We start from the raw sequence: 72089 nt of genomic DNA, 5'->3' as shown, positions 1-72089 counted from the left end.
AGCGACAAGCGATTGTCAAACTCCGATCGCTAACCGTGGCCGTTTGATTCGACTTTGTTGTTCCAATGATTCAATGTCATCACATTGCTGCTCCCACACAATGTACTCTTGCGGATTACTCTAACAAACTTTCCATTCTGATGCTCTTGCAGAATTCTTGACAAAAATACTGACAGAGTATGCCTCTTTGCCCATGATTTTTACATGATCACTGACACTTAAATTTTTGGATATGTTGCACATTTTGTAAGATTCATCTGAAGATGATGTCATAGCAGCCGTACATTGGCGCTCGTGATACATTTTGCTAATCCGACGTTTTAAACACCTGAGGATAATGTCATAGCAGCCATACGTAGACGCATGAAATTGATACATTTTGTAAGATTCATCTAGATGCAGCTGTGCATCAAATTTTTGAATATGTTGCATTTTTATGATTTCATTGAGATTGATGTCACAACATTGACGCTCGTAATACATTTTACATATCAGATAATTTTGTTACGTATGGTTCTGATTCATCGGCACTTAAAAATTTTGAGTATGTTGCACATTTTAACCTTGACAATAATTCTAACATTCCATCTGAAGATGATGTCATACTAGCATCGGGGTTTGAAAGTTTTGAATATGTTGCATTTTGAACACCTAAGGATGATGTCATAGCAGCTATGCATTGGCGCTTTGATTGGTTGAAAATATCTCATCAGCAATAATCCCCACCCCGTTGTAATGTAACAATGGAAAAATTGTAATATAATTTATCACATTGATCATTCGATTAAAAAGTACTTTTAAAAGTGTACTCTGCCGGCGCCGAAGGCTGCAGCAGCATGAATTATTACGTTCCGAGAGTACAAGAGAGCAATGTTTTGTGTAAAAAGAAATGTGACAAGTAAGTTTCAATATTTTTTGCCTACGTTTCAATAAACGTGGAAATCGTTAATGCAGAAACGAGCGGACATTGTGGGACTAACTGAGACTCCGCTATGGATTCGAGATCTGACATTTGAAGAGACTAAAATGTCTGGTACAAAAATTATAAAAATTACATTATCTGATAATCCTTTGTACATGAAGCCGTTAATTTTATTACATTTATTCGATTTCGATAAATGTATTGATCATATGTGTTCCTGGTTAATATATCCTTGGTGTGAGAATACTCATATTGTTACTGAAAATTTAAACAATTTATAAATATTTTACGACATAATAATATTTGCGATGTTAGTAATGCTACAATACATGGAAGCAATATGTTTGACAACGAATCACTTATTGATTGTGAATTGATAACTCTGCTATAAATAATATTTTGTATAATGCTTCTAACAAATAAATTATTTTACTGTTAATCTGTGTTTAATTATTTCTTTCTCCTGTCTTAAAAAGTCTAATGATATCATCGAGAAAATTATTATTATCAAATAAGTGCAATTTATTTTAGATTAAGATGTTCTTTCCCTTTCCTTCTATCTCTTTTTAAAATATCTCTTGTATATTTAAAAATATAATTATAAGTTAAGAATTATACAAATAAATACATTAATTATTTTTAAAAAAATCTCTAGCATAAACATCTCGCAAACGTTACGCGTCTTGTCGTTGCGCTACCCTGGCGAAAATTGTTAGTGAGAGATTGTGTTTATATTTGTTTATGAAGAGTTTTATTAATGGTTGCACTATTTATGAAGAGTTTTATTGATGGTTACACTGTTTGAAAGCACGTTGTAAACACTTGATTAATACTCTGCTGACATGAACATTTTATAAATACTTAGAAAACTGTAATAGAAACGTTTGAAATTATATTATTAAACGTCACTTAAACATTTCCTAAGAAACACTTTGAAAACAGTCATGTAACACCAATTTCAGCGTGCATCAAAACAATCTCATAATATCTCTCAAACATTTTATTTATAAGCAGTTAATAAACATCTCCACAACATGGATCCCTTTTAAAAACAACATTAAACAGTATGAAACACTTCTTAAATATTATAACAGAAACGCTTCTAAATCATTTACAAACACCGTAAACAACTTTTCAAAATATTCTAAAAAAAACATAATTAATGTTTTTTTAACATGCCATAAATATGTAAGAAGGGAAATACTCATAAGCACATATTTCTAAAGTAATCAAATTTTAAATTCTCTGGTTAACGATAGTGGACAAACTAATAAGTTGTTTTAATAGACAGCGAAAAATAGGTACTTTAATTATTTCAATTATTTAATTTATAAAAATTATCCTTTTATTATTTTACTTACATAATTTACAGAAAGCATTTGAAAGAATAAAAAAAACAGGTATAGGCATTTTATTACAAATTAAGTTATCAACCAAACGTAAAATATATAAATGTAATTATAGAAACGTAAATTATATAACATAAATTTTATAAATATAAATTTTATATTATTACATATAACTGTCAGTGCTAAATTAAGTTTCAAGCAATCTTCATCAGTAAGCGTAAAAGAATAAAAAACGAAGCAGGCATTACAGAGTCTTAACTAGTCTCCGTAACAGCCGAATGGCATGTCACACACATAGTTGCTACATGGTACACTTATAAAAATGCACTGACTTTTTATGTAACTTACGTCGATAAATTTTAAATGGCCATAGCTATCTATTTTTTAAATATGAAAATTTTTTACATTTTTATTTGTAATAATAGATTCATCATGCATATTAAGCTGCTGCACAATCAGTTTGACTCCAACTGGAAACTTTAAAATTAATCTAATCACAACCTTTTCCCCAGAACTGATAAATATGTATGAATTATTATTAAGTTTGGTTGTTACAATAGCTATTACATGAATATCTTATCCGCTTATAAATCATTCTCTGGTAAGCTAAACAATTATCAGTTGACATATCATTTATCGCAAGTAACTGTTCTTCTTCAGTTGATAATGAACATCTTTCACCTTTTCCTAAAAGTATAATTTCCTCTCCACAACGTATAAAGCGAATAAAGTTTTTTTTTTAAATTTTTTCAGAAAACTCAATAGTTTTTTGTGACAAAACGAGCTTTGAACACAAATAAGGTATTAAAGTATAAATGAGAAACTTGCGCGCAATTTGTAATACAACATTTGGACTATGATATAATTGCATAAGGTGACGATTTTGACCTTCGTATATGAAAAAATTATGAGTCCATAATGGGCCCCAATTGAGAACACCTTTGCAAATATGTGACAGAAGATGAATATTGTATACCATGTTTTCCTTATCGAAATATTTCTGAAAGAAATACATGTAGCGCAGAAAAAGTTCATGAGCTTGAAATACTTCTTCACGTGTCACTGATTTTTGAAGCAAAATATTAGTTGCTACAGATAACATTGCAAAATGATTTATATGCTTTTTCTTCAGCAGACCTTTTAAACATGGCATAGAATAAAATAATAACCATGCTCTCCACTCGGATGCTTTCCATCTACTTATATCTTTAATAGAGCGAGGAGTCCTTGTTATAGAAGAAGGAGGATGTATCATTAAAAGCCGTTCATCAATCGTGCTTAATAGATGATCTATTCCTACACTTTCTGAGATGTGCCAAAACTTTTTGCGAGTAGATTGTAGAATAAGTTCAGTATGTAATTTAGTTACTCCAAGTAAAATATTATGCATATAATCAACTACAAATCCAGACATAAAATTGAAGTAATGTAATAATATTAATGGTGAAAAACTCTTTACTCCTCTATATTGCCTTTTGCTTTTATTTGTTTCATCTTTTCTCTGAAATGCTTTAAGTAGATCTTCCTTTGTAGACTCCAATGTTCTTTCCTCAGCAGGATGAATTGAAACTGTAAATCTTTGTCCTTTTCGTGTGCGCTCTGATTTTTGGTAACAGAATGTGCAGCCATAGTAGGCAGCAAATGACTGAAAATTTAGCAATTGGTATCTTGCAACTGAATCAGCAATACAACAAAGTGGAATAACTTTACTAACAGTTTCTTGGCCATTGTGAAACCATTTAAATCCTTCTGTAGAAAGTTTATTAGCTTCGTTAATAAACGGTTGAAAAAAAATTTTTTGATTAGGATCTTTGGGTCCTATATACAAGCCAGCAAGTAAGACATATTTATTCCGTTCTGAGATTGGTAATTCATTTATAGTAAGATAAATAGGCCAAAGTGTCTTGTTGTTTGATTTACCTGTGTGAACACCGTCAGTAAAAAAAGAATAAGAGAAATTGTATGGTGAAGACAATACACCTTCTTTCTCAAAGTGCTTCTTGTATTCGTTTCCATCATAGATATCTTCCAAAGCATTTTCTTCAATTTTGTTTCGATTAAACCTATGATTCATCACAGCGTGAACAAAATCATTGTTTTTGGTCAATTCTTGAAGTTGAGATTCTAAGGATATTGAGACAAAAAAATTTGATGAGTTGGAAACATCAATATCAACACCACAGCTTGTGCATATTTCATTTCCTTTCAATATTTCTTTTTTTCCAAGATAGATTTCACAATCCGGACAATAAATATGAAAATATATGTTTTCTTTCTCTCTATCTAACAATTTAAAGTAGCTATACTTTGTAACTTTAATCGTATTATCTCCATAAATAGCGTTAAACATTTTTAAAATGTCGGTCTGAGCTTCCCATGATAAGTTATGTCTCAATCCTAATACTAAACACATGAGCATAACATCCGCAACAGCAGTTTTGGTACATGGGCAAAGAGTTTCTTGTTCATCAGAATTCAATAACTCATCTCTTATAAATTCGTCGTGAAAGGTGAAACAATTTTCTTCTTCTACAAGACGAGATTCAACATTTTTCAAAATAGATTCTTCCCTAAGATAATCTGTAACTTTTTCCAGATCAGATTCATCTTCAGTTTCAATACTTTTAAAGTTGGAATCACTACTGTCTTTGTCTTGCTCTTCAGCATTACTAGCAAAAGATTGAAAATTTTCAGTTGAAAAGCAACCAATCGAATCTGAACCTTGGCTGCAGGTGGATTGAAATATTGACAAAGCTGGTGTATTTTGTACTACTAATGTTGATGAGCTTGAAGTTGAAACCTCTGTTGGACTGCTTTTTATTGATTCAATATGAGATGCTTGTATATAGACTTGATTAGAATTTGTACATTCTCCCTGTCTTTCATCAGAGTTTAAATGAAGTGGAAGCCTTTCTCCTTGCAAAGTTTCATCACTAATATGGACAAGCTTTTGTTGATCGATCTAAGGATATTGACAAAAAATGTAAGAGGTTAACAAAAAAATCTGTATTTTATTTTTATCTAAGAATTGTAAACTCTTACAAAGGAGAGATCGTGGTTGACTCTCCATCAATTTTGATCCCCTTTTTGTAACAAATCTACTTTGAAAATCCTGAAAGGATTTTTCATCCAATGCGGTTTATAACATTTTTTATATACTTGAAATTTGGATAAATTCTAATGTACGTTATAAGTCAAAGAAGGACACATCATCGAACAATGTCATATGGCACAATGAATGAGTGCAACCGTTAGTAAAAAGCGAAGTTCCCGAAACTTGCATTGCCAACATTTAAAAAATTTTTTATTTTATTTTTTTAAAATTATTTTATACATATATATGTACATATCTATTATTTATATGTGATATAATAAAAGGCCAACTTAACGAGCTTATATGCTATTAATTGAAAAATTTTTATTTATTAATTTACGTCATACTATACAAAAGTTACGATAAACGTTTCGACTGTACGACAGTCTTTCTCAATATCCTAATAATATGTTAAAAAATTAATTTAATCATTTCGACATCATAAATAAATACAACAATTATAAGATTATATGACGAACGCAGTACAAAATTCATGATTGTTGGCATGAGTTAGAGCGTCAGATGCTGTTATATTATGTAACGACACTGTGAACAAATTAATATATCCGCTCAAATATTACAATACATTTAGATTTTTAATAAATAGTATTAACTTACTTTTTTGTCAACGAACATAACACCTTTGTTAAAAAATTATTTCTTTTTACTTAACATAATCACAATGTGTACTTTTTTAAAAAACAAATCGATATCTGTATCTTACAATGTCGGCGCGCTGTATATATACCCAATTTTTAAGATGACGTAGACAATTTTTTTAGAATATCATAATAAGAATCGTCAAGACGCTCGGTGTCCTTTTTTAGGTTGATACTGTTGTTTTCTTCTTTAATATATATCATTTCTGATATCAACCTTTTATAATAATTCTTTTCATAATCTAGGATTTTTGTGTCGTTCCAATTGAAATTGTGTGTAAATTTTACAATATGATCAGAAACCACCGAGTGCCTTGCTGAATCTAATCTAATATTATTTTTATGTTCATTTACTCTTGTACCTAATTGTCTTTTTGTCTGTCCTACATATGTAGCATCACAATTATTACACGAAATCTTATATATGACCCCCGAATTATTTTGGAGCTTATCTCTGTCTTTTTGCGTTTTTATGACTCTGTTTAATTTCTTTAGACATCTGTATCCTACTGTTATATTTGATTTCTTTAATTCTGATGCTACTAGTTCCGAGATTCTTTCAATATAAGGTATCGCTATGAATTTTTTATTATTGTCATTATTTATGATTTCGTTATTTATATCTTGAGTCATTTCTTTGTTTAATCTATTAACAATAAGGAACTTCAGTCTATTATTGATTTCTGAGAAAATGAGATCAAGAGGATAACTATTGCTCAATAAAATCTCTATGATTAATGTTAAATTTTTACTATGAAAACGGGGATGTGATAATAATATTGACCGGTCTACTAAATTATATATTACACTTTTTTTGTGGCATATAGGATGATTTGAATGATATGAGAGTGTTCTACCCGAAAATGTTTTTTTCTGAAACCAATCTATGTATATTATGTTATTTATAATTTTGAGTGAGATATCTAAAAAACTTATGTTACGGTTATCCTCTCTTTCTATTGTGAATTTTAATCTATCGTGACAATCATTAAATTTTTCTACTAGATATGTGACTTGATCTTCCGGCAAGCAAAGCAAGATATCATCGACGTAGCGATAGTAAAACCTTATATTAACCTTTATAGTTTCAAGAATCCTAGTTTCTATATCTTGCATGACAATATCAGCAATAATTGGAGATAAAGGCGATCCCATAGGAGTTCCATGTATTTGTTTATAGATCGTTTCGTTGAATGTGAAGTACGTTGAAGTCAAAATAAATGACTCAAGATATAAATAACGAAATCATAAATAATGACAATAATAAAAAATTCATAGCGATACCTTATATTGAAAGAATCTCGGAACTAGTAGCATCAGAATTAAAGAAATCAAATATAACAGTAGGATACAGATGTCTAAAGAAATTAAACAGAGTCATAAAAACGCAAAAAGACAGAGATAAGCTCCAAAATAATTCGGGGGTCATATATAAGATTTCGTGTAATAATTATGATGCTACATATGTAGGACAGACAAAAAGACAATTAGGTACAAGAGTAAATGAACATAAAAATAATATTAGATTAGATTCAGCAAGGCACTCGGTGGTTTCTGATCATATTGTAAAATTTACACACAATTTCAATTGGAACGACACAAAAATCCTAGATTATGAAAAGAATTATTATAAAAGGTTGATATCAGAAATGATATATATTAAAGAAGAAAACAACAGTATCAACCTAAAAAAGGACACCGAGCGTCTTGACGATTCTTATTATGATATTCTAAAAAAATTGTCTACGTCATCTTAAAAATTGGGTATATATACAGCGCGCCGACATTGTAAGATACAGATATCGATTTGTTTTTTAAAAAAGTACACATTGTGATTATGTTAAGTAAAAAGAAATAATTTTTTAACAAAGGTGTTATGTTCGTTGACAAAAAAGTAAGTTAATACTATTTATTAAAAATCTAAATGTATTGTAATATTTGAGCGGATATATTAATTTGTTCACAGTGTCGTTACATAATATAACAGCATCTGACGCTCTAACTCATGCCAACAATCATGAATTTTGTACTGCGTTCGTCATATAATCTTATAATTGTTGTATTTATTTATGATGTCGAAATGATTAAATTAATTTTTTAACATATTATTAGGATATTGAGAAAGACTGTCGTACAGTCGAAACGTTTATCGTAACTTTTGTATAGTATGACGTAAATTAATAAATAAAAATTTTTCAATTAATAGCATATAAGCTCGTTAAGTTGGCCTTTTATTATATCACATATTTTAATTGTATACGAGCCGAAGTTTAATTTATAAAATATATATATCTATTATTTATTATGTAAAAATGAATATTTAATGGCATATATTTACAATTAGCTGCGCATATATCTTTTTATATCTGTTTGCGTAAAATGTAAAATAAAGAAAATATTTTTACATAAAAATATTTTTACTTTTTTTAAACAGAGATTTCTAATAGTTGTTTTTATGAAACTTGTGTGTATACATATATCCTAACATTATTATTACATTATTTAAGATAATTATAGAAAATGTATAAATCTTTAAAAATAAAAGTAAAAAATAAAAATAAAAGTAAAAGTTCCCGATTCAGCGATTTTCGGATCTATATTTTTCTCTTGCATTCATTTATTTATTTTCCGTAGGGGGGTTAAAGGGGTATTGAAATTAAATCTCAAAATATGAGATTATTTCATATTTAAAATCTTGGCCGTGTCCAAGTAAAAATTTGGTGCCTTGTGCACCGGTATTTAATTCTAACGAAAAATTATTTAGTTTCGTTAGGATAACGCATTGTCATCCGCGATTTGGCTCTTGTTGCCCGTCTTATACGTTAAATTTATATTTATATTACAGAGCCTTGTTAAAACTCTTATAAAAAAGTAAAAGTATTTTTCTGTAAAACTATTTATTTCACATTTTATGCAGACAAATATATAAAAAGATATATACGTATCTAATTGTAAATATATGCCAAATATTTTTTTCTATGTAGTTAATAATACATGATATATACATATATATATAAATAACTAAAAAGATAAAAAACCAAAAAATAAAAAAAGAGTATTGACAGCGCAAGTTCTGAACCTGTATTCTCGTATTATTAACTTTTGCACTCACTCACTGTGCCATAGGGCATTGATTTATAACACGTCTTTCTTTGTATCGTATAACATACATTTTATTTAAATTTTAAGTATAAAAATATATTACAAGACGTATTGACAGACAAAAAGTTTCTATTAGGGCTTAACTATATTCAGAGTAGATTTATTATAAAAAATGGGATCAAAATCGGTGAAGAGTCAACCGCGACTTTCCTTGTTAGTGATTAACACGGATACTTTACCGAATGAGATCGAAGCATTCTTTCTTCTTCATTTTGTCGTTTACGTCGATACCATTGCGTACACCGAGGAATATTCTTATTTAAGAACAAATAGCGCTTATAACGTCCCATTGGAAATTTTTATATCTTTACAATTATTTAACATATTGTGGACTAGAGGGGTTACATTTGTGATACACACGTTCCTGAGACCGTGCTCGTTACCAAGTCCCGCGCTCTTTCATTTATTATGAACGTTGTTGACGCGTTGCTAAGAAAGATGCTTATAGCGCTGAAAGCGTCAAAGCGAACGCAGTTTATATCCGTGACTTCAGTAATAATATGAATACGTCTAATTGGTTCGCGTATGTGAAATATAAAGATAATGAAAAAGAAAAAGTGCCAATAAGTAAAATAAGTGATGTTAATGACAAAGGAGAAAAGATTCAATTTCAGCCTGAGGATCTAAATGATTATGTGTATGGCAAATTGTATTCGGTTCGAACAAGTCTACGCAGCAAAAATGGCAAAGAATCCAAATATTATGCCGTTATTGGCAAACTGGCAGGTAAGAAATTTTTTAAGCGCATAAAAATAGATAATTTTTTTCTTAATTGTGTTATAGTATTCTCAAGTTTGACATAAAATTACAACTACTAATAGAGAAAAGTCTGATACTGATATAGGTCTTTTAAAATCATGATTTTTTAATATCCCATGTATAATATTAATTGTCATTTTTATTATAAAAATTATTGAGTAATAAATAACACGGTAAAGCTTTATGAAATTCAAAATAGTTCTTATTAACATATTTAAATAATTATATATTCAATTTTTTTGTAAATATTGCAAAAAGTTTTTTACAGGGTTGGGAAGTAACGAGTTACTTGTAACGAAGTTACAGTTACAGTTACTTTTTTTCGGTAACTGTAACTTAACTTCGTTACTTTTCTCCATCTGTAACTGTAACTGTAACTTAGTTACATTTTTTTAGTAACTAGTAACTATTTTAACAGTTACTTTATTAGTTACTTTTTTTGGAAACATCCGCTAAAAGTATCGTTTAAGTTTAGTAACCGTTATACGAGTATTGTTAAATTAAATTTTGATAACAGTAGCATATGGATCTTCATATGATTTAATCTTTTACTTAAAATTTTCATTTTGTGTACATAAAATAATTTAACACATACTTAAGATCGACCAATCACAGTCAAGTATTTAAAAAAATTCTTAAATGTAATAATTGATCGATTTGCTTGCGACTTTGCGATTACCATTTAGTAAGTTACTATAACTATTTTTACTGTTGTATATAAAGGTCATTCATACATTGATGGTAATCGCAAAGTCGCAACCAAATCGATCAATATTACATTCAAGAATTTTTTTAAATACTTGACTGTGATTGTGCATAAAATGTAAGCTCCTTATATTTAAAATAATGTATAATTATTTCTAAAAAGTAACTGAAAAGTAACGACTCGTTACTTTTTGAGTAACTGTAACTGTAACGAGTTATTTTTAAAAATCAGTAACTTGTAACTGTAACTAGTTACTTTTTCAATAAAATAACTGTAACTGTAACTAATTATTTTTACAAAGTAACTTTTCCAACCCTGGTTTTTTATAATTAAATAAAATTATCTGATTTTTGTCTAATTAGTCTATAAAAATCATTGAGTAATTGTTGGTAATATGTTGAGTAATATTGTTGGTTTTTTTATAGTATGATTTAGAACATTATTTAGTTAAAATATTACGACATTGCGCACACGTTACGATTTGCAACATTCTATGACAAATATAACTTTAAATTAATCTAAGTCTTGAGACGATAACAGTATCGGCAGCTTTTATCTATTATCAAAACTTAGTGTGTAAGATGCTAACAAGAATGGAAAACGCTTTACACACTTTATTATGTTTTAATGTGTTTAATTCAGAGTCTTTAGAAGCCCTGGATAATGTGAGACCTAGATGGCCAGACCTGCAAATTGACGATGAAGAACCTGAATCCACGGGAGTAGAAGATCAGGAAAAGAACGAGCAAGTAAATTATTTTGTCAAAAAAAATAAAGATCAAGAGGTCAGTATAAATCTTTCATTTATTATTTAAAAATCGTTTTACCTTCATTAAGTTATGTTTTTATTTCGGTGTACAGAAAATCACGAAAAAAAGAAAATAATGTGCCTCAAATAAGGAATTCGAATTATTTATTGAGAATAATTTATTGCAAGAAAAAATTCCCGAAACAAATGTTTCAATTAAACCAGCGAAAGTAAGTCTCATAGGAAAATTTAATGTTAAATGTGAATAAAACATTTATTATTAATTTTTTGTTTATTGTAGAAAAAAAAAGAAAAAAAGCAAAAGATATGATGGAGATAATACTCAAGCAGAGAGTGAAAACTATGAATTTGTTAACAGAGATTCGATCGAGACGAAATCTCTTCTAGAACAAATTCAGCAATTAAAGGCTGAGCTGAAAAAAAAAGATGAAATTTCTTTTGCTAACAATCAGCAAGTTGAGCATATAGAGAGGATTTTTGATAAGAAAATGATGAAATTAGAAGAAAGATTGGAAAAAAATTTAGAGAAGAAAATTAAAGTAATTAAAGATATGATTGGAGAAAGCGTTGATCAACTTAACCAAAAAATATCAAATATCGAGAACATAATGAGTACGTCATCTATAATTAATATTTACCTATATTAATATTTACCTATAATATTTACCTATAATTAATTTTTTTTCCAGAAATACATGTGCCTTCTACACTCACTTCAAGCAGTATGGCTTTTGAATCGGAGGAAAAGGTATTATTTCTTTTAATTTTTTCTCGGATAAAAATGGAATACAGGCTAATACTTTTTTGTGAATTGTGCTGTCAATTTTTACTAACTCATTGCTACTTCCTCAGGTACATCTTGGTGAGGGAATTATGTGTTCCAAATATGCCTATCATGTTCTGAGTACGGTTAAGGAACATTCTGATTGGGCTGTAGCATTCCTTACCGGAATCTACGGTGATAAGGCCCGGAATATGAGATATGGGAAGCCTAGGAGCTCAGACTTGGAATCCTTTTCACATTCGTTTGTAAATGTTGCCAAATGTAAGATGTACAATTTGTTGAATGATGTTATTTATATTCTGGACAATTGTTTTAATATCTAATATTAATAATTCACAGATCATTACAGAAAGTGGTTTGAAAATTTTTCGATTGGGGGTACTGAAGATCGTAAATACAGTTCTGCCCAAATCGAAGATTTGATCAATAGCTTCCCAACATATCTTTCGAAAAGATGTATTGACATGAACGGATCGCGTATAAAAAAGAACGATACTTCTAGTAAACAATTGCAACAAAGATCTGATTCGAAAAGACAATATAAAAGAAAGGACTCTTTGCAACAACTTCAGCCATCAATAAGAATCCAGCAATTGCAACCTGACCAAGAGCCACTACAAGAGCAGATACAAAATCAACAGCAGTTACAAAACCAACAGCAGTTAAACACACCGGAAACTGACTATTTAAGCTGGCAGATTCCCTATGACACGTACGGGAATGGGCCGCAGGGCCCAGTAGCAGTCCCAGTTATTTCTACTTCTATGTCAAATAATTTTGGTAAATTTATTTAGTTTTTTACTTGCAAAAATAGTGTAAATTAATTCTAATCACAGTTATTTATCTTCCAGAAATCGGGCATAACACTTTGAGGTTGTAAAGGCTCCTGGTACCTCGCCGACCATGTCAGAATCGTGACGTCAGAGGCGAGAAAACACGCTGAGATTTTTTAGATGCCATTTCAAAATAAAAAATATTTCGATGAAACCACTTCAGATAGCTTGGCACACTCTAAACTCCGAAAACTATCTTTTTCCTTTTATAATCAATCAACAGCTGTAAAATGATCGTAATACAAGCCCCAGTCTGGGTTGTCTTTGTTGCAATCGTTTACTTCAGGTATCGCTTTTTTTTACACGTGATCCATTATTTATATCAATACACCTTTTCGAAAGATATGTTAAGAGGCTATTGATCAAATCTTCTATTTGGGCAGAACTGTATTTACCGTCTTCAGTATTCCCAATCGAAAAATTTTCAAGCCACTTTCTGTAATGATCTGCTGGGCTAAGTTCGTCTGATTTTTGCACATGCGCAGTCATTCCGCATGTCAAAGTCTGATCACGATGATTTCACTATTGTTGATTGACTGTCAAGGGAAAAGAATAGTTTTCAAAGTTTTTTTAAAAGTGTGCCAAAGCCATCTAAAGTGCCGTTTCATCGAAATATTTTTTTATTTTGAGATGGCATCTCAGAAATCTCAGTGTGTATTTTCTCGCCTCTGATGTCACAATCCAATATGACCGCCATAAGCACCCAGGAACCTTAAGAAGCAAATAATTTTAAAACTAAAATATATGTAAGTAATAAATATAATTTTGAAAAAAAAGAAATGTATAAAACTGTAAAAAAATAATTTACAATAAAAACGTGTAGTTTCAAAATCTTAACTGTAAATCTATACATTTTTAAATATTTTCTTAATATTTGCAATATTGATGACTAAAAGATAAAAAAATCAATTACATATACATATATAATGCGGAATTTATATATGATTCTAGTGTATTCTCTAATTGCATATTGTTTAGAGCAAATTTTTTAGATGTGAAATTCTATTTCTATTTTTATGACTAGACTGATTGTGTTAAGTTTATCCATAAATAGAAATAAAATTCACATCTAAGAAACTTGTATAATAATATGTATATGGTACTTGTGTAATAATATGCAGAAGAAATTAGAATCATATCAAAATTTTGGATTAATTGATCTTTGCTTTGATAAATTAATCTTCCCAATTAATTCCATTATTAGGAACAGTATAGATCGATTATAAATGTCAGTTTAATCAGTAAGATTAGACTGAAATCTATAATTGATCTATATTGTTCCTCATAATGGAATTAATTAGAAAAACTAATCGTTAACAACAAAATAAACAATAAAAAAGTGTGAAAAAACATTGAACAAACATCTCATCACTGACACACGGACACTTTCAAAACACTTTGTAAACTATTACTGAGTTGTTTGAAAATTTTTGTGAAACAGTTGGAACACTTTACAAACATCTCAACAATAATAAGAAAACACTTAATTAACACAATTATGAATTGCTGCTTAAAACACATCCTGAACATATACAACACTCCGAAAACATCACACAACACTTTCCGAACGCCTATCAAACGTTAACCATGAACATTTAACAAACAATTCCATGTTTAAATTTACATCTTATAAACAATTTAATGAATGTTTTAAAATTCAAATAAAATATTTACTTAACATTTAAACAAACTCTTTGTAAATTTTTAATAAACATATTATTTTCGCCAGGGTATCTCTTTCCCTTTCTTTGCGCTCTCCTTCACCGCGTTACCTATTGCGTGCGTCTCATATCTCTTTCTCTCTCTTTTCACATTCTTTCTCTTTCTTGCGTGCGCTCTCGCTGTGCTCTCGTTGATGCTCCCTCGCTGCGCTCTCTTCGCGGACGCTTTCCCCTTCCCCACGGATTCCTCGCAGACGCTTCTCCCTTCTCCGTGGACCTCTCGCCCGCAGATTCTTCTCCGCGGACCCCTCCCCGTAGACCCTAACTTCGCGGACGCTTCCCGGCGGACTCCTCGCGGACCCTTTTTTTTTTTTTTTTTTTTTTTACGACTGGAATGTGTATACACATACCCGCCGCCTCGGGGGAGGCTTTGGGTTATGCGGGAATGGGAGAGGGCTGAGGGCCCAACTCCCGACCCGCTAAACCAGTCGGTGGTCCTCCTGGCGCTACTCGGAAACCCCGGGAATCGCTTTCGCATGCAATCGGGGTTTCCGAAGCGCCGTGACGCACCCCTTTCGGGTGCGCCCCTCCCGTTTGGCGGGCAAGCCCGCCAGGCGGAGAGGAGTGGGGACCACCACCACTCCTCTCCCTTCCGTGGAGAGTCGCGTGCAATGAACTCGAAGGGCCCCCGCCCTTTGAGTTCTGCGGCTCTCCTGTCTCGGGTGTTGGCGCCCCTTCCGCCTCCGAAGGGGGTTAGGATCCGGCGCCAGACACCCGGGACCTCTCCCGGGAAACTCCCTCCTTGGAGGCAATCTCCCCCAGCGGAAGGGAAAGGACGCGATCCCACCCTTAGGGTGGGCTCAAGCGTCCCCTCCGTTCCGCCTCTCCCGTTGGTGTTTCTCCTTCGGGGACCGGGCTCTCTCCTTCCCCAGAATGGGTTGGGATTCGGCCTTGGTCCCCGAAGGAGTCCTCCTTCTCACCTCTATCGAGCGGGATCGGGGAGAGAGAGCAAGTTTCCTCTCCCCTATCCCGCCCCCTCCTCGATCTTCTCAATCTCTCGCCGCCTGGGCGGCAAACCTTCTCCCTCGTAGGCCTCTTGCGCCGCATTGGGGGCGCATCAGGGTCGGCCTCTCTCTCTCTTTCGGCCGCCTTCTTCCGCGTGAGGACGTCCTCACAGAAGGAGGCGACCGCCTCCCATTTAAGTGGGCTTTCCAGCATGGCCTTGACCATACTGGGAAGCCCAAGGTCCCCCCCGATGACGTTGGTCAGGGCACGGCGCTGGTCTGCCCAAGCTGAGCAATGTTCGACCGTGTGTTGCGCCGTGTCCCTGACCTCCGTACAGTGGTGGCATCTCCGCGATGGCTCCCTCCGCACCTTGTCGTGCAGGTACTCTCCGAAGCACCCGTGCCCGGTGAGCACCTGCACGACTCTATATGAGAGTCCGGGCTTTCTCGACAGCCACTCCTGAAGTACTGGCTGGATGGCCTGGACGGCCCGCAGTCCGGCTCTTGGTCGGAGGAGAGCCTCCGACCATTTCTCCACCGCCTGGTGTTTAGTCAGACGGCGGGCCGCCTCCATCGCCTTCGGTGTCATGATGCGACCCCGCCGGCGGAGGTCATCCTTTCGATCGTACATTTGTTTGTACGCCCCCGCCAGCAGGTCCCAGGGAATGGACCCTGACACCGCCAAAGCCGCCTCCAATGGGAGCGTCCGGTATCCGCGGACGAGCCTGATGGCTAGCTTCCGCTGTAAACTCAGCAGAAGCTTCTGACTTTGCGCCCTCAGGCCGCCCGCCCACACTGACGCTCCGTAGAGCGCCATGGATCCGACCGCCCCCATGTAGAGGCGGCGCATCTTTTCCTTGGGCCCCCCGATGTTGGGCAGCAAGCAGCCAATTGAGTTGATTGCCGCCCTTACTCGGGGGGCAAGGCGACGGAAATGTTCCACCCAGCCCCAGCGACTGTGGAGGGTGAGCCCCAAGTATTTAATATGGTGCTTCACCTCCACCTGAACTCCCTCTACTTCAATGTAGGACTGAGGTGGCCCCCTCCTAGGACCGTTAAAGTGAATACACTCGGTCTTCTGGAGGGCCACGCTCAGTCCCAAGGCGCAGATCTTGCCTATAACAAGCTCGACGCCCACTGCCGATAAGCGTCGAGCTTCCCCCCAATCCTTCCCCCGGGCAAGCACCAGTGTGTCGTCGGCATAACACACAAGGTGCACGCCCGGGAGAAGTGCGCCCCGCAGAACCCAGTCATACCCGATGTTCCACAGGAGCGGTCCCAGGACCGACCCCTGTGGAACCCCCCTATTAATTTTCTTCTTGTGCGGCACTTGGTACCGCCCCGTGTACGAGATCCACCTGTCCTTAAGGTAGTCCCCGATCACCTCCTCTAAGTAGCGAGGCACCCCGTGGTATTGGAGTGCCTCACGTATATGTCTCCAAGGCAGCGTGTTGAACGCGTTCGAGATGTCCAAGCTCGTCGCGATCAACACACCGCCCCCCCCCCCACACAACTTCATCCGAAAGGGCTTTGACATGCTTAATAGCATCTATCGTCGATCTGCCCTCTCGGAATCCGTATTGACATTCGGAGAGATCGGGTCCCACCCCGGACAGATGTTCTCTGAGGCGGGCAGCTATCACTCTTTCGAAAAGCTTGCCCGCCTCATCCAACAAGCAAATGGGGCGGTACGCCGCAGGGGATTCTGCGGGGCGCCCCTCCTTTCGTAGAAGGACCAATTTCGCGTCCTTCCATATGGACGGAAATTGGCCCTTCTTGAGGCAGCTGTCAAACAGCTGCCTCAGTCTCCCCCCAAAGACGTTGAGGGCCAAAACCCAGGCCTTCCCGGGAATTCCGTCCGGCCCCGGGGCGGTGTTCTTCGCCCGGAGCCGCCCAATTGCTCGGACGAGCTCTCTACCTGTGACCCCGATGTCCTCGCTCCAATCATTTTGGATCGTAGGACCCCGGGGTCTGTCACCACCCTCTTCCTCCGCTTCATCTGGGGGGAAGAGGGTGGTGATTACCTCCTCTAATAATACCGGTGGGAGACCCTCTGTGGTGGGAGGCCCCCCGGACTGCAGTTTCTTCCTTACAATCCGGTATGGCTTTCCCCACGGATCCTTGTTGAGGGTCTCCAGGAACTCGTCCCAGGCCCGGGATTTGGCCTCCCTGATGGCCCGCTGGAGGGTTTTCTTTGCCGACTTGTAGTCCTCCAGCAGCTCGGCCGCCTCTTCGTTGGTATGACGCCTGCGCCTAAGACGGGTGTACCGGTGTCTCGTCCGGATGCAAACGGCTCGCATCCACGCGATCTCCTGAGACCACCAGTACACCCCCCTCCTCTTGTTGTTGGCCTGGCTCCTCGGCATGGCAGCGTCACAAATCTCTGCCATTGCCGAACGGAACCAGGCCGCCTCCTCATTAGGATCGCAGGCGTCAAGCGTGGGACTATCCTCCCACGCTTTTGCCACGGCGGCCGCCATCAGGGCGTCCTTGTCCATGCGCCTAAGCGCCCATCTGGGGGGTGGAGGTATACCTCTCCCCCCCTCCTGGGGGGGTGGCTGGCGTCCACCGGAAGGGTCGGAGATTTGCATTCTAATGTATCTATGATCAGATAGACTCTCCGACCCCACCATGACTCGCCAGCCATTCACCATGCGCGCGGCTCGAGGGGATCCCCAAGTGACGTCAATCACGGATCCCCCGTTGTGCCGCACGCATGTGAACTCGGACCCTCTGTTTAACACCAGAAGGTCCAGTTGAGCCCCCCATTCCTCCAGGACCACGCTTCTCGCATTGGTCACGGGGGAACCCCACGCGTCAGATTTCGCGTTAAGGTCCCCCATGACCAGAACTCTCCCCGGAAGGTGGCGGCGCACTTCGGCCGTCAACCTATCCAGGTAGGTCTCAAACTGGGCGCGGTCCCTGTTTGGAGAGAAGTACACCCCCCCCCCACAACAATTTCCCCCTACTTAACAAAAATATAGCCCTCGCCTTTTCCTACTAGGGAAAGGGGGAGGGCTCCCCTCTCAGATTTCCCAATTATGGTGACAGAGCCCTGATCGTCTCCTGCCCAGTTGTCTCTTTGCAGGACACGATAGGGCTCCGTCACCACTGCCAGATCAATATTCCACTCCGCCAGGTGTTGCATAAGCAGGTCTTGTGCCCTGGCGGAGTGGTTTAAATTGGCCTGGAGGAGGAGAGCATTCATGTTGAAGATGATTTGCTCTCCCCCTCGAGACCACCTCTCTTGACTTTTGCTCCTGTCGGAGCTGGCTTCTTCGGCATCTTCCTGCCTCCCTCGTTGCTCTTCGCCGCTGGTCCCTGCTTGACTCCTCGCGGACCCTAGCACGGACCTTCCTTTACTCGCATGACGTCATTCCCCCGCGCCGCGGTCCCCCTTACCAACCCCCGCGAAGCCTCTGTGTTAGAATCCGTCTAATATCACTACTCTTCTTTGCCCGTGTACTAACAAGGGAATCTCACGAACCCGAAAATTCTGATCTTAATGAAACTTTCCACATATGTAGAGGAGGTAAACAGATGAATTTAGAAATTTTCAGTTGGGGCCCAAAAAACGATTCTAAGGGGTGAAACCACCCCTCATAGATAGAGAATACTATTTTAGAAACTATAATATTTAATGTAGGGTTTTTTAAATTAATTTTTTAACTTATACATGCATACACGATACGTAGATATATAGATAAATAAATTTAAAAATTTTTAGTTCCGGTCTGAAAATAATTATGCAACGTCTTGTCCGGATGGATATATATGTAGTGCGCTTTCCGCACGCTCCTTAACAGGCGTTTTAAAGAGAAAAAACGCGCGCGTCGCGTTGCGTCCAAGTTGCGTGGCGCGCACCTAAATGTCTCATTGTTTTTCCTGTTCTGCGTTCCCTTGAAGTGTGTTTACTAGTGAAAAATTTAGGTGTTTTTTTAGTGTTCCTTTCTAGCAAAATGGGTAAATCCGCTCACAAATCGAGAAAGAGAAAGCACTCCTCAACGGAGGATCGTCTATCGTCGCTTGAGGAGAAGATGTCTCGTCTCATCGACGTGATAACAGTAAGGCAGGTTAGGGCGCCCCAGGCCCCCTCCCCCTCCTTACCCGGCTCTTCTCGTTCTCGAGAAGCATTGATGGAAGAAATTTCTTCAGAGGGTACTAACATAGACCAGAAATTGAGTCCCTCGCACGTCTCAGGTGTGTACGAATATCCACAGGAATCGACACAACCTTTTCCGACTAATCGGAATATTTTTTCTTGCTCTACAGTGACAAGTGTGTACGAATATTTACAGGAATCGATACAATTCTTTCCGACTAATCGGAATATCTTTTCTTGGCTTACAGAGACAATAGGCATCCCATCTAATAGGGGCTCTGTCCTTAGCCCTTCGCCGGTTGAACCGGCGGGATTGACACAATCCGACGCCCCGGCGTCCGGGGACTTAGGCGAGATCTCGGCGGACACTCTCTCGTGGAAACTTTTCGGCCCGAGACCGGAAGACACAGATGCTCGACCTTGGAATGAAATCGTTACACAGAATTGGCAGGATCTTATCCTCAAGGGCTTGCCAGCCGATCAACGAGACGCTCTACTGAAAAAATATTCTCCCTCTAACGAACTAGCCTTTCTCAGAGCTCCCAAGCTCAATCCAGAGTGCAAATCTTCTTCTTCTTCTTCTTCTTCTCAGCCTTGCGCAGTCCACTCCTGGACATAGGCCTCTTCTATTTCCTTCCATGTCTCCCTTTCCTGAGCCACCCGTAACCAATTCGATCCTGCGTGCCTTCTAATGTCGTCGTGCCAGAGTGATTGCGGTCGACCCACGCTTCTTGTCGACGCCCTCGGTCTCCAACACACCAGACGTTTATTCCACCTTTCACCCCTACACCTGGCCACATGGCCTGCTCATCTCCATTTCAGCGCTGCTATTTGTCCGACGATGTCGGGGACTCCTGTCTTCGATCTTATGATATCATTTCTCACCCTGTCTCTAAGACTAATCCCTAACATTGATCTTTCCATTGCTCTTTGGCATACCCTAAGTGAATTTGCACTGCGCTGGGTCAGTGTCATAGTTTCCAGGCCGTAAGTTGTCACCGGCAGTATGCATGACCTATATACTTTTTGCTTGAGGTTTATGGGAATTTTAAGGTCTTTGATAATATACCTTAACTTACCAAAAGCTGCCCAACTAAAACTGACCCGTCTTGCAATCTCCGCCTGGTTTTGTTTGCCCAGTTTGATGGTATGGCCCAAATACACATATTCCTCTACATTTTGGATGGTTACTTTATCGATGATCATTTTTATGTTTTTAGAGGACATGATCTTGGTCTTTTGTAAATTCATACTTAGGCCCACCTGTCTGGATGCACAAATCAGCTCTTGTAACATCCCTTCCAACTCTGCAGCATCGCTACTGAATAGGACAATGTCGTCCGCGAAGCGCAGATGACTCAGATATGTATCGTCAACCGCCACTCCCTTCCTCTTCCAAGACAGCCCTTTAAAAACGTATTCAAGTGCCAGAGTGAACAATTTCGGGGAAATTGTGTCACCCTGCCTAACTCCTCTCCTCACTTGAACCTTTTCGGTGCACATGTCATCGTTGATTTTGACTTCCAGTGTGGCTGGTCTATAGATGTATTTTATAAGGTTCGAGTATCTTGAGTCGACTCTCGCCAAATCCATTGCCTCCATTATCACCCAAGTCTCCACTGAGTCTAATGCCTTCTGGTAGTCCACATATGCCATATTAAGCGGAATATTATATTCCGTGCATCTCTCCACCAGCGTGCGTATAGCCTGAAGGTGATCGATGGTACTATAACCTTTCCTGAATCCGGCCTGTTCAATTGGTTGGAAGAAGTCCAATTTGCTAGTGAGGCGCTTCGTGACTATCTTTGTCAGCACTTTATAAAGAATGTTAAGTAGGCTGATTGGCCTGTACTTCGCAATGTCGGCAGGGTCTCCCCTTTTAAACAAAAGAATAACCTCGGCATTATGCCAAGCCTCTGGGATTTTTTCTTCTTCCAAACATTTATTGAACAGTGCACAAAGTGCTACCTCCAGTCCACTTCCTCCAGCTTTCAGCATTTCACCAGTTATTTGGTCCGGACCCGGGCTTTTGCGATTTTTTAACTCTTTCAGCACTGCTCTGAGCTCGTCTCTCGATACTTCCGGGATCTCCTCCAAACCTACATTTCTAATTACTTGTTTCTTGTTGAGATGTAAGAGTTTAGGGTTTGATTCTTTATACAATTCCTTGTAGAAGTCGCGGACAACGGTCACCACATCATTTCTCTCATGCGCGATCTCCCCCTTGTTGTTTCTCATACAGTTGATTCTTGCCCTTCCCCTGGCTAGTTTTGATCTGAGGGATTTGAGGTTCATGTTGTCCTCGATTGCTCGCTCAATTTCCCTCGTTTTATTTGCTCTTACGTCCCTTCGGATCGCCTTCTTTATTTCTTTGTTGAGCTGCGTGTATCTTATAAAGTCTCTATCAGTGTTTCTTCTTTCTTCGATGAGTCTCTCCGTAGCCTGGGTGATCTTAGGGTTGGCTCTGTTTTTGAGTGTGCATGTTCGCTTTACTGCAGATTTAATGCTGTTGGTGATCTTTAAGTTTAGATCGTTTAGTTCCAAACGGCCGAGCTCACACGCCGGGCCCAGCTTTCCCTCCAGATGACTCTGGTATTTTCGCTTCTCGGTTTTCAAACTCTCTCTGCACCGTTGTAGCTACCTCAGCATTAGCTTCTTCCTTTCGAGCCTTGTATCAATCTGAAAATACGCTCTTACCAGCCGATGATCGCTACCGGTGTCAAAGCGATTTAATACAGAGACGTCAGTACAAATATTTTTATTCGAACTGAGGATGTAATCTATTTCATTTTTTACTGTGCCGTCTGGGCTTCTCCATGTCCATTTCTTCTGTGGCTTTTTCTGAAAAAAAGTATTCATGCAATACATTCCTTCCCTACCGAGAAAGTCTATTAGCGTTTGGCCTCTGTTGTTCTTTGTCTTCAAGCCAAACTTTCCGATATTTATGTCGGCCATTGTTTGTCTTCCTATCTTAGCATTAAAATCGCCCATCATTATCGTGAAGTGTGTCTTTTCAGTAGATCTCGCCTCTATAAGGTCTTCGTAAAACCGCTCTATATCCTCATCTTGGGCAGTACTCGTGGGAGCATATGCTTGGATAATCTGCAGGATGTATCTTTGGTTCAGTCTCAGAGTGCAAACCAGCGCTAAAGAATAACGTTGTCGCCAAGAAGGATGAATATAATTGCATCAATCAGGACCAATTGGGCACAGCCCTTTTTGCCTTTGGAGAAGCATTCTCAAATCTTCTCAAACCCGAGATACAGAGCACTCTCACCCTCGAAGCTCGGCGGGCGGTCACCACATTCAGTGAGGGCACAAAGGTCTTAACAGATCTCTTTTATCGCCTCTCCATCGCTAGAAGATCGTCGATTAGATCAACCTTTAACTTCTTGGCTAGATCCACAGCAGATGCTACTTCGGCAGGCGAATTTCTGTTTGACTCCTCGTTCGGGGAAGAAATTAAAAAAGCAACCTCGATGGAGAAGGCCGCCAAGGAGATTGTGAACACACCTTTGGCAATCTCAAGAAGAGTACAACAACCTATTAAAGCGCCGGCCCGACCAACGTCCTCCAGGTCGGAAAACTTTCGCGCCCCTGTCTCGAAGGCGAGATCGGCACCAGCAAAAAGAACAGGGGCCTCGAGCAACAACCGCCGATCAGCCTATCACCAACGCTCACATTCCAGGAGACGCTAAGCGACTCACAGATAAATATAGCCGGTAGACTATCCTATTTTCTCCCTAAATGGAGAGAAATTACCTTAGATCCAAGGATTCTACAAGCTATCACCGGCTATAAGTTACCTTTTAGATCTCACCCGCCTTGTCAGTTTATCGAGCCATCAACGCATTTCTCGGCAGGAGAAGAGCAGATCTGTCACCAAGAAATTACCAACCTCTACAACAAGGGAGCAATTGAACCTGTTCTAGACTGCAAAGGTCAATTTCTCTCCTCCTTCTTTATTATTAAACAATCGTCTGGGGGCTGGAGATTTATCCTCAATCTGAAACAGCTTAATAAGTTTATCATCGCCCCTCACTTTAAATTAGAAGATTGGAAGACTGTTGTTCGCCTTTTCTCTCCAGGTGACTTTCTTGCCACGATCGATCTCCAAGACGCCTATTTATTAATACCTATCTGCCCAGAAAACAGAAAATTCCTTCGATTTTGCTTTCAGGGTCAACTTTACCAATTTAAGGTTCTCCCATTTGGATTATTTTCCGCTCCATACATCTTTACCAAGATTTCGAAGCCGGTAATTTCCGCTCTGAGAAGGAGGGGTTTCTTATCTGTCATATATCTGGACGATTTTTTGCTTATTGGATCTTCTTATAAGGAATGTTCTCGCAACAAAAAGGAAACGTTACAGCTTTCATCTTCCCTTGGATTTGTTATCAACGAGGCCAAAAGCTCCCCCTCGCCTTCACGTGTTTGCCGCTTTATCGGCTTTATTTTTTACTCAGACCATTTCTTGATCTCTATTCCTTTAGATAAAAGAAATAAACTTCTTGAAAAAACACGCTTTTTTCTAAACAAAAGTTCGTGCAAAATAAGACTGTTTGCGAGTTACATTGGCTCTCTAGTTTCAGTATGTCCAGCAGTCCAATACGGAATTCTACATACCAAGATTTTAGAACGTGTGAAATTTCAGGCATTACTACAAGCAGACAACAATTTCGAAGCCCAGATATCCTTGTCATCAACAATCAGGGAAGATCTATTGTGGTGAAATAAGATATTCACGGACCCTTCTCAACGTAACATCATCCGCTCGGGAAAATTTAGCCTAGAAATTTTTACGGACGCTTCCCTCACAGGTTGGGGTGCAGTCTGCGGTGAGGCCCGCACTCATGGATTTTGGTCTGAGGACGAGAAACAGAACCATATAAATTTTCTGGAACTCCTGGCTATTTTCCACGCGTTGAGATGTTTTACGTCTCATTTAAAGGATTGCAGCATTCTGCTGAGAGTTGACAAGTCCACCGCTTTATTCTACGTAAACCGGATGGGATCAATTAAAGTTCTCTACTTGTCAAATTTTGCTCGGAGAATTTGGGAGTGGTGTGCAGAGCGCAATTTATTTATCTTTGCGTCACACATCCCCTCTGCTTTGAATTGGGAAGCTGACGCAGAATCGCAAGTCATTTCTCAAGAAACGGAATGGTCCTTAAATCAAGATTTTTTCCACAATCCAGGAGCAGCTTGATCTTTTTGGTATCGACTTATTCGCATCTTCGATTAATAGGAAATGCCCTTGCTTTGTATCCTGGTTCCCAGATCCACTCGCGTTTGCAATAGATGCATTTTCATTAGACTGGAATACGCTTCGCTTCTACGCATTTCCACCATTTATATTAATCTTACGAGTCCTACGAAAAATTATTACGGATAGGGCCGAAGGTGTTGTCGTAGTCCTCTGGTGGCCCGCTCAACCCTGGTTTCCCTTATTTAACCGACTCATAATTGACAAGCCGGTTCGCTTAGACCCAAACATTAATATGCTGTCATCCCCTTTTAGGAAGACCCACCCAGCTTGGACCAAAATTTCCCTGGTTGCTGCGAGGTTATCTGCAAAGCCCTCTTAGCCAAAGGTATACCCAGGTCGGCATTGGACACAACACTCGCCTCTATTTCACAAGCTACCATCTCTCAATACGCCAAGCCTATCAAGCTTTGGCGGGCCTTCTGCAGGACAAACAAAGTAGATTACCTCCGTCCATCTGTTTCAATCTTTCTGGAATTTTTATCTGCGATGTTCTCATCGGTTGGATCCTACTCCACACTAAACACCTACCGATCAGCCATCTCACTTATTTCTGTGGAGGACATGGATTCTCATCCGATGGTAAAGAGGTTTTTCAGAGGAGTTGCCGCTTTAAAACCGCAAAGACCTTGATATGAGTATATCTGGGATCCTGCGCCAGTGATAGCACATCTGGCTTCACTTTATCCTCACGATAACCTTTCTCTAGAAGTATTATCTAGAAAGCTCGTGACCCTGCTAGCGCTCACGCCTGCACAGAGAATGCAAACCCTAGCTTCTATTCAAATATAGTATTTTCTGACATCTTAAGGATCAGGATCCCAGCCAGACTCAAAACCTCAGGAATTGGAAAACCTCAACCTTTACTCGTTTTCAAACCATTTAACGAAAGACCTGAATTATGCGTCTTCTCTTTAGTCAGATTTTATTTCCAATGTACGGACAAACTTAGATGTAAGACCTGCGACTCCTTTTTTATATCTACCCGCGCCCCTTACAATTCAGCTTCTCCCCAGACATTAGGCCGTTGGGTCAAAACGGAGCTCAATGCGGCGGGGATTGACACTTCTATCTTTTCCGCTCACTCTACTCGACACGCCTCGACTTCCTTAGCGGCCAGAAAGAGTGTCAATATTGACAAAATTCGTCGTACTGCGGGTTGGACTAAATCATCAGACATGTTTGCTCGGTTCTATAACCGCCCCATTGTACAAGATCCGTCTTTTCTGTCAACTATTCTTGACACAAATTAATATTTAGTTCCTTAGTTTAAGTTTTTCCGTTTATTCAGCCTCTAGAATTTAAGTTTCTACCTAACCGACTTGTTAAGACAATTATTTTCTCTTTTCGTAAAGGGGCTATGATAACATTTGTCAAATCAAATTAAATTACTTATATATTAAACCTTAGAGATAAATCTGTACTTTAAATAACTACATATATATCTATCCGGACGAGACGTTGCATAATTAGATAGTTGAACAAACTTACCTGTAAGTGAAGTTCAACTGTAATTATGCTGTCTCGTCCGGATGGATAGGCCCACCCTCCCTCTTGTTTTTCCCGTATTCCAGATTTGTCGCTTTAAAATATGAGACATCTAGATGCGCACCACGCAACTTGGACACAACGCGACGCGCGCGTTTTTTTTCTTTAAAACGCCTGTTAAGGAGCGCGCGGGAAGCGCATTACATATATATCCATCCGGACGAGACAGCATAATTACAGTCGAACAAGTAAGTTTGTTCAACTATCTAATTCTAGAATGAAATTATCCCTCATATATATATGTATGTACAATAAAACGGTTTATCGGTTTTTTCTATATATTGTGACGTGACGCTTTTGGAGCGCCGTCACAAGGGCGGAAAGCCCGATCGGGTAGGACGCGAGAATCTGGAGCGCCCCTCATTTCGGGGAGGGTGCGATCCGTCTCTTGTATTTTTATTTTTGCGAGAATCGCAATTGCGCGCAGCATCGGCCTGTCGATGCGCGTGCAGTGCGATTTATAGGGAGAGCGACGGCGACAGTCCGAGAGAGCGGCCGGAGACCATTTTGTGAAGCAAGAGGAAGCGAGACAGGATGTGCCGGAGCAGAGAGAGAGAAAGATGAAGCGAGAGTGAGAGAGAGCACGGGACCTCGCGCAGCTAAGTATCGAGTGGCCAAAAATTACTTAAATATCTCTCGCGCAAAACTAATCAGGGTGACTTCTAGAATACCGAGAGGACTCCGAGCCGTATCAACCCCGGGGCCGATCCTGGAGAGGGACGACGGAAGGCCCGGCCAGCCTACCGCCTATTCCCCCAGGAGAAATGCTAGAGCAGCAAAATCGGAGAAACATCCTCTCATGCAGCGTTGAAAATACCGGCAAAAAATTACCCCAGCTAGGGGGAGAGTCAGGTAGACCCTAGGACCCCCGCCATCGACCTTATTATCGATGGAATGCGCGAGAGATCGGCGCGGCGCTCAAGGTACCAAGGCGCGCGAAACCCGGCTCTTCACTGTTCGGTGAACCATAAGCCAGAGAGGGTGCCTCCGGATCTCATGCTGTGCGACCAGAGAACAACTCTTCACCGCCAAAGATTGTAAGCCGCCTCTCGGGTAGCCATACGTGATTGTTGGTTGGTGCCGTAGGTGACGAGAAAGTAGAGTAATTACCGTGAGTACCGTGTCGTCTCGTTTTTGTATCGTTTTGTGCTAGAAAGAGCGGTCTCTTTCTCTAACAAAGTATCGTACCGCGGGGCCAGCCGACTTCGAGTTTCGCGAGCCGAGCCCTCTCCGAAAAAGTGCCGCCGACAGTCAATCGTTCCGAAAGCGAGAATCGTAAATTCTTGTTTGCCGATATATTCAGAGTAACGTTTCTTACATATTCGATCATTAGATTTGCGGAATTTGCGTGCAGCCGTTCTCCGCGAGTGTGTTAAATATTTCAATTTTCGACTCGGCAAGAGTCGTGCGAGAGAGTCACGAAATTACCGTTGTCTGTTACCTTTTTTTTTATATCGCGCCGTGTCTTGAATTATGTTTATGTGACCTTTGTATATATCGCGTGTCCGCGATCATAAGTTTAAAACAGCGAACCGTTTACCGATTTTTTCTTTGTGAATTCCGTTCTTATAATATTGTCGCGAAATTGTTAAAAGTATTCAACGTTGTTATAATAAATGAGAATTTAATAGATCGATTCCGTCATACCGACATATTTGCAGATATATTTATATTATATTCTTTTATACCGCTAGCCTTAATGTTAATGTCCGTTATATAATTATATTGTCTATTTATATTTATTACATGTAAAACTGTTAATCCTAAGTGTTTGAAATATATATATGTCTACTCATGTCAACATGTGTATGTCTCTCTATATACCTCTCTCTCAACCATAGACTAAAAATTATATAGACCCGCGACTCACTGCCGAATTTTGAAGAGTTACGTTAAGTACCGTTTTCATTGATATCATGGCGCATTTACATGCGCCTGGCGCCCAACTTTATTGTGAGTTACCGAAAGTACCGAAGTACGAGTAGTTAATTCTTTTGTTACCGATTTTTGACGTTTTATAGTTTGAAATATTAGAATATTTAAATTGAACGCTCCCCTGTCCGAATTTGGCGTTTCGGAACATGAAAAGACGTTGCAATATCTCGAAAATTATTGGAGATATAAAAAAATGTTTTATACAAAAGTTTTATAGTAAAACCACCTCTATTTAACTAGATTAATAAAATTTTAGAAAAAAAAGTTCTTAATGATTTTTAAAGAAACTTCAAGAAAAAAAATTTTTTTAATTTTATTAATGTCATTGAATAAAGCCCTTTTGCCAGAAAACTTTTGTATACATTTTTTGATATCTCCAGTAACTTTCGAAATATATAGAAAAAACCGATAAACCGCTCTATATATAAGAGGTGGTTTCATCCCTTAGAATCAGTTTTGGGCCCTAACTGAAAATTTTTAAATTTATCTGTTTACTCCCTCTACTTATATAGAAAGTTTCATTAAGATTAGAATTTTCGGGTTCGCGAGGTTCCTTTGTAAGATGTCTCTTTGTTTGTCCTATATATAAGACTGAGCAATCATTACAATTTATCTTATAAACGACGTTAGTCGCGCGATCACTAGTCAGAACATATTTACCACATTTTATGAGAGTATTAAGTCTTTTATGTAATGTATAAATCACATTCAAGCCAAATTTGGTATCGAGATGTAAGGTGTTTTACCAGGTGATTCATTTTTATTATCATCAGTGTTGTTAATCTTTTAATATGTTTTGAAAAATTGATTCTTCTGTATAAATAATGTTTGATAATTTTTTTAGGGAAGCAACTATTTAGTAAAATATTTTAATTATTTCTATATTTTCTTGATAAAACCGCTCATCTGATAGTAATATTGCGTGGTCAGCCAAATTTTAAATCGTATTAATTTTGAATTTAAAAGAATGACTAGAAAAAAAATTAATGTATCTGCCTGATCACGTAGGCTTCCTAAACAAATTCGTTATGAGTTTGTTATTAAAGCAAAACACCGTAGTATTCAGAAAATTTAAAGCCGAATTACATTCAATCTCATGTGTGAAGTTTAGACGTTCGTGATAGTTGTTAAAAATAGATAGTATTGTTGTGCCTCCGGGAAGGCACGGAAAATTTTGGGGTCTCAGTCGACTGAAGGATGAGGATCCTAGGATCGGCGGGCGTCTCCTCCTTGACTAACTTTGATTGTTTATTTGAATAAATCTTTTATTTCCCTTATTTCTTGAGTTGGTTTAATTCTGTATAATCCCACCTGGGTGGTTAGTTAAGTATGCTCGCTCTCGATAGTCAGATTACAGGTGATAGTTTATATTCTGCGGCTTGTCTTTGACTCCTAATTAGGTTCTAATTAGCGACTTGACTTTTTGGATTTTCGTTAGCGACTGACTTCATCGCCTCGCTCTCCGTTCGCGGTGGTCTCCTGCCCTTTTCTACATCTTTCAGGGGGAAGATGTAGAGAAGCTCTTTCATTGGCTAATTTTTATTCACACGTTTTTATCTAGGTGCAAGCGAAGCAGGTTGATTCTTCGCTTGCGATCCGCGGTTTTCGGTGTAACGCTTATATTTCATCGCGTTTGCGTCTTTTCGCGATAAGCGCTTCGCGAGAGCGTGAGAACGTTTCTCAAATGATTGTATAATAGCCGACTTACTAATTTATTATTAAAACTATATTAATATAATATAATATAATATAGTTATAGTCATTCGGACTATAACAGTATTATATCTATTTTATCACAATTGGCACTATGGCAAAGATATCATCCACATATCTATAGTACACGGAGACCAAGAAACCTAATAAACTTAAACAATGCGACTCAAGATCGTCCATAATTAAATATATTAGCTAAAATTGGTGATAATGGGGAACTTATTGGGCTTCCACAGGTTCATAAAATTGTCCTTCAAATCTAAAACTGATTAAGTCAAAAATAGTTTTAACAATGTGTAAAAATTGTGTTAAATTATTCTTCGAAATGTCATCCCAATGCTTTTCAATTTATGACTAAATCTTAGGAATGTTGATAAAAAGCGAAGTGACATCCAAAGAAATTACTATTTCATATTTGTTAATGATTCTATCTTTGATGTTTTTAGAGAACGCCCAACTATCACTAATGTGTGAGTCTGTTTTTTTATGTAAATTATTTTTTAGTTTTCTGTATTTTTGCCGCCATATTAAATCTTTCAGTTTAAATTTTCAAAAAATCTGATTACTTATAAAAATAGACATAAATAGCTACAATTTAATTCCAAAATAATTTTTTTAACACCGAATTGGTAACTATTTATTGATAAAATTTAAATTATTTTTAGTTTTTTCGTAATTTTTATTGCTATATTAAGTCTGTCATTTGGAATTTTCAAAAAGGTCAGATTGCTGATAAAATTAAACATATAATGCTACAATTTAAGCCTTTAAAAATTATTTTTATTAAGCTAAATTTTAGGCAGATAGGGTAGCCCGTTTGACAAAGAACGCCCTGTATATATACATATATATTTTGTTTAATTGCAGAATTTGTAAGAGAAAAGTAAGCGCTTTATTGTTAGAAACAATGGAAACAATAAATTACCTTGAACTTGAACCGGTATCCACCGATAATTATGTTGCGTACATTAAATTTATTGACAAAATCCAGCAAAAAGTGGATTTTATGGAGGAACAGTTAGATTATATTAAAGAAATGTATGACATAATGGAAGAATTTGATATAGTCGTTCCAATAAAAGACATGACAAACTATCAGGTAATGGTTTAACTATTTATTGTAAATATGTACCGGATAAGTGGGAAGGAAATTAAGTTAAACTGTAGCTAGATGTAAAGTTTTTAAATATTCACAAATTTATAAACCATTGAGTCATACTTCTCAATATGTTCTTACAAGATAATAATAAGACAAAATTAATAAACATGGTTAAGGGGATGCCGGAGGTATACTTTTACCGACCGAACCTATTATATTTTTCCACAATCAAGAAGTTTTTATTGCGTTAATAGAATTACAAATGCTTTTCCACGATTAAAGTTAATACAATAATAAAGGAGGGAGCGGTCTGAATTTGTGATAAAAAGACAAAAAATTTTTAAATACGAGTTTTCTTTGGCTTCTTGCGTCACGTCATAACAATATTTGCTTGTATAAAAGTTTCACAATTTATACGTACAAAATAAGACCGCTTCCTCCAAAAGATTGCATAAAAGAATATTAGTAAACTTGCAGAAATAAGTTTAGAAGTCTAATAAAAAATATCTCGATTGTGGAATATTTCATTCACATATGTATGTGCGAAATGACATTTAGGAATAAAACAGAGCAGAAAATTAGTTGCGCGATGTCGCGATAGAGCGAACTGCAATCGTGCAGTTAGACAAGGACAGACAGTCATATTATCTTATTCTCTCTCATACATAGAATAATATAACGCAAAACGTCTGCCTCTTTGTCAACATAGAGTTTCCTTTAAGAAAGGCTGGATGAAAAGGTTAGTATATTTCTTTATATGCATGTATGTATGTATGTATGTATGTATGCGTATGTATGCGTAGAAAATGTTTATAAAGAAATATACATACCTATCGATTTATTTAGCTATCTGCCTGTCTATCTATCGAACTATCTATCGATCTACCTATCGATCAACCTATCTATCTATCTATCGATTTATTTGTCTCTCTGTGTTCTTGTTTCTGTCTCTCTGTCTCTTTTCTCTTTTCTACATTGCATTCTTTTATACATGCACACGTATATATAATTTTTTTAAAATAATCTGCATTACATAAATAAAAATAATTAAATTTATAATCTGAAAATATATAAAAATCTTTTATGAATATAATTGATTATAAAGTTTTAGTGGATAATTTTTTGTAATAAATAAATTATTTATATGATTTATTCTTATCTAACTACTGCTCTGTTTTGATAATAATAGTATTATTATATTCAATTTCTAAAATACTTTTATATAAATCATTTATTTATTACAAAGGATTATTTACTTTATAATCAATTATAATTATTATAGATAGGCCTGTTATACACATACACACACACGCACGCGCACTCACATATAACTTAAATTGTTAGCTAGAATGTGGACAAAACAATTTTTGTCACACTCACATATGTATATATATATATATATGTATGTATGTATGTATGTATGTATGTATGTATGTATGTAGATTAGGGTGTAACAATTTTTTTGTCTACATTCTAGCTAACAAGTTATATGTGTGTGTGTGTGTGTGTGTATGTGTAAAAACAGGCCTATCTTTTATAATTGATTATAAAGTAAATAATTCTTTGTAATAAATAAATGATTTATATAAAATTTTGTTTTTAGAGATTGAAGAGTATTTTTGAGATTGAATAGATAATAACACTATTATTATCAAAACAGAGCAGTAGATAGATGAGAATAAATCATATAAATCATTTATTTATTACAAAAAATTATCCACTAAAACTTTATAATCAATTATTAGTAGGTAATTATATTCATAAAAGATTTTTATATATTTTTAGATTATAAATTTAATTATTTTTATTTTGGCAATGTAGATTATTTAAAAAAAATTATTATATACGTGTGCATGTATGAAAGAATGCAATGTAGAAGAGAGAAAATAGACAGATAGATCGATAGATAAATAGACAGATAGACAGACATATAGATAGATAGATAGGTAAGTAAATCGATAGATATTTCGATAGATAGACGACAGATTGCTAAATAAATCGATATATATATATATATATATATATATATATATATATATGTGTGTGTGTATATACAGGGTGTCCCAAAAAGATCGGAACACTGAAAAATCTCGAAAAGTATACGTTTTACAGAAAAAAGTTTCAGACAAAAGTTGTAAAAAATCTATTAATTGATCTTATCAGTTTGACCTTGGATTGCGTTACCAAGGTCAGAATAAGATCACCTTGAATTTCTTAGATGGAATTCTATATTTTTTATTACATATCTTTGTAGCTTATCTAGAGAGCTTTCCAAAACACTAATAAAATTATTTTTTATTGAGTACTCTTTGAGTTACAAAGGCTAACAATTTTTTGACATATAATGTAAAATATCTTTGTAAAATATTTCATTTTCGGTAATCATATCTTTTTTTGCACGGAATAATGAGACCAATGAATTGGTGTAAAAAAAAACAATTGCTTATAAAAAAAGTATGCTTACTGCATATTGAATATTACATATTTTTTTTAACAATTATCTGTTTTTTTATTGATCTTATTATACTGTGCAAGAAAGTAGGTATGATTACCGAAAATGGATTATTTTACAAAGATATTTAACATTTTATGTCAAAAAATTGTTAGCTTCTAACCTAACTCAAAGAGCACTTAATAAAAAATAATTTTATTATAATGTTTTGGAAAGCTCTCGAGATAAGCTACAAGAATATGTAATAAAAAATATAAGATTCCATCTAAGAAATTCGAGGACATTATTCTGACCTTGGTAACGCCGTCCAAAGTCAAATTGATAAGATTAGTAAATAGATTTTTTTCCCTACAATTTTTGTCTGAAACTTTTTTCTGTAAAACGTATACTTTTCGAGATTGTTCAGTGTTCCAATCTTTTTGGGGCACCCTGTATATATTTATATTAGAATATCGCAAAAAATTTATAGATGGAGAAAATATTGAAAATTTTAAAATCATCTTTATTTTTAGAATAATCTCAAGAATACAAAGTTTCACTGTGGACATCAGTTGCAGGACACCCTGTATATACATACATACATACATACATAATACATATATATATATATATATATATATATATATATGTATATATTGTATATATGTATATATAAATGTATGTATGTATATATGTATGTATGTATATATGTATGTATGTATAGGATGTCCTGCAACTGATGTCCACAGTGAAACTTATATTTGTATTCTTGAGATTATTCTAAAAATAAACATGATTTTGAAATTTTCACGATTTTCTTCATCTATAAATTTTTTGCGATATTCTAATGATACCTTCCTCATTCTTATTCAACATTTATGGGGTTCAACTTTTATAAAATTTTTTTACATAAATAAATATATATATATATATATACATATATATAATTTCGAAAAATAATGATTTCTGAAAAATAAAGCAGTCACTTGCTTATTTTAAATAGTTATTAGTGATAGAAATATTATAGTAGTAATAAATAGTAGTTACAATAGTACAATAGTAGTAATAATAGTTATAAAGTTGCAGTAGTAACAAAAAAAGATACTTCATGCCAAAGACGATCCATTCGTCTGCTAGTTGTTTCTAAAATATCTTCTCTCAGAACGATTTGCATGTGCGTTCTGGTTATTAAAAAAAGATATTTTATACCAGAAACGATATATTCGTCTGCTAGTTGCTTTTAAAAATATCTTCACCCAGAACAATTTGCATGTGCGTCCTGGTTATTAAAAAAAGATATTTTATACAGAGACGATATATTCGTCTGCTAGTTGCTTTTAAAAATATCCTCTCCCAGAACGATTTGCATGTGCGTTCTGGTTATTAAAGTTAGTATCCAATGGTTAGTACCTACAATGCAATGCCTGGAGTCAAATTCAAATACAGGTACGTGTAGTAAAAATGTCGAACTTTGCGAAGATAACAATCATTTTGTTATCTGGAGAATAGCTCTCTGGATATAAATCGTATCCAGGAAAGCATGCGCTCAAGGGCGTCGCATTGTCGACTCTTCTCATATGTGGAATGAACTTCAGAGATCATTCAATAATCATATGCAAGAAATAGAGTGCCAATTTAAAGATTGGAAACTCATAAAAACTAAAACCGAAGGCCAAGAGGAAAATGGCTCTAGGAATAGCACATATAAGAATACTAGCAATAAATCCATCAATTTTCAAAAATTGGTGGAATTATTCTCAGATACAATGGATTCTAAAGTTAGTATTCAAAAAGTGTCGTTTTTTCCTAAATAATAAAAATTTATCAAATCAATAATTTGTTATATTCCAATACATATCGTTGCAAAAAGACGCTTCAATGCAAATGTCTCGTTTGCTATAATCGGATAGACGAAAAAAAAACATTTTGTAGCTGCGTTCTCATGGGAATGGGCGATGGAGGGGCCCATTTTATCCTCGATATTTAAAAAAATATTATATAATATTTTTTCATTATCGAGTTACATATAATTATCAATATAATTACTTATCATTTACATGTGTGTGTATGAATATATTTATTAAGCGTTCACATGTGTGTATAAATATATTTGACCAGTGCCATTAATATTGTTTGACAAAAAAATTAATAGCAGGACGGCTCTTGGTGGAAATGGTAGATAATTTTGCACTGATTACGGAGAAAAAAAATGCAATTCGATCAGATGTATTTTAGGGTGTTCTGGGGTGACTTTTAGGGGTGGCAAGCGGTTTTTTGTGATTTCCGCCAAAAGTTGACCTCGGATCAAAAAATGTTCTAAGAAAAAGTTGTAGATATTAAAACGATCTAAAACTTTTGTATACATCATTTTTCACATAACCTCAAAATTTTCGAAAAAAATTTAAAAAACTGTTTTTCGTATTTATTTTTTTTCTCGGACAAAAAAAAATTTTTTTTCACCAAATTTGGTGGAAACTTACTTTTTCATGACCTAAATAAGCTGTAATTTTTTGGAATAAAAATATTTATGTTTCAAAATTTTGTTGACGTAAAACCGAAAAATTACCCCTAACTTCAATCGAAAAATCTTGTGTTAAAATTTTAGATTTTTTCAGGGAGGGATTTTATTCGTTGAAATGTCTATTTTCAGATGGTTCAAAAAAATTAGACCTCACTTTGCACAAAATTGCCAGAAATTTGCGAAAAACTGAAAAAACGTGTTTTCAAAAAGTAATATTTGCAGTTATTGCTTGAAATGTGATATTATTTATTAAAATTTTTAGTTGAAATGTATAAAAATGATATCATTTAATGTTGATTTTAAAATATTATTTTAACACAAAAAATAAATTTCAGAAAATGCCTATGGAAATTATAAATAAATTGTTTTCATTAACCGACGCTAATAATAATTATAATTAAATTTATCAGGTGTCACACAAATTTTCTCTTTTTCGCTGGCAGTTCTTCGTCGTCAGATTGTATAAAACTTGCGGATTCGGTTGGACCTTCATTGATGTTATCATCTTCTTCAATTTCGATGTTCCGTAAGAACGATGTTTCTAAGAACTGGTTCATCGTCGATAGTTTCTTCTGAGTCGCTTATTTCCTGAATATTTTGTTATTCCATATTGCAGCATTTCTCGGAAGCGTGGCAGTTTAAACACAAATTTGTGCATTTTAATCCATGTTTACGACATCCACATTTTTTGCTGTTACATCCGATTTCACAGTTGCAGCAAATAGTTTTCAGTAATATTTCTGGAATCAATTCTTGTTCTGTGAATATCGGCATAATTCCATCCTGAAATTTTTGCCAGCCCCAATCCGTTGCGGTTACCGAGCCAAGTCTGAAGTTGATAGTATGCCCGGTAACAATGTTGTTTCGCAGCGTCTTTACTTGGTGGAAGTTTTTCTAATTTAAATGATGACTCCACTGTTGCTGCTTGATAGTTGCGGAATCTCAATTGATTTAAAGTGGCATTTTCTTGTTTGCATTTATAAATTGCCTTGATTAGTTGTAAACCGTTTTCGGAGATGTCTTTTTTGTCTGCGTCTCTGTTATAAAAAATCCTGGCCAATGATGATAAATTTTGATCGGACAATAGTGATTTCACTGTTGTTTTTTTTCCTTTTCCAGCAAATGTAGAAGTTGTATCGCAACCAGAAAAACAATGTAAAAATGCAACAAGATTTGTTAATGATTTGTGTTTGAAACTGTTTGAGGTGTAAAAAGAATTTTTGACATTACCGGAACCTGGCTTGTGAAAATAAATGGTACTATTCTTTGAACTTAATTGATTTAGAAGAACAAGAAGATCAATATCTTGTCCCACAACTATGACGGTCTTCGCATTGTCCTTAGAAACTTGTATCAAGGTTCTAATTATGTCAGCATCAGCATCTTCTTTAGCTTGTTGGCAGAAAAATCCTTCCGATGTTAATTTTTCAAGTAAAGTTTTTATCATTTTATCCTTGTTTTTTTTATTTTTCTCTCTCTCATTACACGTATAGGAAAAATAATAATATATCTATTTTGGAGCAGATCAAAGATAACATTTTCAAATTTATCTTGCAATTTAGATTTCAAAAGTTCATTGCAAAGCAACAAATTTTTTACGTTCTATTTGTTATTGAAGAAGTTTTTGTCTTAAAACACTCAGCCACGTGTAAAAGATGCTGTTCACTGCTTTGCTCCTGGAATACTATAACTATGTAACGGTTCATAAGCTGCTCTGCGAGGTTGCCACATTATAATCCAACAATCTGGCAACCACGCTATTATGATTCCGACGGATTTAACTTACTATAAATTACATATCTACATTTTCATATCTTTGAATAAAAATTAAGTTTGTTTAAAACAGTGAAATTTACTTGAATTCAATGGATTTAAAAATTATTTTGGCATTTTTTATGCATCCCATTCTTCAACAATTTGCAATTACTTTATTTATCAATGCAACATTAAATGATACCATTTTTATACATTTCAACTAAAAATTTTAATAAATAATATCACATTTCAAGCAATAACTGCAAATATTACTTTTTGAAAACACGTTTTTTTAGTTTTTTGCAATTTTTGGCAATTTTGTGCAAAGTGAGGTCTAATTTTTTTGAACCATCTGAAAATAGACATTTCAACGAATAAAATCCCTCCCTGAAAAAATCTAAAATCTAAAATTTTAACACAAGATTTTTCGATTGAAGTTAGGGGTAATTTTTCGGTTTTACGTCAACAAAATTTTGAAACATAAATATTTTTATTCCAAAAAATTACAGCTTATTTGGGTCATGAAAAGGTAAGTTTCCACCAAATTTGGTGAAAAAAAATTTTTTTTGTCCGAGAAAAAAAATAAATACGAAAAACACAGTTTTTTAAATTTTTCTCGAAAATTTTGAGGTTATATGAAAAATGATGTATATAAAAGTTTTAGATTGTTTTAATATATCTACAACTTTTTCTTAGAACATTTTTTGATCCGAGGTCAACTTTTGGCGGAAATCACAAAAAACCGCTTGCCACCCCTAAAAGTCACCCCAGAATACCCTAAAATACATCTGATCAAATTGCATTTTTTCCCCGTAATCAGTGCAAAATTATCTACCAATTCCACCAAGAGCCGTCCTGCTATTAATTTTTTCCGTTTTTGGTCTTTGTAACACCTAATTGCATTGGTCTATAAATAAAACGTTACAATTTTTTATTTCTAAAAGTATAATTTTTAGAAAATAATGCTGCAAATAAAAGTTCCAGTATTTCAACGGAGATATACATATTTTGATGTTACAGAAATGTTTGTAAAAGGCAATTTTCAATATCATTATTCAACTTGATCATTTTATATTGATTAGTTTAAGTATTTATGTAAATTTATTTCTTGTAACATATTCTGCATACAGGGTAAAAGTCAATAATTAAACGGTTTATGAGATATTTTACATAATCTAACATATTTTGATATAAAAAATAAAAAATATTTCGTAAATAAAATATTTAGTGTTTGATAATACTTTTATGTACAGAATAATTATAGACAAATAAAAAAAGATACACAGCAAAAAAAATATACAATTTGCTACATGCAGCTATATATATTTTTTCGTAAAAACAACATTGTTGTTTATACCCATTGTTTTGTCTAATTATTCTATACATAAAAACAAGACCATTGAAAACTAAATATTTTACGAGATATTTTGTATTTTATATCAAAATATGTCAGATTATGTGAAATATCTCGGAATCTGTGTAATTCTTGGCTACATTTCCTTATATTTTTATGCAGAATATTACAAAAAATCTATTTACATAAACGCTTAGAATAATTCTATATAAAATAATTAAATTGACTATAAATAAGCTTGAAAATTGCCTCTTACAAACATTTCTATGACATCAACTATGCTTCCTTTGAGATACTAAAATTTTTATTTGAAACATTTTGTTCTACAAACATTTTTAGCGATAAAAATTTGTAACGCTTATTGAAACACCCGGTACATATTTATTACATCTCTTATATTCTTCCTATATATATATATATATATATATATATATAATGTTAAATTATGTAAAATATCTCGTAAACCGTTCAATTATTGACTTTTACCCTGTATACAGAATATGTTACAAGGAATCAATTTACATAAATACTTATTATTAGACTAATCAATATCAAATAATCAAGTTAACTAATGATATTGAAAATTGCCTTCTACAAATATTTCTGTAACATTAAAGTATGTATATCTCTGTTGAAATACTGGAACTTTTATTTGCAGCATTATTTTCTAAAAATTATACTTTTAGAAATAAAAAATTCTAACGTTTTATTTAGAACACTCAGTAAATATATTTATACACACACATGTGAATGCTCAGTAAATATATTCATACACACACATGTAAATGATAAGTAATTATATTCATACACACACATATGTTTGATATATACATTATATATATAAGAATTGCATGTAAATAATAAGCAAAAAAAACAAATATATATATAATATTATTGTGTTCAAACTATGTGATGAAGATAGACACAATTATGTATGTATGTTTTACTGTCATTGACACGCTTAGATAAAAACGCGTGTGCGAGATGATTCAACAGTAAAAATATATTATGTTGTCTAAAAAAATATAATATGTTGAACACAATAAAATAGTTTTTTTTTTTTTGACATGCATGTAAATTTTTAATATATGGAAACTGTCGATAATAGCGAAATTAAAATTGTCGGTAATTATCAACAATTTTAGTTCCGTTTAGATGAGAACGCTAACCCGTCGGAGTTCGGCCAACGCTCCGGCATCCCCGCTCCGGCAAAAGAGAGAGAGAGAGAGAGAGAGAGAGAGAGAGAGAAAGAGAGAGAGCATGCACCAGACTTGAGCATTGTTTTGACAATTAAGTCAAACTCAGCGCGACGACTCGCGCCACGCTAATGCGCGCGAATCGCGCTTGCGCACTTTTTTCGCACAGCGCGCATCTCGACTGTTTGAACGCACGCCAGCGACCGTTTCTTAAGAAAATAAACGACGAAAATAAATAGTCCTTTGTTCCCTGACTCTTGAGAAAGCCCTTGTCCTTATGCCAGCAAAAATAAAAAATTCGTTGATTTTGCTGTTGAAACTCTCTCGAAGGTCAGAGGGACAAAGCTATTCCTTTTTAAAACAAAGATCGCTCGCTCTAGTCGGTCTTATCGAAAGACCTGAGAGCTCCACGTCGGCGAAGCTCTCTGCCGCTTTGATTGCACTTCTCGCAATTTTACTCTTGTATTTCGCTCTTGTTTGTTGGTCAAATACAGTGGTTTTTTCGTTGGAAAATAACTCTCGTTTCTTCTTGCTGCACTTTCTGACATCCTATCTCCAACACGTCTTTCTCCATCAAACTCAATCTTTCGATCTTGCACACATGTCATAATCTTAGTTAGAAAAAAAGAGATAACGATGAATAAATTAATAATCTTGGACCTTATGGTCAACGTTCGATATATCAATTTTCAATTTTTTTAAATACACCTGAATAATTAAGAGATGATTAATTATATCTAAATATAATTAAAATGTAAGCTAAAGAACTATAGATGAATTATTTTGTGACAGTTAATAACCAAAAATTAAAGTAGAACATTAAAAGATAATTACAAAGATCTGAATATAAGACGTCAAATAAAAGAAGATAATAGAATGATTGCAAACCATAAATCAAACAATTGAATAGAATAATGAACAATAATTATATAAATATTACGAATAATAAATCGGACAATTTAATAGAATAATTACCAATAATTATGAATATAATCAAGACGTCAAATAAAAAAAAGTAATAGAATAACATAAGAATTTAAGGCATAAGATAAAGAAAGTTAAATTAAATTCTGTGAACAGTAAAATAACCAATTACATAGAATGTAATATAAGAATTTGATACAACCAGAATTGAATGTGTGGTTCACATAAATTTAAAAACCTTTAATTCACATAACATTTTTGCATATAAAAATATTGACACTGAATATTAAATACAAAACAAATAAGTAATGTTTGGTTAAATAATATAAATGTTAATAATTTTCAATAAAATAAAATGAGTAGATAATACCTGTGAGAAGATATAAATTAGAGAACTTGAAGTAATCAAGCCTTTACTTTTGTCCGTGGATGAGAATCATATGACCAATATTTTATAGTTAATTCGTGACTTCTATGGAATCTTCACTTATGAGTGGATGAGAATCATATGACCAGTATCTCCAAATGATAGAGGACCTTTCCTCTGATTGACGTCAATTGGATATCCAAGATAATTTTCTTGGCTTTAAGATAGTGAAATCTTTAGTAATTTGAAAGAACGGAGAAATTTCGCCTTAAAGGTCTTTTGTCTAATAGACATTCCAGAGAACACTCTGAGCCGCATGTGAATTTGTCTGATAGACACTCCAGAGAACGGCCTAAGCCGCCTGTGTAAATTTGTCTGATAGACAGTCCAGAGAACGGCCTAAGCCGCCTGTATAAATTTGTCTGATAGACAGTCTAGAGAACGGCCTGAGCCGTCTGTATGAGTTTGGACTGAAAAAAGAAACGTTATGAACACGGTACTTACACCGCCTACGTAATTCATCGAACATTCGAGAACTACCTGAGAACGGTTCAAGATCGCCTTAGATTACTTCTCCTCCGTATCGTTGGATAAAATCCTTAACTGAGGTCTCTTTCTTTCTCTTATTGAGAAGAGTAATGAATTAAGAATACCGACAAACTTTTACTTTAATACAGACTTTTAATTATTAAATACGAATATTTAACGTAAGAAGAGCACACAGCACACCCGAGATTACAATTGCGCAGAAGGAAGAAGAAAGAAGACAGAAGAAGGTAACAAAAAGGCATCGACAGCGCCTCTACTGTTCTTCTTCTCTGAGGGGCCTATCGTAACGCCCCGCCAGCAGTACCGTGTGCATCGCTGGCCGTTTCGATATTGGGCACGAGTTTGACTCTTGTTTGATTTTTCAACATAATATATCGTGAATTATTAAATAATAAAAAATCACAAAATATTAAAAAATATTTAATGAGTATATTTTAAAGATATATATTATAGAAAATAAATGGGCCATAGGAACCGAACGCGGATACCGTTGTCAATTGTAGCGAAAATGAATTTTTCATTACAATTAAATAATTGTGCACGAGATACGAATTTTGCTTGGTATACTGCTAAGACTTATTTGGGAAATGTATCTCAATTCGAGATTACTTAATTCCCATAATTCTCCTCTGTTCCCCTGTAGAGAAATAGGTGAGAAAAATATTGATCCGAAAGTCACTGAATCGGGAATCGAACCCAGTCTTTCGCTTTCTTACTGTAGGCTCGGCTAGCCACATTCTTGATTTCGACAACTATTGTGACTTTGATACTGTTTTTGTCTGTTTTTGTAGTAAGTCGTCTCCGTTGTTATTACCGCTTATTTTTGCCGGTTGTATTCTTTTGTCCTTTTGGCTATATCGATAAAACTTCTTGCGCAAAACTTCCATAACATAAAAAAATATAAACTAAAACGCGGATTAATATTCAAATTTCATTATCGATCGCAATCTGTCTCTCCGAGAATTACGGTGTGGCTCTAATATTTTTCGCGCGGTATGGCCGATCGGCCTTTGCATCGCAGTTAAGCTGGAGTAGATGTGTATCGGGACAGCAACGTCACACAGTATGTCAATATTTTAGATCCGATTTTGAATTTGGGATAAAGTTCCGAATAGGTGAACCCTCCGATTTTTTTGAAACTACACAATTTTTTGTATTTTTGAACGCTGATTACGAATATGATAATGAAAATTTGCGACTAGGTCATTTTCAAGGTCAAAACTCAAAAAAACTGACAAAAATATAACTTTTTAGACATTATTTTGATAAATATTAATGTAAGAAAAAAATGTTTCAAATAAAAGTTGTAGTTCTTGTAAAAATACATCATTTATGCCCTATAAATTTTTTGCGTAAAACTGATAGTTTTCGAAAAAAATTAGATAAGAAAAACCCTCTCAAACATTAATATATTCTTCGTTCTCAGCCGAACCCGGAGTCAACGACGAGGACGTGACGAAGAACTGACTCCATTTTTTTGTTTTTATAATTTTTATATTTTTTTATAATTTTTATATTTTTTATAATTTTTTTATATTTTTTGTATTTTTTTTACATTTTTAATTGTTTTTTTTAACGCTTTTTTATTTTTCAAAATTATTTATAAAACACTAAATATATTACTCCTTTCCCGGATAACATCTTTTAATATCGATAATCAATTGCTTGAAAGGATCTTGACCCAATCGTCGAAGTCGACGACGCCACATAAATTCACACAAATGATCAGCGATAGAACTCTTTTGAACACCACCGCGAGATAATTCACGACGCATCCAGCTCCAGGACGACTCAATATTCTGAGTGTGAGCATCAGTTTCCGGATCTACAAAAAATTCAGAATGATTCACCGTCTTGTGGACATATCCATGATGTTCCAAATCTATATATCCCTTCCAACAATCCGTATGGATCTCAGTCCCAGGCATCACATGTTTTTTTATTAAAGCTACAAGAGTATCTTTGTCTCTCTTGTTGTCCGGGCAAATTTCGAGCCGATAATTAGTAGCATGTCCACGGTGAATCATTCCGAGAATCCATGATCCCTCAACAACACGTCCTCGTTCGTACTTCCGACGACCAATCTTACACTCGTCAATTTCTATGATTCCACCTCCCAAAAGACCCTCTTCCTGACTCCTCATCAAGTGCAGCCATGCAGACTTCTCGACAAAAAGAAAATCTATCGGCTACAGTTTCACGAGATATATTCTGCCCATCAATAATACTGCTTTCTCGAATCGTTTGATTAAACGACATATTGACAGAAAAACAGTACGTTATGAGAATACATGCCGCAGGAGAAATATGACACCTCTCGAACCATGTATCCTCCGCAACAGTCGCAGTATGTCGATACTTTCCTTTTTTCATACAAAGGAATCTTCCGCATTCAAGATCAGATTCTAGCAAATTCATGTATTTTTTATGATGACTGCAGAACCTTTGTGTTGGAATCAAACCAACTTCTCTCAACCACTGAAGAGTTGATGAACAATTTTGAAAAATAGACGCCAATAAAAACAAATTGTATGTTTTATCCATTTTTTTCGTAACAAAAAAAATTAAAAGAAACAACCTTATTAATTAGGCTCCAAAACTTTTATTCGAAATTTACGCTTTGCATAAAAGTCGCAAAACTATATAAAACTATCTATAATTATAAACCTAGTTTTGCATCCGAAGCACAGAACAATAAGAGGTAGACCTTACTTTGCAAGAAAAGTCGCAAACCCATGTAAAGCAGTGTAATAATAAATTTTGCATCAAACGATGGATGGTAAGCATTGCTTTGCATGAAAAGTCGCAAGATATGTGCGCGCAAAGAGTTTATATTTATTAAATCTTTACCTTACTAAAAATATGATGAGTCAACAATATACTAAAAGTATTAGGTACAGAAAATATTAGCAAGACCCCTACGCAACGAAAAATGTATCATGAATCAAAACTAGATAAATAGGTTTCCGTGGAATCTCGCTTCCCATGGAAAAGTGTTTGCGTGGAACCTCGCTCTGCGTGGAAAGTTGCAAACCCATGTGGAATCTCGCTTCGCGTGGAAAAGTATATGCGTGGAATCAGTGGGTTCCGCCCCCCTGCGGGGGGCTCCACTACCGTAAAACTAGACAAATAGGTTTGCGTGGAACCTCGCTCTGCGTGGAAAGTTGCAAACCCATGTGGAATCTCGCTTCGCGTGGAAAAGTATATGCGTGGAATCAGTGGGTTCCGCCCCCCTGCGGGGGGCTCCACTACCGTAAAACTAGACAAATAGGTTTGCGTGGAACCTCGCTCTGCGTGGACAGTTGCAAACCCATGTGGAATCTCGCTTCGCGTGGAAAAGTATATGCGTGGAATCAGTGGGTTCCGCCCCCCTGCAGGGGGCTCCACTACCGTAAAACTAGACAAATAGGTTTGCGTGGAACCTCGCTCTGCGTGGAAAGTTGCAAACCCAAGTGGAATCTCGCTTCGCGTGGAAAAGTGTATGCGTGGAAACAGTGCGTTTCGCCCCCCCTGCGAGGGGCTCCACTATCGAAAAACTAGACAAATAGGTTTGCGTGGAACCTCACTCTACGTGGAAAGTTGTAAACCTATGTGGAATCGTATATGTATTGCAAAGTACATGCTTAGATGGGAGAACAGATATAAGATTTAGATTTCATCGTTTTTGTTGAAAACTATCATTTGTACGGTAAAAATTAATAGGACGTAAAATGTTTTTCTCTGTAAGATCTAAAACTTTTGTCTAAAATATTTATCATGATTTGTCGTATTTACTGAAATAACTGTTAAAAACTATAATTTTTATGGGTTTTTCTTGATTTTCACTATGAAAATGAAAGGTGCGCCAATTTTCACTATAATGTTCGTAATCAGTGCATCAAAATACGTAAGAATACCGAGTTTCAAAAAATCAGAGAAAAGCACTTTTCGGAACTTTACCCGCCGTTTTTAGTCTTTAACATCGATTTTCTCAAAAACTTTCAGTTTTACGCAAAAAATGTATACGGCATAAATGATGTATTTTTACAAGAACTACAACTTTTATTTGAAACATTTTTTTCTTACATTAATATTTATCAAAATAATGTCTAAAAAATTATATTTTTGTCAGTTTTTTTGAATTTTGACCTTGAAAATGACCTAGTCGCAAATTTTTATTATCATATTCGTAATCAGCGTTCAAAAATACAAAAAATAGTGTAGTTTCAAAAAAATCGGAGGGTTCACTTATTCGGAACTCCACCCTGAATTTGAAATACTGATGTCATGTTTAAATTCGCGACCATAAATACCGTGATACAAAAATTATTACGGAAATCTAAGAAACTTCTGTTCACACACTGGTGGTACGAAAATCTCATTTTCGCTATACTGCGAAGGGGTTAAACGACTATCAAAAATCAAATATTTTGAATAAAAGTTGTTTGATTTTAAAGGGAATAAATATTGGCGCTATTGACTTTTCTGATAGAATGATTTTTAAAGTCATTTAAAAGTTATTTATTTATAATAGAAGTTATTTACAATAGAATTAGAAAGATCATTTATAATAAACACAATAATGTCAGTTCAAATGATCACAAAAGAAACAAGTTTTTTGTAATACCGTATGTCAAAAACGTTTCTGAGAAACTTGAACATCGCCTATTTTTGTCGCAATACATTAAATAGATTTATTAAAACCAGAAAAGATCGCGAGTAGATATATAAGGAGAGTTCTAACCCAAATCCTCTGAGAAGGGGTGCGGAGCGATGGGGACCTGCGGCGCAGGAGAATGACGTCACGCGGAGAGGGGGATCCGTGAGGTCCGCGGGGAGGGGAATTTGCAAGTAGTTTGCGAGAAGGGAAATCCGCGAGGTTAAGGTCCGCGGAAAGGAGGATCCGCGAGTTTAGGGTCCGCGAGAAGTCCGCGAGGAGGGGGAAGCGAAGAGAGCATCAACAAAAGAGCACAGCGAGAGAGACACACGCAAGAGAGAAAGAGATAGCGCAATAATAGGTAACGCTGTGAAGAGAATACAAAGAGAGATGACGTGAGAGAGACGCACGTGAGAAAAAAAGAGATAGCGCGTAAGATAATGCAAGACGCATGCGATAGGTAACGCGGAGCGTTCACAGAAAAGCGCAAAGAGAGGGAAAGAGGAGCGACAAGATGACGCAAGAGAAAAATGCAATGCTTATATTTATATGATTTAAATAATCGTCTTTGCAATAATGCAAAATTTTATACAAATTTATTAGCATCAACGAGAGAGCACAGCGAGAGAGAGGTAGCACGGCTAGGTATTCGCGACAGAGAAAGATAGCGCGATAAACAAAGGGGAGCGCAAAGAGAGATAGTGCACCGACAAGATGTCGCGAAGAGAACATAACGAGAGAACACAGCGAGAGAGAAAGAGATAGCGCACCGATAAGATGACGCGAGAAAAAAATACAAGCTTATTATTCTAAGGTGCTTTAATTTATATTTTAATTTATCTTTCTTTACTTATTGACTTATAATTTAAAAGGGAACAAGAAGTAAGGAGGACATTTTAATCTAAAATAAATACACTTATTTGATAATAATATTTTTAATTTATAAAATATGTGTAAATTTACATATAAACTGTCTTTGCTACGAACATTGGAAAGCGAGCGATTCTTAAACATAAGTTTTCGCTCTTGGGATCTATACGAACTTCCTCTGTTACATAGTACAACCAAATGCAACCGCACAGCACGAGCACGCGAGTATAAGTTGCAGTAACATGACAAGACCCAATATGTTCACGCAAATAACAAAAAATTTTAACGTGTACTGCATAGCATTTAACCCAGATTAATAATATAAGAAGAAAGAACATCTTGCCTTTTACATAAAAGATAAAATTATTGCCAACAATAATACTTTGATTTCTTTAGATGTGACCGCTCTATACACTAATATTCCAAAAGAATTGGTTTTACGCGCTATTGAGAAACAATGGAGTAACATTTCTCAAAATACGGATTTCAGTCTTGTTTAGTTCTTATATGCCGTCGAATTTATTCTAGATTCTATTAGTTTTAGCTTTAATGAACAATATTACGAACAAATCTTTGGTAGTCTCATGGGATCTCTCTCACCCATCTTGGCAGACATAGTGATAGATAATCTCGAAACACATTGTTTAAGTCAACTTAGTTTCAATGTTCCGACTTATTATAGATATGTTGACGATATTTTCGCTATTATTCCAAAGACCAAAATCCACGAAATAATTAATACCTTTAATAATTATCACCATTGTTTAACCTTTACATATGAGACGGAATCAGACGGATGTATTAATTTTTTGAATACAACGATCTCCCGGTCAAATGGAAAGCTTGTAACAAATTGGTACAGGAAGGAAACATGTTCGAACAGATATATAAATTTCTTTTCCAATCACCCTTTTAAATATAAAATGAACACAATTTTTAATCTAGTAGATCACGCGATTCTCTTATCTAATGACCAGTTTCACGACGAGAAAATTAATATCGTAAAACAGATTTTATTTAATAACTGCTTTCCTAAACATATAATTGATCGTTGGGTTAATAAAAGGATTAATTTTTTAAAACACAGAAACATGAATGAATCGAGTAATGAGTGAAATATTGTTGATAAGTCTCCTTTCATTTCACTACCTTATGTTAATAGCTTAGGCGATATTGATCGAATTTTTAAAAATATCGGATTTAATGTTGTTCATAATGTTCCTAAAAAACCGAATCATTTAATTACACTCGGCAAGGATAGACTGCCTACAGATAAAAAGACTGAAATAGTTTACAAAATTAATTGTAATGATTGCAACGTGTCATACATCGGACAAACAAAGAGACATCTATGTACACGTGTAAAGGAACATTTCAGCAACATCAAAATGCATTCGAGTAATTTATCAGTTATCAGCAAACATAAAATTGAATTCAATCACGATTTTAACTGAACTTCGCCGGTTATTTTGCACAGTGAAAAACACGTAAGAAAAAGAGAAATCGCTGAAATGTTTAAGAAAAATAATAACGAAAAATAATAACTTACAAAAAAATACCGACAATTTAAGTAATATCTACGACAAAATAATAAAGGTTGTTTAGTTTCACATAACTTGTTTAAGAGTTTTAACGTGTTGTCAAACCGACACTATGTTCGTTCTTGATATCTTAAAATTATAATTTTATTTTTATTTTTACAAGTATGTTTCGCTTTTTTTTATTATTTTGTAATATTGTTAAGTAAAGTAATTTTTTTTATTGGATTAATCTCTGTACTATATTTCTTCTCTATGTATATCTAGATCACTTGATAAGAATTCAAAGAAGGGTCGAAACGTTGTGATTTAATAAATAATATTTGCCAGTACGGTCGAGAAAAGAGTTTTACTTTTTTAAATTCTGTCCGGCGATTCTCAAATATCTATGTTTTTATTTTCTTATATTTATTATGCAGTTATAATATATATTAAAACATTTTACAATACATTATTTTCATTTATCCAAGAGTTGTGTGATACATCTAATCTCAACCATTTCACATAAACCTCATTTCCTTTTTTGCGTATTACTTTCTCAACTAGATATACGTCCGAGTTAGCGACGCGCAATAGTTCGTATTTGTAGAATCCTCCGGCGACGGCATTTCTGCGCGTATCTTTGAGTAGATATGTTACGGGATTAGTTTTCTGCACTTTGATAATTTTAAACACCTCAGTAGTCAAATTTGGTGTGTAGCCTTTTTCAAAAATAGTCTTGTATTTACTCACGCGGACCTGATCGCCTACTTTAAATTTCGCCGGATCGGCAATCTTTACATTGCTATATACCGTTTTTAATAATTATCAGCAATCGCGGGGGTAACGTCGATAGGTTTCATACAGATAGTACGATGTTTTTGCGCATTATATTCCGCAACGATCCGAGGCAACGCGTCGACCCACTTGTAATTTCCATTAAGGGTAAACATTTTCCACATATTGTTTTTTAAAGTACGGTTAAGCCGTTCTACGACTGAGGCCTTCATAACAGAGTACGTCGAATAATGATTAATGTTGTGTTTATTCAAGAGCTGCTGTACATTTGCGTTGTAAAATTTTTTTTTTCTATCGGTCTGAAAATTTTTCGGACATCTTCCATCTTCTCAAATTAGCTTTGCAATTGTTTCTGACATCTCGTTTCCACTCTTATTCTTGAGCGGTACAGCTCATGCATACTTGCTCAACACATCAATAATAGTGAGTATATAGTTGTAGCCTTTATTAGATCGCGCATAAAAACGCATTTCAACCACATCAGCCTGCCATAGATCGTCGTATCCGCGTACTATTACGCGTCTACGTGGGAAATTTTTTCTTGCAGAAGCATGCAATTCCTCCACGAGACGCTGCTTTTCGGAAGACATGATTTCTTCTTTATGAATCTTTTGCTGACTCAGTATTGTATTACGAAGCATTTTCTTTGTCTCATTCAACATTATTCGTAGCGTGGCAATTTTTTTCTCAATTTCTTCCTGCTGATCTCTCATTTGTTTTATACTCGTTGATGGCATCATTATCTGCTTCCGGTCGCGCTACACGTTGTATCTTATGCGACCTTGCGTCAAAGCCGGAGGCTGTCCGACACAGAGCGTTATCGCGCACGTAATTTCTCAGTAATGCATTCCACTGATAGTATGAATTATTCGAAGCACCCAGCGACAATCCAAATTTATTGATCGACATTTCACCATCGATGATAACTGACAGACTGACTCGTATCGTCAACACGTGGTTTATTTTATAATAATACCAGCTTCGTAAAGTTCCTCGATAATCTACAATATTTTATTGTCATGAGCATTGTTGCCAGCTTGACGTGAAGCTTCGAGCAATCGCAGACGATCTACCAACTCGTTGGGATTGTTCCAATGTACACAATCAATCTAATTATTGTTTAGCGTCATAGCACTCGGTATACCTTTTCCAAATTTTTTACCAGCAAATAATGGTGCGATTATGACTTTATACTTGAGTCCCTTGTTATCTAATACAGGCTGCTTTACATTACCATATCGTCTATGTGCATTTGTTGTTATTAATATACTTTTGTATTTTTGCACATCATTCTAGGTGTATATTTTATCATTGGTGCGTCTCATGAAAATCAACTCGTAAAGACCTGGTGTTCCTACATATTTAGTTCCATTGATATGTATATTATCATTTTTATCTACATCGAAATATTTATCACCGAGCATCGTTCTTTTGTCAGTAAATTTAACACCATAGACATAATCCATCTAGGAATTTCTGTCTTGACTCATTATAACTATCACATATTTTTGTGCCAGTGGACATAAACGACTTTTTAATGAATTTTGACTATCGGACGTTTGTAATAAACGTTGAACAGATGTTACGAGCGATTCAGGTAAAGTCTCGTAAATTTCTTCAGCAGACGGAGCCGTCTTGTCATGCAATAATTGCCTTGGTTTTACATCATGTATCGGAGTAGAAGTAACCGCATCTGATAACTGATGCATTCGCATGTGTTTGAAGCGTTTCGGAGTAGAAGTTATATTGTTCAATGATGTTCCATGCAGTGACCCTTTTTTATCTTCAAGTATATTCAATGGCTCGATTTTTGCTTCATCATCATCATACTCAACACCGACTGTGTTTTCGACAAATTGTTTCAGAAGTTCAGAAGAAGAGATTGGTTTAAAGTGTCTCTCCAAGGTGTCATCCTCCTCCATTTTACCAGTTTTCAAAAAGCGATATTTTTACGAATAGAGTTGCTTGTTTTCGCAATCTCTCTCACAATCTTCTTACGATCATTGTTCATCATGTTCATTCAATGTGCAAACTGCAACTAATCGCTTTACGGTATTGCAAATTCATTAAATTCTTTCTATATCGTCCATTAATCAGCGAGCTGTCCTTGTCAATCACCGCGAATCCATATTTGTGTTGCCAACATTTTTGACAAAAAGCGCGAAATTCATCGAAAGACATGTCTGTATTTACATGATCATTGTATACATGTTTCAAATTTGTTCCATTTTGTTTAAATAAAATTAATAAATTTGTATTGTCACGTATAAGATGCTTGGGTATCTTGGCATACGTCTGACAAAGATAGAAACAATCGACGCTCGAGTGTCGCCTCATCGCAAAATACTCTCTTATTGTTTCTTGCTTGTCGCATGCCACGTCATCAAAGATAAAAATGAAATTCGGAAGCGTCGGCGGAATGACATCGCTGTTATTAAAGAATGTAAAATAACCAATTTTTTCTATCGTTGATAGCAAATTTTCCAAATATTGATATTTTGGTTGTTGAAGCGATTTCCAGTATACATACATGTTTTTAAAGCAAACCGTGCGGGTTTTCAATCAAACTAATCAAGTCGTTAGTTTTGCCACAATTTTAAGGACCGCAAATGATATCCCATATAGTATTTGGCAACATGTTTCCATGTCTACGTATTTTTTTCTTTGACATTAGTCGTGTTTTATCATCAAAATTTGTAACTTTAATTATTGTCGCTTGCCGTACGAATCGCATGTTTTCTCTCGAATTGAATGAAAGAGTCATGGAGAGTCTATTTATAGCCGTGCATCGGGTAAAAATCGCTCAGTATTGAAAATGTTGCTCTATTTGTCGGTTAAAAGCAAAATTCTCGAGCTTACTGCTGAGCAGTTAAAGTTAATTCCCAAGATTGTTTTACTGCAAAATTTTGGTTATTACGTAGAACGTTTGTGAGACAGACTTCCCGAACATATACAAGCTGATTTGGAGGTTCAGACATATCGTCGTTGCATGAGACATTACAATCGACCTTGGCAGCGGACACATATCAACGGTTCAGCGCCGATGATAAGAGATTGCCGCGAATGTCAGCAAGAATAAGAGGTAGTAGTCTTCTGAATCGTGCGATAAACGCACTTCCTATTGAATTACATATTTCCGGCTATCAGTTTTGTGGTCCAGGAGCTCGTTTGGAAGAGCAATTGGCTAGAGGTGAAGAGGTATTAATCCATTGGATACTGCATGCCGCGAACACGACATTGCATATTCTCAAAGCAACAACCTCAGCGAACGACACGTTGCTGATAATATACTCGCTGCGAAAGCGCGAAAACGTATTATCGCAAGAGATTCGACTCTTGGTGAAAGACCAACCGCTACGGCTGTTTGGGCGGCCATGAAAGCAAAGACAAAATTCGGTATGGGGATAAAGACGAAAAAATCATTGAAAAAGAAGAAACAAATACTGCCTATTGCAAAACGTGGTGGTATCTTGCCAATTTTACCATTGTTGGGAGTTCTCGGTTCGTTGGCTGGTAGAGCAGCGGGAGTCGCAAAGGCTGTGAATGATAGCAAGGCTGCGCAACGTCAGCTCGAAGAAATGCAACGTCATAATCGCGCCATGGAAGGTCATGGACTTTATCTTACTCCATACAAACGTGGACAGGGATTCTCAACTATAAAAAAAACGCCAAATAAAAAAACTTTAAAAATGCCTGCGGGCATAACAACTAATGTTCAATTGCAACAACTGGCGAGGCGTATGCGCATACCATTCTTTAGAGGTGTGTTTATGCGCAATAATTTACCGATAACTGGTGTGCGGCAAAATGAGAGCATAACAACTAATGTTCAATTGCAACAACTGGCGAGGCGTATGCGCATACCATTCTTTAGAGGTGTGTTTATGCGCAATAATTTACCGATAACTGGTGTGCGGCAAAATGAGAGCGGTATTATTAATCTGGATGACACGGATGGTCCTGGCACTCATTGGGTAGCATATATAAAGAGAGGTGATTGCGCTATATATTTTGATAGTTTTGGTCATCTTTGGCCACTTAAGGAATTGGTGCGATATTTAAATGTGATGAAAATAGAATACAATCACACATCTTATCAAAATTATAATCAGAATAATTGTGGACAATTGTGTCTGCGTTTTCTTCAAACAGCAGATATAAAGCCTGACGATTCACCATCACGATTCAGTTTGACAACATGTCGCTAACACTAACATTGACTGGAAAAGTAGTGTTTTCGCTGTAAGCTACTTTCCAGCTATAGATTTATCTGATAGCGATTATGAGCTCGGTTTAACAGATTTTGAAACTTATTACACGATACCGAATGCGAATTCTTCAAATAATAAATTTTACTTTGATAATAATGATAAGAAAATTACGATACCCGAAGGATCATATGAATTACATGCTATAGATGAGTATTTGAGACATGCAATTTTACAATATCCTTCTAATAAAGAGCTGAATAAAGATTCAATAGTGCTTCATGCCAATCATAATACGCTAAATATGGGGCTGCAATATACGATTTGTCGAGAATCCCAATAGCGATCCTATGCTGTCTGGTTTACTAAAATTTATTCTATAGACGCATTTGATTTCATTCTTCATGCCATTTGGCATGATTCGGATTTGCCTATAAATAGTAGTGCAAATATTATTTGTATAGAATGTAGCGTTTCCATTGGTGCGTACAATAATGACAAGCGCGTACATACGATACATGAGTTTTCATCGAACGTGCTGCCAGGATATAAGATATTGGAAACGCTTGCACAGATCATTTATCTGCCGATCGTCGTACGGAGCATTACTGATCTAACGATACGTATTGTTGATTAAAAAGGACGATTGTTGGATTTTCGAGGAGAAGAAATTACTATAAGATTGCATGTGCGACGTCGACAAAATTAGCATGTGATGCTTGTGTTAAACGAAACAGAGCACGTGAGAGACAATATTTTTACGAGGGACATTACACGAGACAATACATTTGCGAGAACAACTGCAGTGATATCAAGTGACAATAATCAGAGATCTTATTACACTAAAAAGAAACTCAGCGCGTTGATCGCGAATTTTTAAAGACTCTAGGATTCACTGTACAAAAAAATGCTTGATATTTTAAATATATTGGTGAGCCAATCTTTGATGACCGTATTGTCAAGATTGAGACACATACGTATAATCCTTACGTCAACACATCGCTTAAACATAGCGACGAGATACGAATACCTATACATCATCAGAGGGTTTTTATACACGTTACCATGTAAAAGCTTTCTGTATGTTGAAAGAAAATTGATAATATCTAAATTAGCTGAAAATGGTGATCTTTTATTAACAAATAACTGCATCGCGTTTATGTTTGATGAAATTCGATATGAACTCGATGGGGTGGAGATTGATCGCAATAGAAACGTTGGAATAACATCCACGATGAAAAATTATGTCTCTTTGACAACTGAGAGAGGTAAAATTTTGAAGAATGCTAGATGAGATATGGCACATCATGGAACATGTAATGATATTTGCATGTTCAATTTTTGCGTGCCGCTCAACATGTTATTGGGATTTTGCGAAGACTACAAGCGAGTTGTGATTAACGCTAGACATGAATTAATTTTGATATGTTCACGCAACGACAATAATTGCTTGTATGGGCCTGCGGAAGCTGGTATTGAATTGATCAAGATACAATGGCGTATGCCTCATGTACTATTGAACGAGATCAATAAACTGTCCTTGTTACGAGCATTGGAAAGCGGGCGATTCTTAAACATAAGTTTCGCTTTTGGGATCTATACGAATTTCCTCTGTTACTCTCTCTGTTACATAGTACGACCAAACATTCATGGACTGTGAAAACCGCCTCTCAGATGGAAAAGCCGCGATATGTAATCTTTGCACTGCAGACTAGTAGAAAAAATGTTATGATAAAAGATAATACCATATTCGATCATTGTAAATTAACCAACAATAAGCTTTATTTAAATTCAGAATCTTATCCTTACAATAATTTAAATTTAGATTTTGAAAAAAATAGATTCGCCCTCTTGTTTGACATGTACTCTTGTTTTCGCAAATCTTATTACGGCTGTGATATTGAGAATGTATTAACTCCCTCAAAATTTCGACATAATGGTCCTTTCGCGGTTTTTGATTGCTCGCGACAAAATAAATCCGTCAAAACTTCTACCGTGAATGTGAGAATAGAGTTTGAATGTAAGGAAGATGGCAAATACTACCGCCTATTGTCTCATCTTGCATGATCGTGTTGTCGAATATGTAGTCCACTGACCAACGTTGTTCGTAAAATGACTTAATCAGCTATTATCCCCTCCTCTGAGATAGTAATATAAAAAATTGAGATTTTAACAATCGACATCAGTCGTCGTACATACTTGATCCAACATTTTGCAAAATATGTATACCGACGTTTGTAGATTTACAAGGATTTATCTTCAATAAACGGTTTATTGTAAAGGAGGCGGTGGTCCTGAGAAGAGGATTTATTGTTTCACATTATTTTTTCGCATGTCCCATACCATGGCACGTGCTCATAAAATCTGAGAGGCGCCAAGCCTCATGGTTGACTCAACATCATCATGGATTGCAATGGGAAGATGGCAACGTTCCATATAGTATGGTTGAACGCTTGATTACGGCAGCTGTCGTCGGGGTAAATGAAAATTTACAACAAGAAGAAGAGTCCTCTATTGTGTATGTGAAAGAACTCGAAAAAAAAAAATGGCTAGCCAATATAATGGGTGATGCGATAAGCGGATTATTGAGACCTTGGATGCTGTTTATGAAGATATTCCTGCATTAAATAAGTTAGACATATAGTCTATGGTGTAATAAACATGTGAAAAATTGTGCATTACAAAATGTATTCAAATTATTTAATTGGTGGTCAAAAAATCGTGATAATTCACCACATTCTTTGGAATAAATTATTTTTAAATCATATTCTCTTTGTCTCCTTTCTTCCTACGAGTATTACATTTCCGCACATGCACATATTACCTTCAGCACTCTTATATGTTTCGATACGCGTACATATCAATTTCAGTATGCAACATCATTTTTATAATATATTGTTTAATGTAGTTAAATGTCGTTCGAATATGGTTCAAACGTTGTTCGATTGAGGTTCGGACGTGGTTGAACGTGATTCGATTGACATTCGGACGTGGTTCGATTGACATTCGGACATGGTTGAACGTGGTTCGATTGAAATTCGGACGTGGTTGATTGACGTTCGGACGTGGTTCGATAGACGTTCGATAGATGTTCGGACGTGCTTCGATGTTAAAATAATATTATCTTTATTCTTTCTCTCCTTTTCTTCTCTTACGAGTATTATATTTCCATACGTGCACATATTATTTTCAGCACTCTTACATTTTTCAACACATATACATATCAATTTCAGTATGCGACATCATTTTTATATGTGGCATCATTCTTATATGTTAATTATTGCTTAATGTAGTCGAATATGGTTCAAACGTGATTGATCGACGTTCGGACGTGGTTCGGACGTGGTTGAACGTTGTTTGATTGACGTTCGAACATGGTTCAGACGTGGTTGATCGACGTTCGAACATGGTTGATTGACGTTTGATAGACGTTCGGACGTGGTTCGGACGTTGTTCGATCGATGTTCGAATGTGGTTTCGATTTTAAATATAATTATTTTTTATCATAAGACTTGTTGTCTTTCTATCTCAAGTACATAGTCAGCATTTATGCTAACTCTCTTATGCCATGCATCCCCTACTTTTCTACCGACAACGTGTCTGTCTCCGCGACGTTTGTCATAAAGTCTTTGGCAGTTATAGAGTGAATGTACATTTGTGACCACGAACATTTAAGAAAATAGGTTACGATTATAACAACTGGCTCCTTGAAATTGTAAGTAATACAATTTATTTGAAAATTATTCTAACTAATATTATAATTTATTTCAAAGGATATTTTGATAGTATTAAAACTTATCATATTTTCTTATTCTTTCAGTTGGTAAACCAAATTATTGATAATGAAGGGGTATATGTAGAACCGGTAGAGGAGCATTTGACGGAAAGGGAGTGAGTACAAATAGTGAAGAGGAAGGAGCGGCGGCTTTTTGATGAGATGTGGGGTGACACGGAGAACGCCTGCGAACAGGAAAATGACAACCAACTATGGCAAAATATTTTCCACTTTCGGGAACTTTTCAGGTTGGACCCGTATCCACCTGAACCTGAGGTGGAAGATTAGAACTGGTGTTTCAGAATAAATTTTTCCAAAAGTTTAAAATTTTTAATAAATTTTTATGATACAAAAGGGAACACCGCCTCGCAGCCGTGTCGCCCCCGTCACCGTGCCACCGCCGAAGAAAGAGAAACCACCACCGCACTCACCTATTTTATATTTAAGTTTATTTTTATTTTTAATTTTTATGTTATATTATATTCATTTTTATTATATTAATTTCTTATTTATTTTTTAATATTATACATATTTTATATTCATTTTTATTATACATATATTCATTTTTTTAATACATATATTTTATATTTTTAAATAATAATCCTTAAGGTTGCCAGTAATAATTAATAAAAAACCACTCCTCAACATTTAAAGTCGACCATCGCCAGTCTGGTCGACTTTAAACGTTGAGGAGTGGTTTTTTTTTTTTTATATTTTTATTTATATTTTATAAAATTATATAATACAAAATAAAAATCGGCTCGTATGCAATTAAAATATGTGATAAATTAGAAGGCCAACTTGACAAGCTATAAGATGTTAATTACAATTTTTTATTATTATACGTCATATTATAATGTTACAACTGATAAACGTTTTGACTGTATTTTCAATATCATTGTCGCTATGCTAATATGTCAAAAAATTAAATCATTTAGTAAAACCAAACTTATTATACATATAACATCTACAGGATTATATTATGAACAACACAGTAAAAATTCATGCTTATTGGCTTGAGTTAAAGCGTCTAATCTCAAATATCAGATTTCTGTAGTTCATGCTGTTATCATTTGTAGAAACGCTGTGAAACAATTAATATGTTAGCCCAAATATTAAGTATTAGATTTTTAATAAATAGTATTAACTTACATCTGTGTCACAACTTTAATACTTCTTTAAAATCTTTCTTTTTAAATAACATTATCACTATGTGTACTTTTTAAGAAGCAATCAATATCTGTAACTCGCAATGTCAGCGCGCTGTATATATATCCGTATCTTAAGATGACATAGACAATTTTTCTAGAATATCAAAATAAGAACCGTCAAGACGCTCAGTGTCCTTTTTTAAGTTGATACTGTTTTTTTCTTCTTTAATGTGTATCATTTCTGATATCAACCTTTTATAATAATTCTTTTCGTTATCTAGGATTTTTGTGTCCTTCCAATTAAAAGTATGTGTAAAATTTACAATATGCTCAGAAACCACTGAATGTCTTGCCGAATCTAATCTGATATTGTTTTTATGTTCATTTACTCTTGTGCCTAATTGTCTTTTCGTTTGTCCTATATATATAGCATCACAATTATTGCACGATATCTTATATATGACCCCCGAATTATTTTGGCGATTATCCCTGTTCTTTTGTGTTTTTATGACTCTATTTAATTTTTTTAGACATCTGTATCCTACTGTTATATTAGATTTCTTTAATTCTGATGCTACTAATTCCGAGATTCTTTCAATATATGGTATCGCTATAAATTTTTTCTTTTTATCATTATTTATGTCATCATTGTTCATATCTTGAGTCATATCTGTGTTTAATCTATTAACAATGAAGAACTTCAGTCTTTTATTAATTTCTGAGAAAACACACTCACACAAATGTAAATTTACACATATTTTATAGATTAAAAAATATTATTATCAAATAAATGTATTTATTTTAGATTCAAATGTCCTCCTTACCTCTTGTTCGCTTTTAAATTATAAGTCAATAAGTAAAAAAAGATAAATTAAAATTTGAGAAACGGAATTAGTTGGTACAGTGGCAATATGCGTCGAATATTCGAGCGTAATACTAAACATTACAAACTTAGATTATTGAGACTTGAAATAAAAGATATTAATGTCAACCTTAAATACTTACATAAGATGATAGCAAATATAGAACGTACACTTTTTGACTATTTACCTCATGAGCTAGTAAAGAATTTTTTGGAACTTAATAGGGACAGAATTTTGACTTTTAAACAATAACAAAAAACAAATTAATCAACAAATTTAACAGATTATTACGTAAACATAATGTAATTGTGAATCCCTTTGTTAACATGGATAATTCTAAATGGATTATTAATCTCAGTAACAAAGTAATACCGGAGAATGTACGCGACTTATTGAGTCTTGGCGATAGTTTTGGTTTACCAATACAACAAGACTGCAAGATGGACCGTATTGATACTGCACTTGAGATAGTCAAAAATCTAGAAGTGTGCGAATTAATCGTATTCCTGCGAATCTACGTGAAACAACTCGTTGACAACGTGAAAGACTTTTGTATTTACAACATGAGTGTCAAAATGTTCTGTCTTTCTGTGACTAGGATCAATCTAAGGTTTTTAATTTGGAAGTTAAGAAATCGCGAGACCTAGGACATATTAGAAGAGAATTGACTTAACACGGATCACATTGTACTAGCTTAACTATGTTTTAACTAATTATGACTGAAGAGACGCAAGTAAGCGTCGAAACGTCTCATTGCGAATTAGATTTATATGATTTGATGTAAAGTTTGGAAATATATATGTTTTGACATCAATTCACATAGCTCGTAATAGGCTCACATTGTGTTTTTTTATCTCTAATTTATGAATTAACGAGCTTATTTATTTATTCAATTTAAATATATTCTTAAAAGTTTTGGGGAAGCAAAAAATTTTTTAAAAATTAATGATGACATTATTGTGACAAAAGCTGACAAAGGACAAACGACTGTCATTCTTGAAAAAATGGACTACATAAGAAAAATAGAGGGTTTACTTAATGATGAATCTACTTATAGAAGAATAGATAAAAATCCGGTTAAAAAATTAACTAACAAAATGCATGTTCTTATTAAATCATGGCTTGATAATAAACTCATAGACATAAATACTTATAATTATTTAAACACAACTAACAGTAATTTACCACGTTGTTATGGGTTACCGAAAATTCATAAAGTTGACTTTCCATTGCGTATCATAGTATCATCTTTGTGTAGTCCATTATATAACTTGTCGACTTACATACATGATATACTGAGTAAATTTATTAAGAAACCAAGATCGTATGTTAAGGATAGTTGGTCCTTTGTGAAGAGTATTAAAAACATGTCAATTAAAGACAAGGAATTAATAATATCGTTAGACGTTGCTTCCTTGTTTACGAATATCCCTAAGGAGTTAGTAATCAAGGGAGTAGAAAAGAGATGGAATGACATCATGATCAATACGACTTTCAACCTCTCTCAATTTTTATATGCGATTGAGTTTATCATGGATTCGACTAGTTTTGTTTTTAACGGTCAATATTATGAACAAATTTATGGCAGTCCTATGGGGTCTCCGCTTTCACCAATATTAGCTAATATGGTGATGGATGATCTAGAGACTGAGTGTCTGGAAATGTTGGGTTTCGGAACTATGCCGTTTTTTAGATACGTAGATGACATTTTCACAATTATCCCTCAGGGGTGTGTTGATGAAATTTTGTTAACTTTCAATAATTATCATCCAAGATTAAAGTTCACGCATGAGATTGAAAATAATAACATGATTAATTTCTTAAACACTACAATAATTTAAAAAAATGGCAATTTATTAACTAATTGGTTTTTGAAGCCCACAAGTTCAGGCAGATATATTAATTATTATTCCAATCACCCGTTTAAATATAAAAAGAATACTATTTTCAGTTTAGTTGATCATGCGGTGATGCTATCTAACGAATGTTTTCATCAAGCGAACATCCTCAAAGTAAAATCGATATTGATGAACAATGGTTTTCCTTCGGATATTGTCAATAAGTTTGTAAAAAACAGATTAAAATTACTTAGTACACGAAACAACGATGATTATATTAACAATAACAATAATTTAGGTAGTGCGAAATTTGATCATGTCATAAAATTACCTTATGTCAAAGAACTTAGCAATGATTTGGCGAGATTGTTACAAACTACGGGTATGCAAAGCGTTTACAGTATACCGAAGAAATTGACTTCATTAATTAAACGTATAAAAGACCCTATACCTTTAAAAGAAAAAACAGAAGTAGTGTATAGAATTAATTGCAAAAATTGTCCTGTATCATATATAGGTCAAACTAAACGACAATTAGGCATGCGTGTAAAGGAACATTTCAATAACATCAAGGTACATAGTAGTAATTTTTCGGTCATTACTAATCATAAAATTGATATGCGACATGATTTCGATTGGTCTTCGCCCGAAATTTTACATCATGAAAAATATGTCAGGAAACGAGAAATAGCGAAGATGTTTTTCATCAAGAAATTTGACAACAATATTAACTTACAAAAAGATACTGACAATCTAAACAATGTCTACAAAAAATTAATAAAGGTCGTCTAGTTTGATCTAGTGATTGAGTATATAACTAGTTCCGTATTGACACATTAATATAGTTAGTTCGTAACACATTATCATGACATTACATCACGTCATGACCTAAGATCAAAAAAGTAGTGTTTGTTGTAATAAGGCGGTATTATGTAGGTTTGTATATTAATATTTAAGCACCTAATTCGTATTAATCTGTAATATTATCAATTCAATTATATATTAATTGTTTATAGCACTTGATAAGGGCCGAAACCCATGGCCGAAACGTCGTAAAGTTTAATAAATATTATTTATAGCCAGATATGGTTGATGAAATTATTACCATTTATAAATTAAAATATAAATTAAAGCACCTTAGAATAATAAGCATTGTATTTTTCTCTCGCGTCATCTTGTCGGTGCGCTATCTCTTTCTCTCTCGTTGTGCTCTCTCGCTATGTCCTCTTCGCGACATCTTGTCGATGCGCTATCTCTCTTTGCGCTCCCCTTCGTTTATCGCGCTATCTCTCTCTGTCACGAACACCAAGCCGAGATACCTCTCTCTCGCTGTGCTCTCTCGTTGATGCTAATAAATTTGTATAAAATTTTGCATTATTGCGAAGACGATTTTTTAAATCATATAAATATAAGCATTGCATTTTTCTCTCGCATCATCTTGTCGCTCCTCTTTCCTTTTTTTTGCGCTCTCCTGTGAACGCCCCGCGTTACTTATCACATGCGTCTTGCATTATCTCACGCGCTATTTCTTTCTCTCTCGCGTGCGTCTCTCTCGCGTCATTACTCGTTGTATTCTCTTCACCGCGTTACCTATTGCGCTATCTCTTTCTCTCTCGCGTGCGTCTCTCTCACATCATCTCTCTTTGCATTCTCTTCACAGCGTTACCTATTATTGCGCTATCTCTTTCTCTCTTGCGTGTGTCTCTCTCGTTGTGCTCTTTCGTTGATGCTCTCTTTGCTTCCCCCTCCTCGCGGACTCCTCACGGACCCTAAACTCGTGGATCCCCCTCCCCGCGGACCCTAATCTCGCGGATTTCCTTTCCCGCAGACTACTTGCGGATTTCCCTCCCCGCAGACCTCACGGATCCCTCTCTCCGCGTGACGTCATTCCTTCGCGCCGCAGGTCCCCCTTGCTCCGCACCCCCCCCCCCCCCTCAGAGGACCTGGGTTAGAACTCTCCTTATATATCTACTATCGCGGTAATAATGTCTCGCAACAACATAGTATATAAAATCAACTGTAAAGATTGTAAAGCCACATATATTGGACAGACAAAAAGACAACTAAACAACACTAAAAAGACAACAAAAGACAACTAAAAACAAGATTTAAAGAACATCTGGCTTAAAGGCGTTTGTTTATCAACATTATTATATATATAGCAGAGAAAAGTATAGAATCGAAGGGATCTGAATAGCTCAGTTGGAAGAGCAGTCGCCCGGCAAGCGAAAGGTCTCGGGTTCGATTCCCGATTCAGCGACTTTCGGATCTATATTTTTCTCTCGCATTTATTTCCTTAAGGGGGAACAGAGGATGTATGGAATTAAATCTCTTATAGAGATTATTCCAATTTTAAATCTTGGCTGTGTCCAAATAAAATTTAGTGCCTTGTGCACAGGTTTTAATCCTAACGAAAAAATTTAGTTTCGTCGGGATAACGCACTGTCATCCGCGATTTGGCTCTTATTGCCTGCTTGACACTCTCAATTTATATTTATATTTAAAGAACATCATTCGAATATTAATAGAGCAGTATCACCTTCGGTCATTTCTTGTCATCGCTCAGAACTCAACCACAATTTTGACTGGGACGGGGTGGAGATTTTAGATGAATAATTTTTTTATTATAAAAGAATCATCTCAGAAATGATTCATATTAAAAGACAAACTTCCGGTTTGAATAAATAAAGCGACACAAAATCTTTATCCAATGAATATTTTCCGATCTTAGACTCTCTTTCCACTCTGTAAATGACCTTCTGATTTTCCCTCTCCCCTTCCCTCACTGAAGTCTTTTCTAATTTTCACCTCCTCTTCCCTTTCCTCCTTCTCCTGTTCTTCCCCTATTCGTAGTATCGTTGCTTTATATTGCGTTATCAGACATCGTCCAGTCTCATTAGTTCTAGTCACACCGATGTCATCTGACTGTATAAATTATAATAGGCGCCGACATAGCAATGATTCTGCCTGGTGTTCTTGTATGTATAAGGAATTTTACATTATTTTATAATTTCGCGGCGAATTTTAGTTTAATTTTAATTTTTTTACTTTTCCCTGTTTGTATTATTGTTACAGTTTTATTTTTCACCATTAACCCGGACACTAATACTAAAGAATGAATATTTTACTTAGAAGACGATTGCGTGTGCGAATTCCGATATAACATGCGTTCTTTTCCGTTCTTAAATTGTATTAATTCTTTTGTACACACTGAAGATACTATATAAGACCGAAACATTTGTGATAATAATTTTTTAATATTTTGTATTATATAAAATAAAAAAACATTGGCCACGATAACGGTTTCGACTCACAGCTCTTCTTTTGATTATTTATTAAAGTTTTTTATATTTTTTTAATGGAATTACCTTAATTTTTTATATAAATCGATTCCTTACAATATTAACTATAAAGTTATAAGGGTAGTAGGGCCAAAAAGTAAATAGTTTACGAAATATTTTATATTTTAACTTGACATATCTTACATAAGCTATGAATTATCACGTAAAATTTATTTTCCGATAACCATAACGCTTTTATAAACAAAATAATGAGAGGAATCGATTGGTACAAAAAAAACAGTTATTTCTAAACAAAAGTATGTCTGTCAGTTGCTTTCATACTAGGAATTCCACTTTTAAAAAACAAATTACCTTAAATTAATACAAATTGTCGCTCGTATATTGAAAACAAAGTGATAAATCTAAGGCCAACTTATCGAGCTGAATATTCGAGATGTTCAGTCAACTACCATTTATTACATGTATAAATTATAAAACTACAGTCATTAGATATTAAAACTAACGCAAATTACAATTATTCTATAAACGTTTCGACCGCACGCGGTCTTCTTCAGTATAATTATTGAAATATAAATTCATACAACTTCACATAATATCGAAATTTAATTATAGTTATTCAGAATCGAGAGTTTTTGAGCAATTAACGCGTGTTCTAATTCGTCTTGTCCAACAATGTTCGCCTCGATATGATCTCTGATTTTGCTAAGATCTCGGATAGTTTCATCGTTAATATGCGAGAAATTAACCCGTTCCGTAGGCGCTATCATCGTCCTTCTTGACAATTTTGCTACTTATTAACAGTTATTAAGGATGACACATAACAAACCAACAATACAGAAAGACAGCTCATTTTAAACAACTTTTGAGAGTTTAAAATGAGCTGTCTTTCTGTATTGTTGGTTTGTTATGTGTCATCCTTAATAACTGTTAATAAGTAGCAAAATTGTCCAGAAGGACGATGATAGCGCCTACGGAACGGGTTAATTTCTCGCATATTAACGATGAAACTATCCGAGATCTGAGCAAAATCAGAGATCATATCGAAGCGAACATTGTTGGACATGACGAATTAGAACACGCGTTAATTGCTCAAAAACTCTCGATTCTGAATAACTATAATTAAATTTCAATATTATGTGAAGTTGTATGAATTTATATTTCAATAATTATACTGAAGAAGACCGCGTGCGGTCGAAACGTTTATAGAATGATTGTAATTTGCGTTAGTTTTAATATCTAATGACTGTAGTTTTATAATTTATACATGTAATAAATGGTAGTTGACTGAACATCTCGAATATTCAGCTCGATAAGTTGGCCTTAGATTTATCACAAATTACCTTTAAATTATCTTGAAAAGAGCCTTTTAAAAAAATATTAGTGGCGGCATCTTATCTATGTAAACTTAGCACCCGAATTTTAAAAATTTAATTTTGAAATATAGAAAATAATAGCATTTTGTTTGTAGTTTTTGTAGTAACAATAATTTTATTTGTACAATAATTTTGTTTGTAGTCGTTTAATGAATTAATTAAAAAACTAGTTTTTTAATATTTAAAATATTTAAATAACATTTTTATTTATGACAAATCGCTGCCATACGATTATTTAACTGTAAAATGTGTTTCCAAACTTGTAAAGAGTACTGTATGTAATAAATAACAAATGTCTATTTATAAGACTGTTTTTTGTTATTACGATTAATAATATTTTAAATAATATACTGATAAAAAACATTCCATTAAATTTATATTTTTGTTACGAATATCTAATTAAAGAATATTTAATAATAAGAATACTTATAAGTCAGCTCTTTTAATTTTAAAACCACACTTAGGATTCAAATTCCTTAGTTTCTAAAATTTCTTTCTTTCTTAATTGTCGCAATAACATCGCGTTAGGCTCTATTGGTCGAGAGGAATGAAGTGTAGAGTGTGGTTTTAAAGAATATTTCTTTAGAGATTTTTCTCTTAAATTAAGAAGATCCTTTTAACATATTTGTGCAGATTTTTGATATAAATAAATCATAAAATAAACTTAAAATATTTAAATGACATTTTTATTTATAACAGATCGCTGCCATGCAATTCTTTATTTGTGAAATGTAAGGTGTTTCCAAACTTATGGAGGGTACTGTATATTTAAAAATTAATTTTTTAAAAATCAGGTGCTAAGTTCACATAGGTCGGCACTTCTGTTCTCCTTCAAGTCACTTTTATTTTAAACATTTTGTTGTACAATCAAAAATAAAAAAGTTATTTAAAGTGTAAGAGTTAAATGAAACACCCTATATATAAAAAACAAAATAATGAAAAATTGTTTTATTAATGTAGTTTTTAATTAAATTTTATACTTATAGGATATTAATATGAAATTCACTATTTTGCGATTGGCAATCGAAAAGAAATTAGAAAAAAAGCAGAAATTAACCACTATGTTTGAGGCACAAATTGGACAAGACATAACTATGTTAACTAATAAGCTGTCAGAGATTGATGACAAAATAAAAGTAAGTATCTAAAATGGTAAATCTTTGTATAACATAAAGAAAAACATTAATATTTTGATAATTAATTGATCGAGTATATGACCGTTATAAAGTAGACCAAAAATCTAGATACAGTCAAATATCTCATAATGCATTAAAAAAAATTTTAGACAAAAGTTATAGTATTTAAATAGGCGTATTCATTGATAGTGCAATTTAACTATAAATGGCGTTGCCAACGTAAAGACAAGATCATTTTGAATATTATAAGTGAAATTAATATAAATTGATTTCTCGTAATATTTTTTATAAAAAGATATAAGGATAGAATAATCAAACTATTAGCTACATATTTCTCTATAAAAAGGCATGTTATTGATTCTCGAATATCTCGAAGTCTTCTCTAAAGGCTCGAAATGTATTGTTGCCTCTTTTTCGCAATGCCGATTCTGTCATTACGTTGACTTCGTGAGCGGCTGTCATTGCATATTTTGACAATTATATGTATCAAGGAATTAGCGTATTGAAAGTTATATATATTAAAGAACTTGGTGTGTATATAATTGTTAAAATCTGATGAATACATGTTTATTAATTTTGCGATTGAGTGGTTTTGATTACAGTTTATCAGTTAGAAAGGAAAATAGAAAGGAGGATGTAACTTTTACTTAAAAGGGATCAAAACCTGATTGTCGAAATGTTGTAAGAAATAAACAAATTTATAATTAGTATTGGTTGAATTACAAAAATTCCTTGATTTAAATTATTACTAACGACAATAAAATTATTAACTATTAGAAAGGAGGATGTTAAAAATAAACCATCTTTGGTCCAAAAACGGAACATAAATTGATTATTGGAAACTGTTTTTGGGATTTTTTAAAAGCAAAAAAATAGCAATTATTGTCCAGGTCCGGGGAAAGTTATGAAAATTATAATTCATTATCGATTATGGAACAGACTATAAAGATTATTAAGCTTTATATTCTTAATATATGTATATTCAAAATAAAATCAATTGTATACATATGTAACGATGGCCCCCCATCGTCCCCGACGGATTGTCGGAAGGCTGCGCCCGGCGAACATCAGCCGGGCAATGCAGCAGGCGCTTTGCACTCCATAAGGCCGATAGAATTGCTTTTCATAAGGCCGATAGAACGGCGATATAATTATCACGTTACAGCGTGATACGGCACGAAGTCAAGCGCGCCCGACGGCTGCCAAAGCCAGCCAAACGCCGCCGTCGCGTCGCTATGTACCGTTATCACGCGCATATAAAAGATAGTTCAAATCCTAGAAAAAGACACTCCGTCTCCGATTCCGAAACTATCCGGATCTTCGGAACCGGTGCCTCGAGTCAAGGTAGAAGCGTACTCTGCCTCTCCCGAGTTTGTCTCGGGGCCGATCGACACTCTCTCATAATACATCCTTTCCTGAAAGTACCAGCCGCTCTCGAGTGGAGACCCGGCACTTGTGTCGCGCCAACGCGACAGCCAGTGCATCCTACTACCTGCAGTTATCGGTGGCACGTCGAAACTGCATTTACGCCAAAGAATAAACGAAATTCTCCCGCGAAAGAATTCTCTCGCGCCTTCCGCGACGCGCTGCCCATTCTTTCGCGTCTACCCGACCGACAGCCCCGCGTGGGGGTACGTGCCGTACTCTCTTCCGAAATTCAACGTGCCCCTTACGCGTAGCCGTTACGCCCCACGACTTCTTACACCCGCGTGTTAACCCCCGGATGTGGCCCGCGGCCATCATTATCGCGCTCTGATTTTATTTAGTTTGTATTATATGTTATTCGCGTTCCGATTTTATCTCGTTGGTAGTTGCGTTCGAGTCATCTTTGCGCTCGGCGAATATTTCTTTTGTATTCTATGTTATTCGCAGTGCACTAGCGTTCTGATTGTATGCTACTCGCGCGCGGATTTTATTTTATATGCTACTTTATCTTTGTTTTGCTTACATGAATAAACTACATTTATATCAGTATTAAAACCCGCGGAGTTCTGTCGACCTTTCAACGAGCCCTGATCCCGACTGAGCAGTCCGACGCTCGCGAAAAGCGGCTGTTACACATATATATTGATAAACAAGTAGTATATGTAGAAAACTTTATGTTTTGATTTACATAATTGACATTACACTGTAACCGTTAATTATTTTATACCGTCGGATTGATAATGATCCGAGAAATAAGGCCGATGTAAGTGGCCGACGGCACACCTTTGGCGCGGAAAACGGGAAATTTGCAAAGACACCAAAAATGGTGTTTGCTTGGGTGCCAGGCGCGAGATTCGCGCCACTCTGAAAATTTACAAATCGACAGATAATTCTCGTAAACCGTAAATCATCCCGAAAATTTCCGCGATGGCGATAATCGACTTGCTCAGATCGTCAGGGGGTAGAGGGAGTTCGGACGGGAGAGAGAACGGAATTCAAGAGTGGCTATTTAAAATCGCTCAAATGTAACAATCATCGAATATATTTGAACAATGGTGAACGAAGAACAGACAAAAAAAATAATGGTATAAAAAGTTGAGTGAGGTGTTGTACCAAGAAGGAAAAATTAATATTCTCTCGATAAATTACGGATGGAAATCCGCTCACTGGTCGTTCGTGGCGGACAGAGAGTTTTAGTGACGCCGAAATACAATTAAAGCGAGGCCGTAATTTTTATTCGGACGATACAGTACGGCGTATTTACGGCTGAGACGTGGCGCGTTGTTATTATTCCGCGCCTTTGAGACGACCCGACGCGGTGTTATCGGGTGACACGCGGGACCCGGAAGTAAACTCGCACGCCTACGTGTCGAATAATCATTAACGCACAGGACTTGATAAGGTCCGTGCGACGTAATTGTTCTAATAATTGTAGGCAATACAGAATCTCCCGTAAACTGTAGTAGGTCCCGCGCGACTTCCCTTGAGATCGATCACGCCGGTCGTCCCCCGCACAATGTTACAAAGAATCGGAAGGATACTCCAATAATGATATGCGCGAGAAAGAATACGCTACATTTCTCATACGTGACTATAAACCAGGTAATATACTAAAATCTTTAAACTCTAATAGACGAGAAACGACACAATAATTACGAGACAAGACGTTTATTCTACATCAGTATAAAGAAATCGCGGCGACTGTCGGCGTATCCGCGAGAGAGAGAGCCTCTCTTAATATGCGCGCGGGAGAGAACACGCGGTCGGTCGGGCGCCGGGATAAACTCCACGCGGAATAAATCTCTTAATTAATTCTCTCGTAATATCGCGAAACGACATCGGTGAATATCTAATAACCGGCCGCGGCCGTGACACGCGTCTCTTCCCAATACGTTACTCACAAAAAGAATTCAGCGTCTTTACAAATATAGGGCCGTTCGTCTCACCGGTTTCTGCGCGTTCGTCGGTGCTTCGGCATCCGCAGTCAGGAACCTTCGCTCTCGGCCACGTTCCGCCGGACAGTGACGAGCAAGAGGCCTGCCGGGATCACGCCGATAATAAATTGGGCATTTTCCACCCGTGGCGCTCCTTATCCTGGCAGGGCCGCCGGGCGTCCCGCGAGGCCCTGCGAATTCGCTTGAGGAAAATTTCTCTCGCCGTTCCTCTTTTCTTCTGCATCGAGTTCCGCTGTTCCTCTATATATTTCGTCGGGAAGAATTCTACGAGCGCGCCCCTTCGCGGTCCCTTCAAAAATCCGCCAGATCGATTGATTGATCGATTGGGAGATTTTGGGTATCCGGGTAGGCTGAGGCTCGAGGCAGTGTATCTCCCGCGTCTCTCGTTTCCGGGGCTCTCTCGCCTCTCGCGAGAGAGTGGCCATCCCCGTCTCCTGCCGGAATCTTTGCGAAAGAAGGAACATTTTATGGCGGTATCCAGGTTCTTAACGGGAGGAGCAATCCCGAAAATCTGCGAGTGAACAATATTTACCGGGCGTGATCCGGACGTGGTGGCCTCTGCTCGGTCCGTAATCGTCCTCATCGTCCTCTCCGTCCTCTCACTCTCTCTCTCTCTCTTTCGGTTTCTCCGGTTGAGACACGTACCCTATACGAAATCGCTCGCCGAAAACGCAAAAATCGCTTAAACAAAAATTATAAATAAAAGTAATTTGCGGAACGGATGCGAGGTTCCCGAATTTCCCGCCTTCCCGGCCGGGCCTTCGGCCCTTGTGACGGACA

At 35.6% G+C, this 72089-nt stretch overlaps 2 protein-coding genes and 3 pseudogenes across 2 annotated transcripts; 2 read left to right on the top strand and 3 right to left on the bottom strand.

The window, feature by feature from the left end:
• Nucleotides 1-2506: 2506 nt before the first annotated feature.
• LOC146719910 (uncharacterized) lies at nt 2507-9476 on the bottom strand (annotated as a pseudogene).
• Nucleotides 9477-9650: 174 nt separating this feature from the next.
• LOC146719909 (uncharacterized) lies at nt 9651-13175 on the top strand (annotated as a pseudogene).
• A 1372-nt stretch (nt 13176-14547) lies between these two features.
• On the bottom strand, nt 14548-18545 carry LOC114941364 (uncharacterized). The gene is made up of 3 exons (XM_085489405.1): nt 17621-18545; nt 15776-16818; nt 14548-14559 (listed from the first exon to the last, which is right to left on the bottom strand). The coding sequence occupies exons 1-3, from the start codon at nt 18543-18545 to the stop codon at nt 14548-14550; spliced, it is 1980 nt and encodes a 659-aa protein (XP_085345531.1).
• Nucleotides 18546-19661: 1116 nt separating this feature from the next.
• LOC146719908 (uncharacterized) lies at nt 19662-23502 on the top strand. The gene is made up of 3 exons (XM_085489404.1): nt 19662-19902; nt 20053-20370; nt 22946-23502. Exons 1-3 carry the CDS (start codon nt 19662-19664, stop codon nt 23500-23502), a joined length of 1116 nt encoding a protein of 371 aa, XP_085345530.1.
• A 27740-nt stretch (nt 23503-51242) lies between these two features.
• On the bottom strand, nt 51243-52297 carry LOC146719907 (uncharacterized; annotated as a pseudogene).
• Between the last annotated feature and the right edge of the window lie 19792 nt (nt 52298-72089).

This window comes from Nylanderia fulva, unplaced genomic scaffold, assembly GCF_048542155.1.
Source record: "Nylanderia fulva isolate GAGA-0341 unplaced genomic scaffold, ASM4854215v1 Scaffold82, whole genome shotgun sequence".
Lineage (NCBI taxonomy): Eukaryota > Metazoa > Arthropoda > Insecta > Hymenoptera > Formicidae > Nylanderia > Nylanderia fulva.
This window is presented reverse-complemented; position numbering and strand designations above follow the sequence as displayed.

What these genes read in the sequence shown, in the direction of transcription:
- LOC114941364 (XM_085489405.1), bottom strand. Translation starts at nt 18,545, where the DNA reads ATGGGGGACCTTAACGCGAAATCTGACGCGTGGGGTTCCCCCGTGACC. An exon ending in CGAGGACATCGGGGTCACAG is followed by an intron (nt 16,819 to 17,620) that starts GTAGAGAGCTCG and finishes AGCTTGTTATAG; the next exon opens with GCAAGATCTGCGCCTTGGGA.
- LOC146719908 (XM_085489404.1), top strand. Translation starts at nt 19,662, where the DNA reads ATGGGTAAATCCGCTCACAAATCGAGAAAGAGAAAGCACTCCTCAACG. An exon ending in GAGTCCCTCGCACGTCTCAG is followed by an intron (nt 19,903 to 20,052) that starts GTGTGTACGAAT and finishes CTTGGCTTACAG; the next exon opens with AGACAATAGGCATCCCATCT. An exon ending in GCTCAATCCAGAGTGCAAAT is followed by an intron (nt 20,371 to 22,945) that starts CTTCTTCTTCTT and finishes CAGAGTGCAAAC; the next exon opens with CAGCGCTAAAGAATAACGTT.